We start from the raw sequence: 71,063 nt of genomic DNA, 5'->3' as shown, positions 1-71,063 counted from the left end.
ATGCAATTGGAGTTTATCTTCAAGTATGTGTATCAATGCCCTCTAGCTTCTTTGGTTTCCAACCGACTCAAAACAACCAGCCAATGGCATATTTATAGCCCCTAAGTAAGCCCTAGCCATTCGGCACAATATGCATTTGCAGGCATCACTTGGTGATCTGGTGGCCATAAAACCCATCACTGGATCATCAGGTGGGGTGATGGATTGTTTGTTGACTGTTGTTTCTCTGAGCCACTAACACTAGGTCCCAAAGCACTTGTGCGAACACAAGGTTGATATGTGCCCTTATGGTTTGATTGTGATGAGTGATTGTCAACATGACTTGTGTCTTGGGTTGAGTTTGTGAACTAATCATGGCGTGAGTTAGGTTGTGCGACATGTCTCTTGGCTTGTGGTGCGTAGGTGTGGAGCTCGGAGGCGGTGGTCGACGGCGAGGTGCAGGTCAAGTAGAGACGTGCTGTGCCGATGCACTGGGAGCAGTGAAGGATGGACATGAGGCTTGGACTGAGGGACCAGGAGGCCAGGTGACCAGCCGTAGTGGCTGACACTTGGGGGCATCTGAAAGCTCTAGTTTGGTTTTGGTGAATTGATGAAACCCTAAGTGCTAACCTAGTTTATCAAGTAATCATGAGATAGGTAGCACATTCTAAGTGGTGAACCAAATGAATATCATGACATGATGATGGCGATGCCATGGTGATGATCAAGTGCTTGGACTTGAAAAGAAGAAAGAGAAAAACAAAAGGCTCAAGGCAAAGGTATAAGTGGTAGGAGCCAATTTGTTTTTGGTGATCGAGACACTTAGTGAGTGTGATCACATTTAGGATCAATAGCCATACTATTAAGAGGGATGAAACTCGTATCGAAATGCGGTTATCAAAGTGCCACTAGATGCTCTAACTCATTGCATGTGCATTTAGGATCTAGTGGAGGGCTAACACCCTTGAAAACATTTGTGAAAATATGCTAACACATGTCCACAAGGTGATACACTTGGTGGTTGGCACATTTGAGCAAGGGTTAGAAACTTCTCCGGTGGAGTGTCCGCGCAGACAGTCCGACGGTGCCACCGGCGCCCTGTACAGAAAAGACAAGGTTTCACAGAGTGGACTGGACGCTGGTCTCAACTGGACCGGCGCATCTGGTTAGTGGAAGCAGTGAAGATGCTGGCGTCGGTCTTCAACCGGACACTGGCAGGGTGCGTCCGGTCCCGCTGACGTGGCAGCGCACAGAGGAGACGTTGAGTGATCGGACCCTAGGTGAGTCTGGTCGGGCATGACCGGACGCGTCCGGTCGTGAATTTTCACGAATGGAACCTTACTAGAAACGACCAGACGCTGGGGTCCTGTGTTCGATCACTTTGAGCAGCGCGTCCGGTCACCACTTAAATGTACCGATGATCGTTGAGATCGAGCGATCAGCGTTTGAAGCAGATGACAAGTGGCAAGCATTGGGCGACCGGACGCTGGGGTCCTACGTCCGGTCGATATGAACGGAGCATCCGGTCACCCCGAGCTATGCCCAGTGAAGGGGTACAACGGCTCTATTTCGTGGGGGCTTCTATTTAAGCCCCATGGCCGGCTCAAGCTCACTCTCTTGGCCATTTGCATTAATATAGCAACCTTGTAAGCTTAGCCAAAGCTCTCTCACTCATCTCCATCATAGATTCAACATCTTTGTGAGATTGACAGTGGATCCAAGTGCATTGCTTGAGTGTTTGCATCTAGAGGCACTTGGTGTTCGTGTTTTGCTGCGGGATTCGCTTGTTACTCTTGGTGGTTGCTGCCAACTAGACGGCTTGGAGCAGCGAGGATCATCGAGCGGAGGTTGGTGATTGTCTCCAGCTCCGATCGTAGTGATTGTGAGGGGTTCTTGACCTTTCCCCGGCAGAGAGCCAAAAGGTACTCTAGTGAATTGCTCATGGCTTGTGTGATCCTCATCTTGTGTTGGTTGTGCGGCACCCTATTTAGGGTTTGGCGTGTGATGCCAATTAGCGCGTGAACCTCCAAGTGAGTGAATCGCCACAACGAGGACTAGCCTGCCGGCAAGCAAGTGAACCTCAGTAAAAATTATTGTGTCATCATTTGATTCCGAGGTGATTGGTCTTCATTGGTATTCATTCTTGTGATTGATTGGTTCACTCCTCAACTCGACGGTATAACTATCTTGCTCACCCTCTTTACATTACCATAAGCTAGTTATCAAGCTCTTTAGTGTGGCTAGTTGTGAGAGCTTGTTTGTTTGGTTAGTGTGGCTCTTTAGTTAGCCTTTGAGAGCACACTAACTTAGTATAGTGGCATAGTCATTGTGTGGTTAGAAACTAGAATTGTGGTAGGTGGCTTGCATTTTTAGTAGGCTAGCGCAACACTTGCTTCGCCTCATAATTGTCTAACCGGTTTGCTAAGTGTTGTAGAAATTTTTAATAGGCTATTCACCCTCCCCCTCTAGACATTAGGACCTTTCAGCATCGACAAGCGCAAGAGTACATGGGTGATGAAGACAACGTTGACCAAGTCAAGGAGGAGGACGATGGTGTCATGGCACTTGGCGGAGGCCAGACACGCATCTACATGGGAGATGTAGATGTCGTCAGTCAAGTCAAGACGGAAGACGAAGGGCATCAAACTTGGCGGAGGTCGGACACGCGTCGATATCGGAGGGGTTTGGTGATTTTGTCCTTAAAACCATCAGAGGGGTTTGGTGGTTTTGTCCTCGAAACCATCAGAGGATGGTTTGCTGGTTTGGGCCTCAAAACCAGCTGTGGACGGTTTGATGGTTTGGGTCTCAAAACTATAGGTGGCGGGTTTGACCGGTTTGGGTCTTAAAATCGGGGAGTGGTGGATCGGCGAACACGTGGTGGCATCTCGAAGATTGCGTTGAGGCAAAGCGATGTCGAGAAGGTGCCAGATCCGTTGGATCGATGAAGAAAAACTTGGACGGATTTACCCCTAGCGGGTATTTGGGATGAGTACTTCATGTGAGGGCGTTTTTGTCTTTCGACGGAAGGCTATATACATGTGAAGGGGCTAATTGGACAGCCATCCGGTGTTAAGAGGAGGATAGGGTTAGAGAGAGAAATGGCTCTTCTCCTTGAGCTTTTTGTCATCTTAGCTTTGATTAGGCTAGGAGTGGCCTGTAATCTGACCTCTCTAATACAAGGATAATTTGCGTGCATCTTTTTTTCCCTCTCCAAATCTGACTTTTTCCTTTTTCTGTGCTTTTCGGAGTTATTTTGGGATTTTTTGTTTCGTCGATTTGAGGCCAAATTAACTCATTCTTTTTGTGTTGATTCGTGCTATGACATGAGTTGAAGCTACTCTAAGAGTTAACTGAATTGAATTGACTCGAGCACGCAGAAATCGATGATTTTTGTTTTGGGGGACTTTTTCATGTTCATGGCTCGATCTGAAATTTTCCGGAGATTGGGTAGAAATTGGGCGACGATTCTTTCGGGGTAGCTCACTAACTCCTTGGTGTGTGCAAATTTTGGGAACAAATGATGGAGTTCTTGATCGATTTTTGTTCGATTTTTGGGCCGGCTTCTCTCTATTCCTAGAGCTCTGGCGCTCTGTTCTTCGTCGGTCTCCTGGTGCTCGTCCGTGTGAGAACCGGTGGGCCACTGGTGCAGGCAGGCACGGCGGTGGGCCGGTGGCAGTCCACGTCGTAGCTCCTGCAGCCGAGTTTGGTTCTGAGCCCCCCACGGTGTTCTTCGGTTGTGCGTCGAGTTGGTCACCGGCGACCGCGGTTCTGTGTGCTTCTCCGTGCGTGTCTGTTCCAGTTCATGCTTGCTGCGCGTGGGTCTGTGCAGTCCCAGATCCCGCAGGTGAAATTGCTTCTGCGTTTATGTGATTTCGTTCAACTGCAGCAACCAGTGCATCGTCAGGTTGTGCTTCGGTTAGGAATTCCAGAGAGCTAGCACTTAGCTCTCGGCTTGGGTAAAAAGCACCGAAGCACACCAGCGCTGCTCAATCTACTGTGCAGCTTGGTCCGTCAGGCAGCAGCTGTCCCAGTGCTTCTGTGTTTTTCTGGATGAGCTCCAGCAGATTGTGGGCAGCCGGCAAGCCATTAGTATTTGATTGGTCGGAAGCTTTGTTTTTTAATACGTGAATTACTTAAGTAATCATTGTCTTCTCATCAGAGTATTAATTTAATTCATCTTGTTGGAGTACTACTCCTGTATGAGAGGGTGCTGATTTGTTTCATGCTTGAATTGCTCACGGCCAGAATTTCCAGTGCAACCCCAAGACTTTCTGGTCTGTATTTCTCGGGTTCGCTGTGTTTGTCTTCGATTTGCACGTTTGAGCTCCGATTTATGTTTCGTCTTTTGTGTTGGCTTTCCACCAATCCAAGGAACTTATCTAGGGATTCTAGTAATCAGCTGACTTGGGTATTTTAGATTCGGGAACCCGCTTCTTTTCAATAGAAGTTGGGTATCCTATTTTCTGTTCCTCGATTCAGTGTGTGCTCTCGCTCGGATTGCTTTGTGGTATCCCGCTGTGTTTTTAGGGAACATCCACCCACTCACTTGGGTCGTGGACATCACGGTGGTTTCTTTGTGTGTTTGACGGTGATTTTGGGGCAGCAGCCAAAAATTTCTTGAGAAATTTTACGGCTCCCGTTCACCCCTCTCTAGCCGTTGTTTTCGGCCCTTCAATTGGTATTAGAGCCGGTTAAGGACCATTCCACCTTAATCGGTCCATGATCCACGAAGGCGACTTGTTTGAGGGCAAAATTGCTTTCGACTTTCTTTGTCGAGTTTTGAGCTTTCTTTTGCTAACACTAATGGTGCTTTGAGAAATGGCACCAAGCTCTTCTTCTTGTGTGCTTTTGTCCTCAGGTTTGAATGATAGACTTGCAATCGAGGATGACCTCATGCACAGAAGGCGGAGTGCGATGCTTGAAAAGGAACGCGAGGTGGATGCTTTGTTGGACCTCCTAGATGATGATGAGCTATCGATGGAGGACCTTCTACGCAAGCTTGGCAAGGCCAAGAAAGGTACACTTGTCGGTAGTGTTGTATGCTTATCCAACCAATTTGATGTATGTGTTGAGCAAGGTGCTAGAAATGATGAGCTTTGTGTTGCTTTGCGTAGAAAGATTGAGAAGTTGAAATGCTCTTCTGCTAGGTTGAAATGTGGTCTTGCTCATTGGAAGTCTTGTGCTTTAATTCCATGCACTTCTTGTGATGACATGCTTAGAAAGAACGATGAATTGAGTCTTTCTCTTGCATGCTTGAAATTTGAAAACAAGATGTTAAAATCCAATGCTTCTATGCCATGTCTTGTTTGTGTTGACTTGCGCAAGGATCTTGATTGTGCTAGAAATGCAATCGCCTTGCTTAAGTCAATTGCTTCTTTACCATGTGTTTCTTGTGAGTCTTTGCTTGTTGAACATAATGAACTAAAATTGACTCAGACCACATGTGTAGATGAACTTGAGCATGCTAGGGCTGAAATTGATGAGATAAGTTCTAGGCCTTGTAGCTTGTGCTCTTTGAATGTGATTGATGATGCTTGCCTCACTTCAAGTGTTAATCATGATGCTTTGTTTGATGTGAATGATGATGGTTCTTCCACTGTTCTCATTTTGTGGCAGAACCGCCCGAAATAACATGCTTTCGGAGGCGCTCGTCTTCCACTAGACACTAAGCACCTTGAAAGTGAGCTACATTGGACAGTTCCGTCGAGCACACCCCAAGGAAGAACTCAAAACAATCCACGTTTTACATCCAGAATCCATTAATGAGTACGAGCTTACAATACTTAGTCCATTTCATACAACAAGAGTTCTTGGAAATTATTTATTACAATACCAGAGTTCAGAGTGCGATAATTAAACAACGGAATGAAAATAAACATCTAGCGGAAATGATACAAGGATCCGTCTGTGCCTACCAAAAGAATCCTCCACACAAGAGCTACTCCTCAAGTTGTACCTACAACAGGGGTAAATAAACCATGAGTACGCAATGTACTCGCAAGACTTACCCGACTAGTGAAAATAGTTTTCCGACTCTCAAGGATATGATAGGCAATATGGGTGTTGTTTTCTTTTTGTTTGCGGAAAACATTACTAATAGTTCATCCTTACAGTCAAGTTTTATTAGTAGTCATGATTACTTCATTATCTAACCATTCTAGATAAAGCACTTGTTCTACTTTCAAGCAAGGGTTGAGCAATCAGAACCAATTTACCATATTTTATATTTCAGTTCTTACTACAGAGCTAGACCATAGCCAAGTCGTACCGTCTCATGGAAACGGCGATTCACGAACCAATGTATCCTAGCTGGGTACCCTGAAACACACGCGTTGTTTGTACCCCAGGCACAAACAAGACCAACCCATTTCACTCCTATCACAGGGTCTAGGTCCCCGTCCAAACTTGGACTCCAAGCCTCCACGCTTGAGACCCGGTCTCAATATGGTGATTAGACCTCCACCTTTCCCCGCCTCCAATCAGTCGGTCCGAAAAAGAGCCAAAACCCACGACAAGAGCATAACGAACCTTCCCGCTCCCATCAGCATGTATGTGCTCAGGATAATAAGTCTGTGACCTTACTACTATCCACAACAACGGACGGTCCTCAATCAACACAGATAGTGAAAATAGTGTAACCAAGCTAAGCCCCGTGGCCACAGGACACAACTCATCACACCCACCATAACCCATACCATATCCCTGTCCAGTCTCCATTTTTTATCGTTTTATTATGAGAGTAATAATAATCACCTATTGTGAGTAACGGCAGGTTACTCACACTACCGAAAGCCCAAACATAGCAGCTACTCAAACCTGTACTAGTAGGACTCATATGATAGTTATATCTATGCAGGTGTTTATCATAAGATTCATGTAACATAAATGCACATAACATATATAAATAGTGATTATCAGGAATAAGGGGTTATGCACCGGGGCTTGCCTTGGGCAGGCGCGGTGTCAGCTGAGTCAGTCAGTGGCGGCTTGCGCTGGCCCGTCGGTCGGGCTGACCTTCAACTATGGTCCAACCGCCTACCCCAAGCAGCAATGCGGGCCGGTAGGACGTGCTGGAGCGGGCTGCAGCGACGCGTGGCCGTCCGCGGCGGTGGCGTAGCTGCCTCGGCGATCTAGAGCACCTAAGAACCTAACTGGCTAGCGAGGGAGCATCAGTAGACTACCGTGGACCTAGCCGAGGTGATGGTTGGGGTGGAGGATGGCAGAGGAGGTGTGGCCATGTGCGGCTGAGCCGTGCGGCGGCACACCATGGTGGCATGGTCGCGTCAGCGATGACGGGGAGGCGATAGCGGTTTCCCTGGCGTGCGCAAGGTGGAGAGGGAGGCAAGGTGAAGCTAGTGGTGCAGATGAATTGGCTCGAGAGGGACGGTAGGAGGGCATCCCACATCCATGACCGGACATGGCCTTATCAGCACGACGGCGGGGAAACTCCAAAATTGGAGCTTATCAGTGCCTTCTTCATGGTTGAGTGGGGTCGGGCAGTGAGAGCGCCTAATGGGGAAGACGTGGATGCGCTGAATTGAATGGAGGTGATCACTCGGTGGTCAATTGATGGCGCGGCTTGACGGCGGCGGCAGAGAGAGACGGGGCGGCAAGTGGGCTCATCTCGGTCTCGCCTTGGTGGGACATGGTCTGCATGATTGTGGAGGCATGCGCATAGACACTTTGGACAAGCGTGTGCGTCCCCGACTGGCATGTCCCTCGTGGCCGTAGAGCCATAAATGATAAGGCGACGACGAGCTCGGCCACGTGCGTGCGGCAGTGGTGGCCTCGAACTAGGCCAGCAGTGACGCAGAGGTGCAGAGGATAGGCGCGGACGTGACGGTGATGCGACGACACCGGCAGTGGCTACGTCACGACGTGGGACAGGTCGATAGTGCGACAGCGCGGCGAGGCCGACGGCAGCACCGCTTGGTTGCACAAGCAGCGGCGGCGGCTCCACACGCCAGAGGCCAGTGGCAGCTAGGCCACAGCGAGGTCAGAGTAGCTGGACGCGTGTGATAGCACGCAGAGCGAGCAGGCATGGCGATGTCACACTCCCGAGGCGTGGTGACCATGCTCACCTAAGGCTGGATAACGAGCTGGCTCGGCTCGTTTTGGCTCGGCTCGTTCTGGCTCGTTAAGATAACGAGCTAGCTCGGCTCGGCTCGTTATCCTAACGAGCCAGAAAGTCAGCTCGGCTCGGCTCGTTAAAAGCTCAAGCTGGCTCGTTAAGCTCGCGAGCCAGGTATAAAAAATACACAAAATATAATATTTGCATTTATCTAAAGTTTGAGAATAATAATAATACAAAAGAAATGCATCTAACAACCTTAAATCGAATAAAAAAATTAATATGCGCTAATATATATACAAGTATAATAAAATACTATAGTATTCATGCATCTAACAACCTTAAATGATACTTTTTTCCTGGAAGCTTGGCTCGTTTAGCTCGCGAGCGGCTCGCGAGCTGGCTCGAGTTGGCTCGTTATAGCTAACGAGCTAAAATCTTGGCTCGGCTCGGCTCTTTATCTTAACGAGCCGAGTCGAGCCAGCCACGAGTCGAGCGAGCTAACGAGCTTCGAGTTTTTCGTCCAGCCTTACACTCACCTGGTGAACTAGCCCGAGAGCGTGTTGTGCACGAAATTTAAAGCGCCTATAACAACTAAACGGTTACTTCTAGACCTAAACCATCTTAACCATGCTCAAGATGGCATATGAGGCTACCAACCCGAGCTAAAACATAACACCTTTTCTTAAGCCGATTTCGCAAAATAAATTGCTAAATATGGTATTGTCTAGCTGTCTATACACTTAAAATTCTTCTAAGTCTATGAGCTGAATTTGATTTCAAGTTATATTTCTAGGCTATTAGAAATGCTGGCTAGCAATGTTATTTTTCAACAGCAAGTATTTCATTGCCATCTACAAAGTTCATATTCCAAACTTTATTTAAGCGCTACACATATGTTCTATAGTATTTTTGTTCAATAAAAATTAGTTTTAAACCCTACTTGATATACATGAGCTATTGAATCGACTTTCATTTAACATTTTTATTTGTCATTTTAGGTTACAAGAAATTGATCTACGCACTCTGTCACATGCATTATCACATAAACATGATGCTCATGATGTGTCTCAGTAAATGATTTTGGGTGTAACATCGAGGGTGTTACAAGCGTCCGGTCACTGATCGTCATCCATGTGTCCCCTGCGTTCAACCTCGCGCGTACGATTTTAATGGTCAACTCGCTTCCTCGTGTGTGTTAAAGAACGACCGGACGCGTCGTCGCACAGACTGAATGCATCGGTGCCAAGTCAGCCATGCGCTCGCCACTGCTACGCCGTGACCGGACGTTCTGCTGAGAAGATCGAACGCATCTATGCTTGGAGTCCGATCACTTCTAGAGAGGTTCTAGAGTGGTCAAATCATGACCGGATGCATCCGGTGCATCTCGACTGGACCCTTCACAGCTTCCAGTGCAATACTCTAGGTTACACTACCTCGGCCTCTACTGACTGGACTCACAAGCCTACGTCCGATCACTGCGAGAGCAGCATCCGGTCACTAAAAATCAGTGACAATCACCTCCTTTACTTCACTAACTTCTCCACCCTTGCTCAAATGTGCTAATCAACAAGTGTATCACCTTGTGCACGTGTGTTATCATATTTTCGCAAACATTTTCAAGGATGTTAGCACTCCACTAGATCTAAATGCATATGCAATGAGTTAGAACATCTAGTGGCACTTTGATAACTGCATTTCGATACGAGTTTCACCCCTCTTAATAGTATGGCTATCGATCTTAAATGTGATCACACTCACTAAGTGTCTTGAACACCAAACCAAAAAGCTCCTATCAAATTTCACCTTTACCTTGAGCTTTTTGTTTTTCTCTTTCTTCTTTTCCAAGTCCAAGAACTTGATCATCACCATGGTCACACCATCATCATGATCTTCATCATTGCTCCGCCACTTGGAATAGTGCTACCTATCTCATGATCACTCAGATAAATTAGGTTAGCACTTAGGGTTTCATCAATTCACCAAAATCAAACTAGAGTTTTCAATCTCCCCCTTTTTGGTAATTCATGACAACCCTTTCACAAAGATATGAATTGAATTTCAATTGAATCCATGTTGCTTGCCCAAGCATATTTACCATGTGTATAAGAATATGGACAAGTTTCATGAACCCTAATTGGTAGCAATTGCTCCCCCTACATATGTGCTAAGAGTTTGGATTGAAGCTTGCACATATGCTTAGATAGGAAATGTAGCAGTCAATTTCTACCAAATGATGCTAAGGTATAAGAGATGGACCTTTGAAGCGTGATACCAATCGGAGTGCACCAATATACCATCCTTAGCACATTAGTAACTAGACATACACAAAAACTAGAATACCCTGTGAGATCAACATTAGAAGCAAGGGTCTAGTTTTTACAATATAAACACAAGTCTAGTTACTCAACCTATGCATGCTAGTTTTTCATTTCATCATTCAAACCTACAACTAGCATACAGCACACAAGCATGGAATTTTAAATTTAAAACTTGTGCCATGCAATCAAACATATGAAATGCACACTCAAATACGACAATCAAGTTTATGAGCTTGCTCCCCCTACTTGTGTGCTTAAAATTTTAATTGATCCCCTTACTTTGTCATATTTCTCCCCCTATGTCAAAGTTCTCCCTCTTTGTCAACTTTTCACTATCTTTGTGTAATTTTCCCCCTTTGTCATCAATGACCACAAAGGTACAACTTTACATAGGTTAAGATTATCAATGTCAATCAATAGGGTGAGGATTATTTTGCCAAATTTGGTCCAATCTAGAACAATTGTCAAAGATATTTAACTCAGTTTGATCCAAGGACAAGCTTCTTCACACCTTATTTCAAAGGTTATCTTGTACCATGTTGAGTTAAACACTTATAGCTCATTTTCTAGATCAAACACTAGGTTCACAAGCCCACAAACATGTCATATGTTACCACTAGATCAAGTCAAGCATAGAAACAATAGTGGTACCATACATGCATCAAATTCATTTGATTTTCATGAATGAGCCTATAACATGTGAGGAATGACTAGATGCACTAAACAAGTCCTTAGCAAAGGATGTATGCCATGCCAATCAACTTTTACCTTGGATTGCTCGAAGGAGAGGCATGTCATATAAGTAGGGGGGTGCATCAACACATATTTGAGAAAATCCAATATGTTCAACTCATTTCTTAGTTTGCAAAACATTTTCTCATCCAATGGCTTGGTGAATATATCGGCAAGTTGATCTTCGGGTGCCCACACTCTCAATGCAAATGTCCTCTTTTTGTCGGTGATCTCTTATGAAATGATGGTGGACATCAATGTGCTTTGTTCTTGCATGTTGAACAGGATTGTTGGTTAGCTTGATTGCACTCTCATTGTCACATAGCAATGGTATTTTCTTGAACTTGATTCCAAAGCCATTCAAGGTAGCCTTCATCTAAAGTATTTGTGCACAACAACTACCGACGGATATGTATTCGGCTTCGGCGGTTGATAATAAGTGATCTTCCCAACAATTGACATGTGCCCGAGGTGCTCTTCCTTTCAACTTTGCATCCCACATAATCCAAGTCGGAATAACCAACTAGCTCAAATTTTGCTCCTTTGGGATACCATAAATCAACATTTTATGTATGCTTCAAGTACCTCAATATTCTTTTTGTAGCCTTCAAATAGCTTTCTCTTGGTGAGGCTTGGAATCTTGCACACATGCATACACTAAACATGACATCCAGCCTTGATGCGATCACATAGAGTAGGCTTCCAATCATAGACCGATATAACTTTTGACCCACCATGTTGCCACTTGCATTACTATCCAAATTGTCATTTGTTCTCATTGGTGTACTAATGGCCTTTGCTTCATTCATGCCAAACTTCTTGAGCATGTCTTTTATGTACTTGTCTTGACTCACAAATATACCATTCTACAATTGCTTAATTTGAAGACCAAGGAAGTAACTCAACTCTCTAATCATGGACATCTCAAACTCATTAGCCATCATTTTTCTAAACTCTTCACAAAAGTATTGATTGGTTGATCCAAATATGATGTCATCAACATAGATTTGCAACACAAACAAGTTCTTTCCAATCTTCTTGGTGAAAAGAGTGATGTCAACCTTGCCCATTATGAACCCTTTAGAGAGTAGGAAATCCCTCAACCTCTCATACCATGCTCTAGGTGCTTGCTTCAAGCCATACAATGCATTCTTCAACTTGTACATATGGTTGGGTTTCTTGTCATCTTCAAAACTAGGTAGCCATTTAGAAATGCACTCTTGACATCCATTTGATAGAGCTTGATGTTGTGGGCGCAAGCATAGGCTAGCAAGATTCCAATTGCTTCCAATCTAGCAACCAAGGCATATGTTTTCCCAAAATCAAGACCTTCAACTTGTGTATAGCCTTGTGCTACCAATCTTGCTTTATTCCTTACTACTATCCCATCTTGATCTTGCTTGTTTCTATAGACCCATTTGGTTTCAATCACATTATGATTCTTTGGTCTTTCCACTAATTCTCTTGCACTTGCTTGATCATTGGGTTCAAATGATGTATTAGCCACTTGATCTTATTCATTGTCATGAGAGCCACTTGTGCTTGCTTGATTAGTATCAACTTGCACATTTGAGTTAGCGAGCACTTGCACTTGATCATCTTCATCATCATTCACTCGTCTAGGCCTTAATTCACCAACATCCATGTTCTTCATGGCATTTGAAAGTTGAATACCTCTAACATCTTCCAAGTTCTCATTCTCATGTTGGGAACCCTTGATTTCATTGAATTCAACATCATGCATTTCTTCAAGAGTACCACTTTCTAAATTCCAAACTCTATATGCTTTGCTAGTAGTAGAGTATCCAAGTAAGAACCCTTCATCATATTTCTTGTCAAACTTGCCTAATCTAGTGCCTTTCTTCAAGATATAGCATTTGCAACCAAAGACCCGAAAATATGCAATGTTGGGCTTTCTACCATTCAAGAGCTCATAGGGTGTCATCTCTTTCAATGGGTGACAATACAAGCGATTGCTACAATAGCAAGCCGTGTTGATAGCTTCGGCCCAAAAGGATTGACTCGCATTGTACTCACTAAGCATAGACCTTGCCATATCAATAAGTGTTCTATTCTTCCTCTCAACAAGGTCATTTGATTGTGGAGTGTACTTGGCCGAGAGTTGATGTCTAATTCCAAACTATCACATAACTCATTGATAGAAATGTTTGCAAGAGCCTTCTTGTTGGTGGTCTTGTCATTATCACTATCATCATCATCATCACTTGAGGAAGCATCACTATCCCAAGTGACCACATATGAACCACCCTTCTTCTTCTTCTTGAAGGTCATCTTGTCCTTCTTCTCTTTATTTTTGTCCTCATCATCATTGTCGCTATTGTATGGGCATTGAGCAATAAGATGATCCTTGCTTCCACACTTGAAGCACCTCCTTGACTCTTCTTTATTCTTGGATGAAGACTTCTTTCTTTTAGCATGGTAGCCTTTCTTCACCATGAACTTGCCAAATCTCTTGACAAAGAGAGCCATCTTCTCATCATCATCATCATCATCATCCCATGAGCCATCATTTTCACTTGATGTATCTTCCTTGGCCTCCCCCTTAGATGATGTGGCTTTGAATGCCACACTCTTCTTCTTGTCATCCTTCTTCTCATCTTTCTTCTCCTTCTTTTCTTCCTTCTCATCATCATCTCTATACGTGTCATCGGACATCACATCTCTAACACTTGGTTTGGTGTCATGGTGTCCAAACCACTTCTCACTAGAATAGTGACCAATGTGCCAAATCTTGAAGGTAAGCATCTCAAGAACTTGTGGGAGAAGTCCTTATCCTTCACTTCTTTTCCAAGTGATTTGAGATCATTGACAAGCACTTGAAGCCTATGGAATATCTCCAGCACACTCTCATCATCCTTCATCTTGAAACTAGCAAACTTCTCCTTGAGGATGTATGCCTTGGCACCCTTCATGGCTTGAGTGCCCTCAAATGATCCCTCCAACTTCTTCCATGTCTCATGAGCCATCTTAATGTTCTTGATTTGCTCAAATGTTCTCTCATCTAAAGCATCATGAATGGCACTAAGAGCAATGCCATTGTTTTGGAGTAGCATCTCTTCGGCGGTGATGTGAGCCTCTTCATCAGCAATCTCAATCTAGGTCTCCACCACCCTCCACACCTTTCTATTGATTGACTTGATATATGTTGTCATCTTAGCCTTCCAATAAGGATAGTTGGAGCCATCAAATTAGGGTGGCTTCTTGGTGTTGTTGATTTGAGCCATTTTGACACCGAAGGTTGTTAAGCCTCAAATCACGGTGACCATGGCTCCGATACCACTTGTAAGGTCCTAATGGCTAGAGGGGGTGAATAGCCTATGAAAGGATCAAGATGCCCAAGAGGGGGTGAATTAGGCTAATTCTAAATTTCTTTGCAATAATTAAGTCCTACGATTAGCCCAATTAACCCCTTATGCCTAGAAAGTGTTTCTATTGATCTACCGCACAAAAGTTTAGCAACCTATGTTCCAATCCTACTCTAGCATGGCAATTCTATGAATGTAAATGACAAAAATTGAATTGCTCAAAGTAAATTCTCAAAGTAAAGAGAGAAGGAGGAACACGGCGATGTTTTGCTGAGGTATCGAAGAGTCGACACTCCCCACTAGTCCTCGTTGGAGCACCCGCGCAAGGGTGTAGCTCCCCCTTGATCCACGCAAGGATCAAGTGCTCTCTACGGGTTGATTCTTTGACATTCCATCGTGGTGAATCACCCACAACTGCTCATAACTTGAGTTGGGTCATCCACAAGCTCTGCCGGATGATCAACAAGCTCCCAATCACCACCAAGCCGTCTAGGTGATGGCGATCACCAAGAGTAACAAGCACAAACTCTCACTTAACCATGACAAGCCTAATGAGAAGGGTGGATGCACACTTTGCTACTCTTGCTTTCACTAATGAGGGCTCTCTTTGGGATTCTCAAATCTCAATCACCTCACTAGGACCTTACTCTTCTTGGTACTCTCAAGGGTGTTTCTCAGCTGTTGGAATGAGTAAAAGTACCCCCTCACATGAATGGAGGAAGTATTTATACACCCGTGTTCAAAACGAACCATTATGTGCCTCTGTGGGGTGATCGAACGCTCCGATCATGTTGACCGGACACTCCAGTCAGTTCTCCTCGAACTCCAGTGTTTAAGTTGTGACCGAACATTGGACAGCGTCTGATCAGCACTAACCGGACGCATCCGGTCACGATTTTCCCTCTCTGGAACCTTACTGGAGTCGACCGAACGTGGGTATCCAGCGTCCGGTCGCTCACCTCTCAGCGTTCGGTCGCACCAGATGAAATCACCTTGATCAAATGAACTAACCGGACTCTGTGCTAGCGTCTGGTCAGTATTTGACCCTCCATTCACTTCCAACTCTCAATCATACGTGAATGAAGTTTGCTCCAATTGATCTAAAGGCTATTTAGAAGCTACCTAGTGCTAGATTTGACAAGTGTGCACCACACCTAACCCACTAGACTCACCTAGGTCAAGCTACCCGTCCATACCCCCTTAATAGTACGGCCAAAGGAAAAACGAAGTCCTAAACTACTCTAAGTGTCTCTTCAACTCCAAACGACACTTAGAACTAGTCCATCCTTAACATTATCGTCCATCCTTTGAAAACCAAAACGATTTCCATCGTAGGGGCATGACCACCATGATAGCCCAATCGATCTCCATTACCGTGATCTAACTTAATTAACTCTGCAAAACACACGTTAGTCATAGTAATCATGTATTGTCATTAATCACCGAAACCCAACTAGGGGCCTAGATGCTTTCAGCCTATAAAAAAATTCTACAACAACTCTAAACAAAATGGTTAGACAATTATGAGGCGAAGCAAATGTTGCGCTAGCCTACTAAAATGCAAGCCACCTACCACAATTCTAGTCTCTATGATCTCTAGGCACACAAAGGCTATCTCACTACACTAAGTTAGTGAGCTCTCAATGACTAACTAAAGAGACTCACTAACCACTAGATACGACACAAGCTAGCTCTCAAAACTAATTACACTAAAGAGCTTAGCTACACTATAAATATAAATACACAAGTGGTTGAGATGTTTATACCACCGTGTAGAGAGGTGTGCCAATCATAAGATGAAGCCAATCAATTACAATAGAGTCCCGGTGATAAGAGGTGACACAATGATTTTCACCAAGGTTCACTTGCTTGCTGACAAGCTACTCCCTGTTGTGGCGATACACTCACTTGGAGGTTCATGCGCTAATTGGTATCACACGCTAAACCCTCAATATGGTGCCGCATAATCAACACAAGATGGGGATCACACAAGCCACGAGCAATTCACCAGAGTACCTTTTGGCTCTCCACCAGGAAAAGGTCAAGAACCCCTCATAATCACAACGATCAGAGCCGAAGACAAGCTGAAAGCTCTAGTTTGGTTTTGGTGAATTGATGAAACCCTAAGTGCTAACCAAGTTTATCAAGTGATCATGAGATACATAGCACATTCCAAGTGGTGAAGCAAATGAAGATCATGACATGATGATGGTCATGCCATGGTGATGATCAAGTGCTTGGACTTGAAAAGAAGAAAGAGAAAAACAAAGGCTTAAGGCAAAGGTATAAATAGTAGGAGCTATTTTGTTTTGGTGATCAAGACACTTAGAGAGTGTGATCACATTTAGGTTCGATAGCCGTACTATTAAGAGGGGTGAAACTCGTATCAGAATGCGGTTGTTAAAGTGCCACTAGATGCTCTAACTCATTGCATATGCATTTAGGATCTAGTGGAGTGCTAACACCCTTGAAAATGTTTGTGAAAATATGCTAACACATGTGCACAAGGTGATACACTTGGTGATTGGTACATTTGAGCAAGGGATAGGAACTTCACCAGTGGAGTGTCCACTCGTAGAGTGCAGACAGTCCGACGGTGCCACCGGCACCCTAGACAGAAAAGACAGAGGTCACTGTAAGTGAGCGGACGCTGGTCTCTGAAGGACCGACGTGTTCGGTTAGTAGTAGCAGAAGAAGCGCAGCGTCGGTCGTCGACCGGACGCTGGTGCTGAAACAACCGGACGCTGGCTGGTTGTGTCCGGTCACACTGACATGGTCTTGCATAGGAGAAATGCCAAGTGACCGGACGCTGGGTGTGTCCAGTCGAGCATGACTGGACGTGTCTGGTCGAAGAAATTCGTTTCTAGAACCTTACTGGAAACGACCGGACGCTGGAGGCTAAGCGTCTGGTCACTTATGCCGCAGCGTTCGGTCGACTGTTGACCGTTGAGATCGGGCGAACAGTATTCAAAGAGAGGGGACACGTGGTGTGTATCATGTGACCGGATGCTGAGGGCCAGCGTCTGGTCACCCCGAGTTGTGCCCAGTGAAGGGGTATAACGACTCTATTTCGTGGGGGCTTCTATTTAAGCCCCATAGCCGGCTCAAGCTTACTCTCTTGGCCATTTGCATTGACATAGCAACCTTGTGAGCTTAGCCAAAGCCCTCCCACTCATCTCCATCATTGATTCATCATCTTTGTGAGATTGAGAGAGAATCCAAGTGCATTGCTTGAGTGTTTGCATCTAGAGGCACTTGGTGTTCGTGTTTCACTGCGGGATTCGCTTGTTACTCTTGGTGGTTGCCATCACTTAGATGGCTTGGAGCAGCGAGGATCGTCGAGCGGAGGGTGGTGATTGTCTCCAGCTCCGATCGTGGTGATTGTGAAGGGTTCTTGACCTTTCCTCGGCGGAGAGCCAAAAGGTACTCTAGTGGATTGCTCGTGGCTTGTGTTATCCTCATCTTGTGTTGGTTGTGCAGCACCCTATCGAGGGTTTGGCGTGTGATGCCAATTAGCGCGTGAACCTCCAAGTGAGTGAATCACCACAATGAGGACTAGCTTGCCGGCAAGCAAGTGAACCTCGATAAAAAATCATTATGTTTATCATTGATTCTGAGGTGATTGGTCTTCATTGTTATTCATTCTTGTGATTGATTGGCTCCTTTCTCGACACGGCGGTATAACCTTCTTGCTCACTCTCTTTATATTATTGCAAACTAGTTGCCAAGATATTTAGTGTAGCTAGTTGTGAGAGCTTGTTAGTTTGGTTAGTGTGGCTCTTTAGTTAGCCTTTGAGAGCACATTAACTTAGTGTAGTGACATAGCTATTGTGTGGATAGAAACTATATCAACTAGAATTGTGGTAGGTGGCTTGCATTTTTAGTAGGCTAGCACAACACTTGCTTTACCTCATAATTGTCTAACTGATTTGCTAAGTGTTGTTGTAGAAATTTTTATTAGGCTATTCACCCCCCCCCTCTAGCCATTAGGACATTTCAAGTGGTATCAGAGCCAAGGTCACCGTGATTTGAGGCTTAACAACCTTCGATGTAAAAATGGCTCAAATCAACAACACCAAGAAGCCACCCCAATTTGATGGCTTAAATTATCTCTATTGGAAAGCTAAGATGACAACTTATATCAAGTCAATCAATAAGAAGGTTTGGAAGGTGGTAGAGACAAAGATTGAGATTGAAGATGAAGAGGCTCCCACCGCCGCCGAAGAAATACTACATCAAAATAATGGCATTGCTCTTAGTGCTATCCATGATGCTTTGGATGAGAGAACATTTGAGTAAATCAAGAACATTGAGAGAGCTCATGAGGCATGGAAGAAGTTGGAGGAATCATTTGAGGGCACTCAAGCCGTGAAGGGTGCAAAGGCATACATTCTTAAAGAGAAGTTTGCAAGCTTCAAGATGAAAGAGGATGAGAGTGTGCCGGACATGTTCCATCAGATGTAAGTGCTTGTCAATGATCTCAAAGCACTTTGTGAGAAGATAGAGGATAAGGACTTTTCTAATAAGTTCTTGAGATGTTTACCCACAAGATTTGGAATGTTGGTCACCTTGCTAGTGAGGACCGGTTTGGACACAATGACACCAAACCAAATCTTGGGAGATATTATGACCGATGATGCTTATAGAGATGATGATGAGAAGGAAGAAAAGAGGGAGAAGAAGGATGAGAAGAGGGATGACAAGAAGAAGAGCATGGCATTCAAGGCCACATCATCCAAGGGCAAAGCTTAGCAAGAAGCAACAAGTGAAGATGATTCATGGGATCACGATGATGATGAGAAGATGTCTCTCTTTGTCAAGAGATTTGGCAAGTTCATGGTGAAGAAGGGCTACCATGCTAGAAGAAAGAAGTCTTCATCCAAGAACAAAGAAGAGTCAAGAAGGTGCTTCAAGTGTGGAAGCAAAGATCATCTTGTTGCTCAATGTCCATACAATAGCGACAATGATGATGATAACAAGAAAAACAAGAAGAAGGATAAGAAGGAAAAGAAAGAGAAGAAGGACAAGATGACCTTCAAGAAGAAGAAGGATGGTTCATATGTGGTCACTTGCGATAGTGATGCTTCCTCAAGTGATGATGATGATAGTGATGATGACAAGACCACTAAGAAGAAGGCACTTGCTAGCATTGCAATCAATGAAAAGCCTTCTCTCTTTGACACTCCATCATGCTTCATGGCTAAGGCCACTAAGATACAAACTTGTGATGATGGAAGTGAAAATGAACATGATAGTGAAAATGATAGTGATAGTGATGATGATGAATCTACTAAAGATGAATTATTTGACATGCTAGAAGATGCTAAAGAACATTTTGATATTAAGAGAAAGGAATGCAAGAGCTTGAATAAGGAGGTAAAAGCCCTTAAGCAAGCCCTTAATGAGCTTAAAGCAACTCATGAGAGGCTAGAGGAAGCCCATGAGAAGCTTGGCAAGGCTCACAAGAAGCTTAAAAAAGCTCATTCCTCTTTGCTTAATGAGAAAAATAAAAAGAAGCATGTTGAAACTTGCAATGTAGGCTTAACTTGTGATATAATTGATGAATCATTATCTATGCCTATCATTGTTGCTCCCACTAAACCTTCTTGTAGTACTTCTACTTCCACCTCATCTAGTAGTGAGGGTCTCACTTGTGATGCCTCACTAATGGTTGAGAATGAGAACCTCAAGAAGGAGGTCAATAAGCTCACTTACACCTTAGCTAAAGCCTATGGTGGTAAGGACTGCTTGATTATGTGCTTGGGTAGCCAAAGAGCTTCTCTCTATAAAGAGGGATTGGGCTATACCCCCAAGAAAGGCAAGGCGGCCTTTGCTCCTCACAAAACTAGTTTTGTGAAGAACAATGGTCGGTTTTGCACTAGTTGCAAGCAATTTGGTCATAAAGAGCATGAGTGCAAGAACAAGAGCAAAAATGCTAATGTATCCTCAATTAAAATTAATTCTTTCTATGTACTTACTAAAGGTACAAATGGTGTAAAGGTTAAGTTCATTGGTAAACCATGGATGGGCTCAAAGAAGAAAGTCATTTGGGTACCAAAGAGCTTAGTAACTAACCTTCAAGGACCCAAGCAAGTTTGGGTACCTAAAAAGAATTGATCTTCTTTTGTAGGTCAATTATAAAGCTGGAAGAAGGCATTGGGTTCTTGATAGTGGGTGCACTCAACACATGACCGGTGATGCAAGAATGTTCAACTCAATCAACACCAATGGCAATGATGGTTATGATAGTATTACATTTGGTGATAATGGCAAAGGCAAGGTCAAAGGGCTTGGTAAGATTGCAATATCCAATGACATGAGCATATCCAATGTGTTGCTAGTAGAGAGCTTGAACTTCAATTTGCTATCCGTGGCTCAATTGTGTGATCTTGGATTCAAATGCATATTTGGGGTAGATGATGTAGAGATCATAAGTGTAGATGGCTCTAACTTGATCTTCAAAGGCTTTAGATATGAGAATCTATAATTGGTTGATTTCAATGCTAGTGAAGCTAGATTATCTACATGCTTGTTCACTAAGTCTAGCATGGGTTGGTTATGGCATAGAAGGCTTGGTCATGTTGGAATGAAACAATTGAATAGATTGGTTAAGCATGACTTGGTTAGAGGCTTGAAAGATGTTGTGTTTGAAAAAGATAAGCTTTATAGCTCTTGTCAAGCTAGAAAACAAGTTGGAAACACCTATCCCAAGAAAAGCATGATGAGCACTAGTAAAGAATTTGAGTTATTGCACATAGATTTGTTTGGGCCAACACAATACACTAGCATCGGTGGTAACAAATATGACTTTGTGATAGTGGATGATTACACTAGATACACATGGGTATTCTTTCTAGTGGATAAAAGTGATGTGTTTGCAACATTCAAATTGTTTGTCAAGGGTATTCACAATGAGTTTGAGAAAACCATCAAGAGAGTTAGAAGTGACAATAGTAGTGAGTTCAAGAACACTAGAATTGATAAGTTGTGTGATGAATTTGGAATTAGACAATAATTCTCGGCCAAGTACATTCCACAATCAAATGGCCTTGTTGAGAGAAAGAATAGAACACTCATTGATATGGCAAGGTCTATGCTTAGTGAGTACAATGTGAGTCAATCTTTTTGAGCCGAAGCTATCAACACGGCTTGTTATTGTAGCAACCACCTCTATTTTCACCCATTGAAAGAGAAGACAGCATATGAGCTCTTAAATGGTAGAAAGCCTAACATTGCATATTTTCGGGTCTTTGGTTGCAAATGCTATATCTTGAAGAAAGACACTAGATTGGGCAAGTTTGATAAGAAATGTGATGAATGATTCCTACTTAGTTATTCCACTACAAGCAAAGCATATAGAGTTTGGAATTTAGATAGTGGTACTCTTGAGGAAGTTCATGATGTTGAATTTGATGAAACTAAGGGTTCACAAGTAGAGAATGAGAACTTCGAAGATGTTAGAGGCATTCAACTTTCAAATGCCATGAAGAACATGGATGTTGGTGAATTGAGGCCTAGGCAAGTGAATGATGATGAATATGATCAAGTGCAAGTGCTCTCTAACTCAAATGTACAAGATGATACAACTCAAGCTAGTACAAGTGGTTCTCATGATAATGAACAAGATCAAATGGCTAGTACATCATCTCAACCCAATGATCAAGCAAGTGTAAGCAATCAAGTTCCAATCCTCCAACCAACCAATAAGGGATCATCCATTAGATACTATTATTGGTGATATTTCAAGAGGTGTGCAAACTAGATCAAGATTGGTTTCATTTTGTGAGCATTTCTCATTTGTGTCATCCATTGAACCAAAGAAGATAGATGAAGCATTGAAGGATGTTGATTGGGTGAATGCTATGCATGAAGAATTGAATAACTTCACAAGAAATTAAGTATGGAAATTAGTAGAGAGACCAAATGGACATAATGTGATTGGAACCAAATGGGTCTTTAGAAACAAGCAAGATCAAGATGGGATAGTGGTAAGGAACAAAGCAAGATTGGTAGCACAAGGCTATACACAAGTTGAAGGTCTTGACTTTGGAGAAACATATGTCCCGGTTGCTAGATTGGAAGTAATTAGAATCTTGCTAGCCTATGCTTGTGTCCACAACATCAAGCTCTATCAAATGGATGTTAAGAGTGCATTTCTCAATGGTTACATCTATGAAGAAGTATATGTTGAGCAACCTCCTAGTTTTGAAGATGAAAAGAAGCTCGACCATGTGTACAAGTTGAAGAAGGCATTGTATGGCTTGAAGCAAGCACCTAGAGATGGTATGAGAGATTGAGGGACTTTCTACTCTCTAAAGGGTTCATGATGGGCAAGGTTAACACCACTCTTTTTATCAAGAAGATTGGAAAAGATTTGTTTGTGTTGCAAATCTATGTTGATGACATCATATTTGGATCAACCAATCAAGATTTTTGTGATGAGTTTGGAAAGATGATGGCTAATGAGTTTTAGATGTCCATGATTGGAGAGTTGAGTTACTTTCTTGGTCTTCAAATCTAGCAATTGAAAAATAGTACATTTGTGAGTCAAGCCAAGTATATCAAGGACATGATCAAGAAGTTTGACATGAGTGATAGTAAAGTCATTAGTACACCAATGGGCACAAATAGCAACTTGGATAGTGATGCAAGTGGAAATATGGTGGATCAAAAATTATATCGGTCTATGATTGGAAGCCTACTCTATGTGACCGCATCAAGACCGGATGTCATGTTTAGTGTATGCATGTGTGCAAGATTTCAAGCCTCGCCAAGAGAAAGTCATTTGAAGGCTACTAAGAGAATATTGAGGTACTTGAAGCATACACAAAATATTGGTTTGTGGTATCCCAAAAGAGCAAAGTTTGAGCTAGTTGGTTACTCCAACTCAGATTATGCGGGATGCAAGGTTGAAAGGAAGAGCACCTCAGGCACATGTCAATTGTTGGGAAGATCACTTGTTTCATGGTCATCAAAGAAGCAAAATAGTGTTGCATTATCAACCGCCGAAGCCAAATACATATCCGCCGGTAGTTTTTGTGCACAACTACCTTGGATGAAGGCCACTTTGAGTGATTTTGGAATCAAGTTCAAGAAAGTACCATTGCTATGTGACAATGAGAGTGCAATCAAGTTGACCAACAATCCGGTTCAACATGCAAGAACAAAGCACATTGATGTCTGCCACCATTTCATAAGAGATCACCAACAAAAAGGGGACATTTGCATTGAGAGTGTTGACACCGAAGATCAACTTGCTGATATATTCACCAAGCCATTGGATGAGAAAAGGTTTTGCAAGCTAAGGAATGAGTTGAACATATTGGATTTATGTTGATGCACCCCCCCACTTATACGACATGCCTCTCCTTCGAGCAATCCAAGGTAAAAGTTGATTGGCATGGCATACATCCTTACTAAGGATAGGTTTAGTGCATCTAGACATCTTTCACATTTAATAGGCTCATTCATAAAAATCAAATGAATTTGATGATTATATGGTACCACTATTGCTTCTATGCTTATTTTGATCTAGTGGTAGCATATGACATGATTGTGGGCTTGTAAACCTAGTGTTTAATCTAGAAAATGAGCTCTAAGTATTTAACTCAACATGGTACAAGATAACCCTTATTTGGAGGAGTGAAGAAGCTTGTCCTTGGATCAAACCGAGTTAAATATCTTTGGAAAATGATCTAGATTAGACCAAATTTGGGAAAATGATCCTCACCCCATTGATTGACATTGATAATCTCTACCTATCTTTATTTTGAACCTTTGTGGTCATTGATGACAAAGGGGGAGAAAAACAAAGATATTAGTACATGGGGAGAAAAACAAAGATATTCGTGTACTAAGATAGTGAAAAGACAACAAAGGATGAGAATTTGACATAGGGGGGATATGACAAAGAAAAAGGGATCAATTAAAATGTTTAGCACACAAGTAGGGGGAGCAAGCTCATGAACTCGTATGGTGCATTTGAATGTGCATTTCATATGTTTGCTTGCATGGCACAAGTTTTAAATTTCAATATCCATGCTTGTGTGGTGTATGCTAGTTGTAGGTTTGAATGATAAAATAAAAAACTAGCATGCATAGGATATCTAGTGATTTCATTTCCAAGTATTTCCAAGTGGTATCAAGCTAACCATGGTGCTAAGGATGGTATAATGGTGCACTCCGATTGATATCACACTTCAAAGATCCATCTTTTACACCTTAGCATCATTTGGTAGACATTGTCTCCCATATTTCCTATCTAAGCATATGTGCAAGCTATAATCCAAACTCTTAGCACATATATAGGGGGGCAATTGCTACCATATGGGGTTCATGAAACTTGTCCATATCCTTTTACACATAGTAAATATGCTTGGACAAGCAACATGGATTCAATTGAATTCAATTCATATCTTTGTGAAAGGGTTGTCATCAATTACCAAAAAGGGGGAGATTGAAAACTCTAGTTTGGTTTTAGTGAATTGATGAACCCCTAAGTGCTAACCTAGTTTATCAAGTGATCATGAGATAGGTAGCACATTCCAAGTGGTGAAGCAAATGAAGATCATGACATGATGATGGTCATGCCATGGTGATGATCAAGTGCTTGGACTTGAAAAGAAGAAAGAGAAAAACAAAAGGCTCAAGGCAAAGGTATAAATAGTAGGAGCTATTTTGTTTTGGTGATCAAGACACTTAGAGAGTGTGATCACATTTAGGTTCGATAGCCATACTATTAAGAGGGGTGAAACTCGTATCGGAATGTGGTTATCAAAGTGCCACTAGATGCTCTAACTCATTGCATATGCATTTAGGATCTATTGGAGTGCTAACACCCTTGAAAATATTTGTGAAATTATGCTAACACATGTGCACAAGGTGATACACTTGGTGGTTGGTACATTTGAGCAAGGGATAGGAACTTCACTGGCGGAGTATCCGCCCGTAGAGTGCAGACAGTCCGATGGTGCCACCGGCACCCTAGACAGAAAAGACAAAGGTCACTATAAGTGATCGGACGCTGGTCTCTGAAGGACCGATGTGTCTGGTCAGTAGTAGCAAAAGAAGCGCAACGTCGGTCGTCGACCGGACACTGGTTGGCTGTATCCAGTCACACTGACATGGTATTGCATAGGAGAAACGCCAAGTGATCGGACGCTGGGTGTGTCCGGTCGAGCATGACCAGACACGTCCGGTCGAAGAAATTTGTTTCTGGAACCTTACTGGAAACGACCGGACGCTGGAGGCTCAGCGTCCGGTCACTTATGCCGTAGCGTCTAGTCGACTGTTGACCATTGAGATTGGGCAAATAGTATTCAAAGAGAGGGGACACATGGCGTGTATCACGTGACCGGATGCTGAGGGCCAGCGTCCGGTCGATCCGACCGGAGCGTCCGGTCACCCTGAGTTATGGCCAGGGAAGGGGTATAACGGCTCTATTTCGTGGGGGCTTCTATTTAAGCCCCATAGCCGGCTCAAGCTCACTCTCTTGGCCATTTGCATTGACATAGCAACCTTGTGAGCTTAGACAAAGCCCTCCCACTCATCTCCATCATTGATTCATCATCTTTGTGAGATTGGGAGAGAATCCAAGTGCATTGCTTGAGTGTTTGCATCTAGAGGCACTTGGTGTTCGTGTTTCGCAGCGGGATTCGCTTGTTACTCTTAGTGGTTGCTGCCACCTAGATGGCTTGGAGTAGCGAGGATCGTCGAGCGGAGGGTGGTGATTGTCTTTGGCTCCGATCATGGTGATTGTGAGGTGTTCTTGACCTTTCCTCGGCGGAGAGCCAAAAGGTACTCTAGTGGATTGCTCGTGGCTTGTGTGATCCTCATCTTGTGTTGGTTGTGTGGCACCCTATCGAGGGTTTGGTGTGTGATGCCAATTAGCGCGTGAACCTCCAAGTGAGTGAATCGCCACAACGAGGACTAGCTTGCCGGCAAGCAAGTGAACCTCGGTAAAAAACCATTGTGTTTATCATTGATTCCGAGGTGATTGGTCTTCATTGTTATTCATTCTTGTGATTGATTGGCTCCTTTCTTGACACGGCGGTATAACCTTCTTGCTCACTCTCTTTATATTACCGCAAACTAGTTGCCAAGCTATTTAGTGTAGCTAGTTATGAGAGCTTGTTAGTTTGGTTAGTGTGGCTCTTTAGTTAGCCTTTGAGAGCACATTAACTTAGTGTAGTGACATAGCTATTATGTGGATAGAAACTATATCAACTAGAATTGTGGTAGGTGGCTTGCATTTTTAGTAGGCTAGCGCAACACTTGCTTCGCCTCATAATTGTCTTACCAGTTTGCTAAGTGTTGTTGCAGAAATTTTTATTAGGCTATTCACCCCCCTCTAGCCATTAGGACCTTTCACAAGCACATTCCTCCGCTCGACGATCCTCGCTGCACCAAGCCATCTAGGTGGCAGCAACCACCAAGAGTAACAAGTGAAATCCTCAGCGAAACACGAATACCAAGTGCCTCTAGATGTAAACACTCAAGCAATGTACTTGGATTCACTCCCTATCTCTCAGAGATGATCAATCTATGATGGAGATGAGTGAGAGGGCTTTGGCTAAGGTCGCAAGGTTGCTATGTCAATGCAAATAGCTAAGAGAGTGAGCTTGAGCCAGCCACGGGGCTTAAATAGAGACCCCTCAAAATAGAGTCGTTGGGCTCTCACTGTAGCCCTAACTCGGGGCGATCGGATGCGCCGGTCAGATCAACCGGACGCACTAGCCCCAGCGTCTAGTCACTGATCACCGTCCGCGTGTCCCCTGCGTTCAACCTCGCGCATACGATTTCAACGGTCAACTCGCTTCCTTGCGCGTGTTAAAGAACGACCGAACACGCCGGTGCCAAGTCAGCCATGCACGCGCCACTGCTACGCCATGACTGGACATTCTCTGAGATGATTGGACGCATCTATGTCTGGAGTCTGGTCACTTCCAGAGAGGCTCCAGAGCGGCCAAATCATGACTGGATGCGTCCGATGCATTCTGACCAGACCCTTCACAGCATCCAGTGCAATACCCTAGGTTACACTACCTCGGCCTCTACTGACCAGACTCACAAGCCTGTGTCCAGTCACTGCGAGAGCAGCCTCCAGATATGTGTGAAACATGTGCAACATTCAAATAAACATACTTGCAACATACATATGGAAAAACAACTAAAACTTTGGGAACAAAAGCTTGCAACATAAGTGTGCAGCCATTGCAACATATACAACATCTCGATCTACTTTTGCAACATCCAGATAAAACATCTGAAACACTTGAAACATACTTTTCCAACATACGCTTCCAGCGCGTAGTGTCACCTTGCTGCTTGGACGAATCATAGAGCTCGACGCCGCCACGGCGCATGGAGCTCGAGCGGTGTGCCTCTAGGCGAGGACCTACTCAGCAGCCTAGGTGAGCACCTGCGTGAGGCACGCGAGCACCCCTAGGTGAGCACCTGCTTAGCGACTTGGGCCAGCACACCCTAGGTGTGGTGGAGGACAGGCTTGGCTTGGCAGGGGACGGAAGCGCCGCAGGGGATGGCGGCGGCGGCGGCGACAAGCCGGGGTGGCTTGGCCGAGTCGACACCCGAGCGCTACGCCTCGGAGGCGGTCACATGCGGCGCCTGGCTGGGCCAGCGGCTGAGTGCTGTCAGGCGAGCGAATAGGAACAAGTACGTGGACGGGCTATTTTTTTATTTAAAAACGGAGGAGGGGGTCTTGAGCTAGTGTCGCGTGACCCACCAACGGTGCGTCCAACCGCCTGCACGCCCATTTTCCTAGCATTAGTGTTTCTAGAGCACATATATAACAACTCTACTTCAGAGGCCTTAAAGAATGACATGGGCCGTGATGCCAGAACTCAGTTAGGAAAGGCCTATCTAGAAAAGTAGGCAGGTTTTCATCAGAATGCAAAGCCGGTCCAGTATAGCACACTGACAACGCCTACCCATGGGGTTCCAATGCGTGAGCAAGTTTTTAGTTTGGGCTTATTACGGTTTGTTTGATTGCTTGGTTAAATCTCAGCACGGCCAGGAATTAGGCTAACCAAGTATAGACAAATAACAGGTTATTTTCCATGGTATGGTGTTTAGTTTTTTTTAGAAGCGCATAATGATGCAGTATTTCTCTCTCTCTCCCTCTCCGTTGCTCTATAAGAGTCTATGTAGTCCATGTATTGTATAAGCCTGGCTGTCTCCAACAGAAGACCCATTGTGAAACCCAAATTTAAAATGGGTCTCCAATACAGTACATATAGCCTCTAACAAAGTACCTATATGGAAAGCCCATTTTAGGTGCCAAGAGAGACATAACTCAAATCTGAGTATCCCCTCTTCTGGAGACACATTTGCAGAAAGGGTTGTCTTTTGGGTCTTGTTGTTGGAGAAGACCAAAAATAGGTATTGAACCATATGCCTGTAAGAGCTACCTAAAGGACGAATGGGTCTTATATTTTGGGTCACGGTTGTTGGAGACAATCTTATTGTCGGTGTTTCGGACCGGGGGGTCCTCAACCAACCAGTGAATTTGAACTACGTGCCCCTAATCCCGGATGGTGATGCAAAGAGACACAAGGTTTATACTGGTTCAGGCAATCGATGCCCTACGTCCAGTCTGAGAGATCGATCTTGTATTCCTTGCACCAAAGTGCTTGTAGTAGGGGGATACAAGCTAGGGGAGAGAGGGAGCTAGTCCCAGGTCTCGGCAAGGTGTCGTGTGGGCTGCTTGAGACGTTGCTCTCAGGCGGCTGGGATGTGTGCGTGTGTGTGTGTGTTATAGGGTGTTCTTCTCTTCCCATCCCTCTCTAAGTGGCCCAAGTCCCCTCCTTTTATAGTTGAAGGGAGGACAAGGACAGTACATGTGTTAACTATACGGCGTCGTGCCAACAGGGGCGGTGTGTCCAAGCCCTGTGGCCTGTTCCTGTGGCGGCGTGGTTGTCGGAGTGGTCTATCCTTGGAGCACTGGGGCGACGTGCTGGTCACGTCCGACCCTGTGCGTCATGGGAGCCCCTAGGCTGCCTCGGAGTGGGTGCGGCGATGAACGTGCAAGCTGCTATGGACGGACTGTGCGCGAGGCCGAGGCTTTGTCGGTGCCGAGGCTGCACTGCAGTGGGGGTCTCGGTGGGCACAAACCCCGAGATAGCCGAGACCTTGGTGCACAGTGTCGAGGCCCCGAGTGGGCGACTGATCTGGTGCGCCGGCTTGGAGGCGGTGATGACCCGGGCCAAGTTGTCCATGCGATGTTGTTTTCGAGGTGGGGATCGCGGGACACAGTGCAGTGTGGGCGCTAATCGTGGGCACAGCATTAGAACACAGTGGCCGGTAATCCCCACCGTGCCCTATCCTAGCCGGTATGGCGCTGATGCGACCTCGGGTCCCGTCGGCCATTCTGTGGCATCGAGCCATCGTCCGGCTGAGATTGCGGGAGTGGTTGAAGTATTAATGAGACATGACGCGTTGTCGGGAGGGTTAGTCGAGGCGGGGGCGACGGGCTGCAGACGAACCGACCTCAAGCGACACGGAGAATGAGGCCTCGCGCGAGACAGAGATCGGACTCCTTGCCGAGGCCTTCTGCGAGAGGCCTCGCGCGATACGGAGAATGCACCCCCTGCCGAGGCCTTCCGTGGAGAGCCTCGCACGAGGCGGAGATCGTGTTCCCCGCCGAGGCCTCCCATGGGGAGCCTCGCGCGAGGCGAAGATTGCGTCAGGACGCCGAGACCTCCTGCGTTAGGCTCGAGGCGAGGCGGAGGGCCTGGTGGGCTCGGACATGGTGGGTGAGGGGCCCACGGCTTACCTTCTAGCTTTGTTTTTTGATGGGACTTTTAGCGACCCCTTTGATGTCCGCTCAGGGTACCTCGTTCTAAGGTACCCGATAGTAGCCCCCGAGCCTCCGGGGGAGTGCGTGCACTCTCCCTAAGGGTTTGCTGAGGCTTGGTTTATACCCGCTCCGTAGGAATTGGGTTTTGTTTTTTGAGGTTCCGGTGGGTGCGCGCGAGCGCACCCGCCGGGTGTAGCCCTCGAGGCCCTGGAGGAGTGGAGTTACTCCTCCAGGGCTTTTTTCATTTTCGCGTTTGAGCGAGTAGTTTTTATCGCATTTGTCGAGCCCATACTCGTAAGTTCGGGTTGCGGGGGTCTCGGCGAGGCTGCAGGAAGAGCCCTCTAGCCTCCGCACGGAGCGAGAGGTTCGTCAGGGGTCCCCCTGACTTTGGGTACGACCCTCATGCTTCCTTTTCGCTCGAAAGGAGGGGTGGAATGTGCCAGGCTACCCTCGATGGGCACGAGCGTGGACACTTCCGGTGAGCTGTTATCGGGTGAGTCCGAATGGAGGCCCATACCCCGTTCGCTAGGGGACGGCTAGTGGTCTAGAGACGCACTCCAAGAGTACCAGAGGGTTTCTCTAGTGGGTGCCGAGGCCGTTCGCTGGGCCTCGGTGGCTCAGTGCCTCCCTACGGTGGGATCCCATTCAGAGACTTCCCTGCCGGTCTTGGACACGACTTAGGACGCCCCGAGCGACTGTTCGCTCGGGCCTCAGAAATTCGTAGGCTCACCCCGAAGTCGTCCCTGACTCTGTTGCCCTAGGGCGGTTGTTGAAACCTCTTGGAGGCCCAGCCTTCGAACCCCTGGACCATAACGGGCTCGGTGCCCTTTATCGTGTTTGTAATGAAACCTCTAGCGTGGACTTAGACCGTTTGTCTTTGTCTTGGGTGCAGGAGCCCCCGAGCCTCCGCCAGGAGCAGGAGGGCGGTCAGGGGTCCCTTGGCTTTTTCATCCAACCCTCACATATCCTTTTCGTTCGGACGGAGGGTTTGTTTGCCGAGCCCATTCTGGTCTCGGCAAGGTTGCAGGAAGAGCCCCTAGCCTCTACGTGAGAGGGCCGTCGGGAGTTCCCCTGGCTTTTTATACGCCCCTTGTGTGTGAGGGTTTGTTTGCCGAGGCCCCTTTGGGCGCGAGCCCAGGTCGTGGGGTCTCGGCATATTTGCAGGAAGAGCCCCCTAGCCTCTGCACAGGGTGAGAGGGCCGTCAGGAGCTCCCCTATCTTTTTGTACGACCCTCACGCTTCCTTTTCGCTCGGAAGGAGGGTTTGTTTTGCCGAGCCCCTTCGAGTGCGAGCCGGGGTCACTGGGTCTCGGCAAGGTTGCAGGAAGAGCCCCCTAGCCTCTACATAGAGCGAGAAGGCCGTCGGGGGTTCCCCTGACTTTTTGTGCGACCCTCACGCTTCCTTTTCGCTCGGAAGGAGGGGTGGAATGTGCCTCGCTGCCCTCGATGGGCACGAGCGGTGGCACTTCTGGTGAGCTGTTATCGGGTAGTCCGAGTGGAGGCCTAAACCTCGTTCGCTAGGGGACGGCTAGCGGTCCAGAGGCACACTCCAAGAGTACCAGAGGATTTCTCTAGTGGGTGCTGAGGCCGTTCGCTGGGCCTCGGTGGCTCGGTGCCTCCCTACGGTGGGATCCCATTCGGAGACCTTCCTACCGGTCTCGGACACGACTTTGGGCGTCCCAAGCGTTTCGCTTGCTTGGGTCTCGGCCCCGTATAGGCTCGCCTGCGGTCGTCCCTGACTCTGTTATCCTGTGGCGGCTGTCGAAACCTTTTGGGGTCCAGCCTTCGAACCCCTGAACCGTAATAGGCTTTAGAGCCTGGTTCCTTCATATGAAAGGAATAGGCTGGGGGGAATATCTCCCCTATTGGCTCGGCAACGGGTGGCGTGCCTTTTGAGGCGGTTTCCTAGAGAGGCGAAATGACACCTGCTGCCGTAGTGGCCGAGCGTGACATGGTGGATGGGATGTAACTGCTCCCGCATGTAATGAGGGAGACGTGGGCGCGTGGGCTGGCGAAATCGGCTTGTGGTTAACTACGCCGGATCGGGGGGGGGGGGACTTCCCCGATTTCGTCGCCCGTTCGTTTCGCCTCCCTCCCTGCATAAATACCCAAAGAGTCTTGCCCCTCCTCGTCTTACCTTGCCTGCATTTGCACTGCCTCCGTTGAGCCATCGCTAGAGCAGCGGGTGCCGGGAAGAAGAGGAGAGAAGAGCGAGCCTAGGGAGAAAGCAAGAAAAAAGCGAGATCATGGGAGAGAGAGAAAAACTCACCACCGCATCCGATTCCTCCGTCACACCCATGGCCAGTGACATCGTCGTTGTCGAGGCGGACCCTTGGGATCCGTTGGACGTCACCGAGGAGATGCTTCAGTCGCTTGTCGATGGTGGACTCCTTTGCCCGGTGACAGACCCCACCAGGCCGGAGTGGATTGCTCCATACGGCGAGCCAGAGCCGAGGCCTCACGACGGCTACATCGTGAGCTTTGTCTCCTTTCACGAGCGCGGCCTCGGCGTCCTGGCGGATCGGTTCATGCGGGCGCTCCCGCACTACTACGGCGTGGAGCTCCACAACTTCAATCCCAACTCCATCGCTCAGGCGGCTATCTTTGTTGCCGTCTGCGAGGGGTATTTGGGGATTGCTCCTCATTGGGAGTTGTGGCTCCACCTATTCCGGGCGGGGCACACTACCAAGCCAACGGGCACGTCGAGTAAGAGGAAGGCGACGAGGGCCGGTGGCTGCACTCTCCAGGTGCGCCAGGACCGCCTGCACCTCTACATCCTGGCCCAACTCGCGTCCTCCAATCGCCGGTGGTACACGAGTTGGTTCTACCTTCGCAATGACGACGGAGGACTTCCCCCCTACACTGGGCGGATTGTGGGGAGTTGCCCGGAGAGATGGAAGTATGGCATCCCGAAGGACGACCAGCCCAAGCTGTAGCCGCTTCTGGAGGGGCTGGCGAGGCTGCGGGGCCACGGTCTCACCGTGGCTGTGGTCGTGGCCGCCTTCCACCACCGGAGGGTGCTGCCGCTGATGGCTCGGTGGCGACGGCTGTTTGAGATGAAGCCGGGTGAGCCCATTGAGGGCACCCGGATGTCCTCCTCCACCCTTTCTGACGAGGAAATTCTTCATCGGGTGGGGGAGACGGTAGAGGTGCAGCTGAGGGGCGGCAACTTGACCCCTATCGCGATGCGGCCGTCGCGAGGGTTCCTCTCGCTGGTAAGTCATGTGCCGCTGTAGCCTCCGAGCCTCCTCAATCTCCCCTTACCCCTTGTTTCCTTATGCGCGTCCGTCATTCCTGTAGGGGATGAGGGACGTGCGCTCCTCTCTGCCGCCCGTTCTCAAGGACGCGAGGCGGCGGCGATCAACCGCGCGCACGCCGACACGTAGAAAAAGCGGAAAGACGCCAAGGCGGCGAAGCGCACGAAGCAAATCCTCACGCGTGAGGAGCTGGATAAGCGCCGCCGTCAACAAAGGAAGGATGGTCTCCCGCTGGAGGAATCCCCGTCGACATCGCTGTCGATGGAGGACTCAGACGGGGATGACGGGGGTGAGATGGGGCGAGGTCCCCTGGACTACCTTCCTGAAGTAGTGGAGGTGGTGCCCGGGGCATTGGCAAGCAGCCCGGCACTCCCGAGAGAAGGAGGAGAAGCGGACCCGGGGTCGGCGGTTGCCTGCTCCGAGGCCGAGGCCGACACGCCCGAGGCATGGGTGTTGGGCAAACGTGCCATCAGCCCGGTGGGCTCGACGGCCGTGGTGGAACAAGCGACGGTGGAGGCGACGCCACCGCCCCTGCAGAGGACCGAAGGGGCGCCGGGGTCCATCGAGGACCGACCGGCGCCGATGGATACGGAGGCGACGCCTCTGCCACCGCCTCCGCCGTTGCGGACGAGGTTTGCCATGGCAAAGCGGTTGCCACCCCGTTCAAGGTAAGTGTATTTTTGGCAGGGTCATAGTGCCTTCCGTTCGCTTTTTTGGTCTCGCGCTGACCCTGTAGGTTATTTTTCCTTAGTCGGAAGCGGCCTGCGGATGAGCTCCCCTTGGCGCCCCTTAAGGCGCTCAAGGCGAGCCCCGGCTTCTCCGCCCACTGGGTGGCGGAGGCACAAGCCGCTATCTAACGCGGCGCGGTGTCGGCGAGGGTTGACCCGAGGGAGCCGGCCACCCAAGGAGGGGCTGCCGAGGCCACCCCTACACAGACGAGGGAGGGAGCGCTTCCGCCCCGTGGGGGCGAGGCTCACGAGTCGGATGGGGCCGGCGTGCCCTTGGTTGCCGAGGCCCCTGGGGTCTCCGAGGCTGAGGCGACGGAGGACAGGGCGCTTAAGACCGTCGAGACCGCAGTGGCCACGGTCGGTGTTTCTGCGTCCTCCGAGGCCACGATGGCGGAGGCTGGAGCCCCCGAGGCCACCAAGGCCGTCGTAATGGCGGCGAGGCCGTCTCTCCAGGAGGCGAAGATGAAGGCGGCGGAGGCCTCGGTGGCGCCCTTGGTTCAGGGGTCACCGCTGTTGTGAGAGAGCGCCCAGGAGGCGGAGGTCTATCTGATCTCCTCCGACGATACTTCCCGGGCGCGGGAGGTGGTCGACGCCGAGGATGCCGGTGCCGTGGAATAGCCGGCGCTGGTCTTGGACGAGGGAAGCTTGGCCCTCGTGCGGGCGCGACCCGAGCCTCGCGGGTGGGATCACCCGCGAGTACTGTGGTGAAGCCGGGACGACCCTGAGGGGGAGCCTCTGTTCGCCCTTGAGGACGCAGCCGAGGGCGGGCGCTGGGGCACCTTCGAGCAATATCGCTAGCTGGCGGAGCGGTCGCTATGGACGGCCCTGTCCGTGGTGGCCGACGAACTGCCCAGAGTCACCCAGGTTCGCGTTTTCCTCTCTCGCGCGACGTTGTCCTTTTCTGGTTTTGTTGCAATCAATGACCCATGTTCTGCTTCCCCAAGAGCTCAAGACCCGGTCCCTTGGGAAGTCGGTCTTTCTCCGGTGGGAGAGGGGCATCTGGGACCAGCTTCAGTGGCAGAAGGGCCTTCTTGCCGGCGCCAACGAGCTGCTGTCGGCACGGAGCGCAGAGGTAGAGGACCTCCGCCTTCGAGGCGGCCATGGCCCAGACACAGCTTGCCCCTCTGGTGGCATAGGTAAAGGAGTTGGAGGAGGAGCTCACCCGCGCAGTCAGCGATCGGGATGCCTTTAGGGGCCGAGCCGTTGAAGCTACGGCCTCTGCCGCGGCTCTCGCGGGGCAGCTGGGGGTGGAACAGGGGTCGCACCAGCTGACAAAAGGTGCCTTGGATGAGGCCCTTGCTGCAGCTGAGGCCTCGTGAACCGAGGCTATGGTTTGGAGGGGACGGTTGAGGGTGAGTTTTAGTCCCCTCATTTTGTTTTCTTTTCCTTATGTTCGCTCCCTAACTCCCTTGTGTGATGCAGAGCTAGGGAGTGAAGCTTCCAGGGCGGCCGAGGCTTCTCAGGTCGAGGCCCAGTGCTTGAAGGAGGAGTTCGAGGCTTCTCGGGCTGAGGCCCTGCGTTGGAAGGAGAAAGCCGAGGCCTGTCAGGTCGAGACCCGACGCTGGGAGTAGAAGGCCAAGGGTGAGTTCCGTGGGCTTCCACCCCTAACTTAGGTTGTTTTTCCCTCGCTCGACCTCATTCCATTTTCCACGGTGCAGAGTCAGAGGCAGAGGTTACTCGGGCCGCCGAGGCTTCCAGTGCAGTGCAGACGGTGCTCGAGACTGAGATCAGGGAGCACGAGGCGCTGAAGCGTGCTGCCCTTTCCGCCTGTGAGGCCCTGGAGGTTGAAGGGGTTCAGTCAGGCAGCTCCCTAGGGAGCCGTTTGATCGCGCTGAGCAACCAGATGCGCGAGCGGCTCCAAGGAGCGCTGCACATGGGTGTCAAGCGCGCACTGGCCGTCATCTCTTCTCACTACGTCGGTGTCAACCTCCCGGCCATCAGTGATGGGTATGTCCTGCCTGATGATGACGAGGAGGCTGATGCGACAGTCACGAAGCTGATGGAGGCGGCGGAAGGCCCTGGCACGGCGCTGGCGACGCTCTTCGAAGAGGAGGTGGTTCCTCCCCTACCATCCGCCGGTGTAGAAGGCCCTGAGCCTTGATCTGGGCCCCGGGGGCTATGTAAAAATAGAGTAGGAGTTATTTTTGTATCATAACGCTTGTGGCCGTCGAGGCTTTTATTTCTGAAGTATTTGTGTTTCTTAGTTGTTTTTCTTATGTTTCCGAGCCTCTGCCCTCTGTTGCTCCAGATCAGATTTCGTTTGCAAAACACCTCCTTGGGGCCTAAGCCGTCCCTTGGGCAAGAGGTAGTGAGGGAGTGCCGTAGCCCAAGGGCGTAGGCCGTCTCGCGACTCTACCAGCCTCTTGCTTAGGAAACAGACCTTGGTCCAAGGGGTTTTTACAACTGATTCATCATAGCCTGCTAGAGTCTTGGCGTAGGAATTTTTTGCGAAAAACAACTAAAGAATGGTGCATGGGACCTAGGGGGAGTCCCCCATCTAGCCCCCGAGGGAGGCTTGGTCCTGCCGAGGCAGGGCCGAGTCTCCCTTGTCGTGTTACTGTATTGCCGAGCCCTACGATGGGCTCGGGGGGTTTCTCAAAAAATTAGACCAACTAAAGAACGCTTTTTAATTGTATTTCGTGAAACGACATATACAATGCTTGGAAATTTAGGGATAAAAGCGACGTAGCTGTTCTATGTTCCAAGCGTTGGTGAAGACTTCGCCCTTCTCGTTGGCCAGCTTGTAGGTCCCGGGCTTCAGTACTTGGGCGATGATGTACGGTCCTTCCCATGGCGGGGTCAGCTTGTGGTGGCCCTTATTGCTCTGTGCTAGCCTCAACACCAGGTCGCCTACCTTCAAGTCTCGGCCTCAAACACGTCGGGCCTGATAGCACCATAGGCTCTGCTGGTATTTGGCCGAGTGTAGTAGCGTGACGTCTCGGGCTTCCTCCAGTTGATCAAGGGCGTCCTCTCGGGTGGTGCGGTTACTTTGTTCGTTATAGGCTTGTAGCCTCAGGGAACCATATTCCAAGTCAGTGGGGAGGATGGCCTCGGCCCCATAGACCAGGAAGAAAGGCGTGAACCCCGTGGCTCGGCTTGGAGTGTTCCTTAGGCTCTAGATGACCGACGGGAGTTCGGCGAGCCATTTCTTGCCAAACTTTTTCAACCGGTTGTGAATCCTTGGCTTGAGGCCATGTAGGATCATGCCGTTGGCACGCTCTACTTGGCCGTTGGTCCTTGGGTGTCCTACGGCCGACCAGGCCACACGAATGTGGTGGTCGTCGCAAAACGTCAGGAACTTTTTGCCGGTGAACTGTGTCCCATTGTCGGTGATGATGGTGTTAGGGACCCCAAATCTGTGGACAATGTTAGTGAAGAACAGCACCGCCTGCTTGGATTTGATTCGATTGATCGGACGAGCCTCGATCCATTTGGAGAACTTGTCGATTGATACCAGTAGATGGGTGTAGCCCCCGGGGGCCTTTTGCAGAGGCCTGACCATGTCGAGCCCCCATACGGCGAACGGCCATGTGATGGGGATGGTTTGCAGGGCCAGGGCCGGGAGATGTGTCTGCCGAGCATAGTACTGGCATCCTTCGTAGGAGCGTACTAGCTTGGTAGCGTCGGCGACCACTGTCGGCCAGTAGAACCCTTGGTGGAAAGCGTTCCCCACGAGCGTCCGAGGCGCCGCATGGTGCCCGCAGGCGCCTGCGTGCAAGTCCCAAAGCAGGGCTCGGCCCACCTCGGTAGTGATGCATCGTTGGAGGACACCTGAGGGACTTCGCCTGTACAATTTGTCATTGTAGAGGGCGTAGGTCTTGGCTCGGCACGCAAGCCATCGTGCTTCGATTCTGTCGCCAGGAAGCTCCCCCCTATCAAGCCAATCGAGGAACGGGATTCGCCAATCCACATTCTGATCAGTTTGCGGAGGCTTGGAGTTGACTTCCATGACCTCGGGCTCAGTTGAGGGGGTCTCGACAGTGGAGGGGGCGTCGAGTTTCGCCGTGGTTTCCACCGGTGGGCCCTCCTCTGTTACCAAGGTGTAGTTAATGGAAGGCCTGTGGAGGTCTCTGGCAAAGACGTTCGGGGGGACCGGTGCCCGTGCCGAGGCCATTTTTGCCAGCTCATCGGCGGCCTCGTTGTACTTCCATGCGACGTGATTTAGCTCGAGACCGTTGAACTTGTCTTCCAGGCGTCGTACCAACTTGCAGTAAGCCTCCATTTTGGGGTCGAGGCAATTTGACTCCTTCATCACTTGATCTATGACGAGCCTCGAGTCGCCTCGGACGTCGAGGCACCGTGCCCCAAGTTCGATGGCAACTTGCAAGCCGTTGATGAGGGCCTCGTACTCGGCCACGTTGTTGGAGGCGGCGAAGTGGAGCCGCACCATGTAGCGCATGTGTACTCCGAGGGGTGAAATGAAGAGCAGACCCGCGCCTGCCCCGGTCTTCATCAGGGATCCATCGAAGTACAGGGTCCGGCACTCCGTCTGAATTTGAGCAGGTGGCAGTTGGGTGTCTATCCACTCAGCCATGAAATCAGCCAAGACCTGAGACTTGATCATTTTTCGAGGCGCAAAAGTCAAGGTTTCCCCCATAAGCTTGATGGCCCACTTGGCTATTCTGCCCGAGGCCTCCCGGTTATGAACTATCTCGCCCAGGGGGAAAGATGACACCACAGTCACTGGGTGCAACTCGAAGTAGTGACGCAATTTGTGCCAGGCCAGGACCACGGCGTAGACCAGCTTCTGGATGTGAGGGTAGCGTGCTTTGGTCTCGGAGAGCACCTTGCTGATGAAATAAATAGGACGTTGGGTGGGTAGAGCATGCCCCTCTTCCTACCTCTCTACTACTACGGCAGCGCTGACCACTTGGGTCGTTGCGGCGACGTAGAGTAAGAGGGCCTTATCCCTGGTCGGGGGTACCAGGATGGGAGGATTTGTGAGCAGCCTCTTGAGTCTGTCGAGGGCTTCTTCGGCCTCGGGGGTCCAAGAAAAATGCTTGGATTTTCTCAAGAGTCGGTACAGAGGCAAACCTTTTTCGCCGAGGCGCGAGATGAAGTGGTCCCATGACCCTCTGTACTCCCTTGAGGTCTCTGATTGGTCCCATGCTGGTTATGGCTGAGACCTTCTCTGGGTTGGCTTTGATGCCGTGTTCCGAGACTATGAACCCCAAGAGCATGCCTCGGGGGACCCCGAACACACACTTCTCGGGATTGAGCTTGATGCCCTTCTCTCTAAGGCATTTGAAGGTTATCCTCAAGTCATCGACGAGATCTTTGGCTTTTCTGGTCTTGACCACGATGTCGTCTACGTAGGCCTCGATGGTCCGCCCAATGTTGTCGCCAAAGACCTGGGTCATGCACCGCTGGTACGTGGCACCTACGTTTCTGAGGCTGAAAGGCATAGTCACGTAGCAGTACATGCCGAATGGTGTGATGAAAGAAGTCGCGAGCTGGTCTGACTCTTTTAGCTTGATTTGATGGTAACCAGAATACGCATCAAGAAAAGACAAGGTCTCGCACCATTCTCCATTTCCCATTTTTCTTCTTGACTAATACGGGGTTAGCCAACCACTCTGGGTGGGACACTTCTTTGATGAATCCGGCCGTCAAGAGTTTCTGTATCTCCTCACCGATGGCCCTATGCTTTTCCTCGTCGAAGCGGCGCAGGCATTGCCTCGCCGGTCTAGATCTAGCCCGGATGTCTAGGGCGTGCTCGGCGACCTCCCTCGGTATGCCCGGCATGTTCGAGGGACTCCATGCGAATATGTTGGCGTTTGCACGGAGAAAGTCGACGAGCACGGCTTCCTATTTGATGTCGAGGGTGGCGCTGATCCTCAACGCTCGGTCGTCGGGGCAGGCGGGGTTGACCGGGACAAGTTTGATGGCTTCCGTGGGCTCAAACGCCCCTGCGCGACACTTGGAGTCAGGCGCCTCACCACTGAGTTGGTCGAGGTGGGCGATGAGGGTCTCGGCCTCCGTAAGAGCCTCGGCGTACTTGATGCACTCAACGTCGCAGTCGTATGCATGTTCGTACGTGGACTCAATCGTGATGATACCGCTGGGGCCTGGCATCTTGAGCTTGAGGTAGGTATAGTTGGGGACTGCCATGAACTTGGCATAGCACGGCCGCCCTAGGATGGCGTGGTAGGCTCCCTCGAACCCGACTACCTCGAAGGTAAGGACTTCCTTGCGGTAGTTGGAGGGGGTGCCGAAGCAGACGGGAAGGTCGATGCGCCCGATGGGACGTGTGTGCTTCCCTGGCACGATGCCGTGGAAGGGGGCGACGTCACCTTGGAGCCTCAACCGGTCGATCTCCAAGAGCTCTAGGGTATTGACGTAGAGGATGTTGAGGCCGCTGCCTCCGTCCATCAACACCATGGAGAGTCGGGTGTTGCCGATGATCAGGTCAACAACCAGTGGGTACTGCTCGGGATTCGGAACATGGTCAGGGTGGTCATCTCGATCGAAGGTGATCGCCTCTCGAGACCAGTCGAGGTACTAGGGGTGGCTACCTTGATCGAGAAGACTTTTCGGCGTTCCCTCTTGCGCTGCCGCGTCGTAAGGCACGCCGAGGGTCCACTGAAGATCATGAAGGCATTGCGTACCTCGGGGAACCTGTCGTCCTTATCCTCATCCCGGTCGCCGGCGCCCTTCTACTTGGCGTCGTCATCGGGGAGCCCAAGCCTAGTGTAGTAACGTCGCAGCATGGAGCAATCCTCGAGGGCGTGCTTGATCGGGCCTTGGTGGTAAGGGCAGGTTTTCTTGAGCATGTCGTCGAAAGGCCTAGGGCCTCTGGGGCCTTGGGGATTCTTACGTTCTGCGGCCCCGACCAGATCGGCCTCCAGGACCTCCTGCTTCCCTAGGCACCCCTTTTTCTTTCTCTTGGGGAGGTGGGAGGCCGAGGCCTCGGGGGCCTCGTCCCTCCACTTTCCCTTGGTGTCGCTGTCGGGGAAGATGGCTCCGACAGCCTCCTCGCCCGAGGCGAAGTTGGTGGTGATGTCGAGGAGCGCAGCAGCGGAGCGTGGTACGTTCCGACCTAACTCTCGAACCAGGTCTCGGCAGGTGGTGCCAGAGAGGAAAGCCTGGACGATCTCCGAGTCGCCGACGCTGGACAACTCGGTGCACTGTTTGGAGAAGCACCGGATGAAGTCTCAGAGAGACTCGTCTGGCTTCTGGCGGCAGCTCTTAAGATCCTAGGAGTTCCCAGGGCGCACGTATGTGCCCTGGAAGTTCCTGACGAAGATCCTAACCAAGTCGCGCCAGTCGTGGATTTGCGAGGAAGGAAGGTGCCCGAGCCAGGCTCGCGCCGAGTCTAACAAGAGCAAGGGGAGGTTGCGAATGATGAGCAGGTCATCATCCATGCCACCTAGCTGGCAGGCTAGGCGGTAATCGGCAAGCCAGAGTTCAGGGTTGGTCTCACCGCTGTACTTCACGAGATTGGCTGGTTGCCGAAACTGGGCGGGGAAAAGAGCAGCGCGGATGGCCCTACTAAAGACCCAAGGGCCTGGCGGTTCAGGAGAAGGACTGCGGTCCTCCTCGCTGTCATAGCGGCCGCCTCGGTGCGGGTGGTAACCCCGAGCAGGCCCTTTGTTGTCGTGGCGTCGTCGCCTGCTGACCACCTCATGGTCTCCCTGCGCCTCGTGTCGATGGTCGAGGCGGTCCAGAAGCATGGGGGCCCTGTGGGCTATTGGTGCTCGAGCGGGTTCGGGATGAACCGAGGCTTCCCTATCTTGCCGAGGCAGGGCTATAGGCAAGTTCGAGGCGCCCCCATGCCGTCGGGAGGTGAAACTTTCAGCCTACCGTACCGCAGCGGTCTCTAGGAGATCCCGGAGCTCGCCGCGGACCCGCCACCCCTCCGTGGTAGAAGGCTCGGGCATTGCGCGTACTAGCATTGCCACAGCCGCGACGTTCTGGCTAGCGCGATTGAAGACTGGGGGTTGCTCGCTCCCTTTGTCGTTGTGGATGCGGTGATGTACATCGTGGGCCCTTCGACGGGCTCCTCTGCCTTCGTCGTGACCTCACTGTTCCTGTTCGAGAGAGTCTCGAAGCTGCTGTAGAAGAAGTCGGTCCTATTCGACCTTGGCTTGGAGCTCACGGAGTTGTTCTAGGTCCGGGCGTTGAGGTCGCGCAGGAACGAGGTTCTCGTTCTGTGCTGCCGGCAGGACAATGCGCGGAGGTGTGGCGGTGCCTGTACCTGGGCGAAGCGGGGAATGGCTACCTGCCCCCTCGTCCTCTTCGCCCACCCTTGGCATCCCGAGCCCGACGTGAAAACACTCACGAGTGGGGTCGTAGGTACCCCCATCGTCGGAGTCGGAGTAGCCGAAGCAGTAGTCGCTTGCGGCTAAGAACTGGCGCATAGCCCCAAGGTCGTGGAGTCCGGAGAAATCCACTCCGGGCCATGCCTCGTCCTCCTCCGAGGAGTCGGCGTGGGTGCTCAGGTCGAGAGCGAAGCGCTGGCGGCGTTCTGAGGGATCCTCATGAGCGGCAGTGTAAGCGTAGGCGTAAGAGGCGGCGGCATTTCTCAACCCAAAGGGGTATGGGGATGGTGCCGTCGCCAGACTCTGCTCCGCCGAGATCGGCTCCTCAGAGAGTGGTGGAGCGGAGCTTGATGACTGGGCATCACCGTGTGCCACCGGCGATTTTCCTTTGTCCAAGCTCAGGCTAGACAGGTCCTGAGCCAGGGACCCTGTGCCAACAGTTGGTCGTAGGATATCGGCGGGGAGCGGCGTGCCGCCCTGGATTCGCATAGCGTCGGGGTGGTCCTGCTCGTGTTGTGCCTGGCGAGCGCGGCGAGAGTGGCTGCCCGGGCGCCGCCTGCGCCTGGGCTGTCGGTGCGTGACTTTATCGTCGGTTGGTGGGGCTCGAGGAGTGAGGAGTTTTATATCGTACTCATGCCCTAGAGACATGAACTCTAGGCTCCCAAACCAAACCACCGTGCCGAGACGTAATGGTCGTACGGGGTCTGCCATCCGGAACCTGCTGGGATGACAAAACTGACACGCAGAGGCCCCTACCTGGCGCGCCAACTGTTGGTGTTTCGGACCGGGGGGTCCTCAACCAACCAGTGAATTTGAACTGCGTGCCCCTAATCCCGGATGGTGATGCAAAGAGACACAAGGTTTATACTGGTTCAGGCAATCGATGCCCTACGTCCAGTCTGAGAGATCAATCTTGTATTCCTTGCACCGAAGTGCTTGTAGTATGGGGTTACAAGCTAGGGGAGAGAAGGAGCTAGTCCCAAGTCTCGGCAAGGTGTCGTGTGGGCTGCTTGAGACGTTGCTCTCAGGCGGCTGGGATGTGTGCGTGTGTGTGTGTGTTACAGGGTGTTCTTCTCTTCCCGTCCCTCTCAAAGTGGCCCAAGTCCCCTCCTTTTATAGTTGAAGGGAGGACAAGGACAGTACATGTGTTAACTATACGGCGTCGTGCCAACAGGGGCGGTGTGTCTAAGCCCTGTGGCCTGTTCCTGTGGCGGCGTGGTCGTCGGAGTGGTCCGTCCTTGGAGCACTGGGGCGACGTGCTGGTCACGTCCGACCCTGTGCGTCATGGGAGCCCCTGGGCTACCTCGGAGTGGGTGCGGCGGTGAACGTGCAAGCCGCTGTGGACGAACTATGCGCGAGGCCGAGGCTTTGTCGGTGCCGAGGTTGCACCACAGTGGGGGGTCTCAGTGGGCACAAACCCCGAGATAGCCGAGACCTTGGTGCACAGTGCCGAGGCCCCGAGTGGGCGGCTGATCTGATGCGCCGGCTTGGAGGCGGTGATGACCCGGGCCAAGTTGTCCGTGCGATGTTGTTTTCGAGGCGGGGATCGCGGGACACAGTGCAGTGTGGGCGCTGATCGTGGGCACAGCGTCGGAACACAGTGGCCGGTAATCCCCGCCGTGCCCTGTCCCAGCCGGTATGGCGCTGATGCGACCTCGGGCCCCGTTGGCCATTCTGTGGCGTCGAGCCATCGTCCGGCTGAGATTGCGGGAGTGGTTGAAGTATTAATGAGACATAACGCGCTGTCGGGAGGGTCAGTCGAGGCGGGGGCGACAGGCTGCGGACGAACCGGCCTCGAGCGACACGGAGAATGAGGCCTCGCGCGAGACGGAGATCGGACTCCTTGCCGAGGCCTTCTGCGAGAGGCCTCGCGCGATACGGAGAATGCACCCCCTACCGAGGCCTTTCGTGGAGAGCTTCGCGCGAGGCGGAGATCGTGTTCCCCGCTGAGGCCTCTCGTGGGGAGCCTCGCGCGAGGCGGAGATTGCGTCAGGACGCCGAGACCTCCTGCGTGAGGCTCGAGGCGATGCGGAGGGCCTGGTGGGCTCGGACGTGGCGGATGAGGGGTCTACGGCTTACCTTCTAGCTTTGTTTTTATGGAACTTTTAGCGACCCCTTTGATGTCCGCTCGGGGTACCCCGTTCTAAGGTACCCGACACTTATGTTCTAAGACGTGTAGGCTTTTGTTTGTTTCATCTTGGGTCAATTTAAGGTACAAAAATCAAAAGCGGAAGCGCCTTGTTTTGTCCTCAAACTCATCTAAGTTTGAACAGGTCTAACGAAGCTGAGTAAACACACTACGAAATCATTTTATACTGGATGTAAAGTTAAAATATTTGATTTAAACACATTTATCGTGGAACAGAGGTCGCACCAATAATGACTTGATATTTTTCCCTGTGTGCCATTATAAAAGATCGTAATCCTCTGTGTGCCCCTGAAAAAATTCAGCGGTCTTCAGCGCCACTACTCCAACTTTTTCGTGTCATCCATGCCACTTCCGTCAGTTTGGGCTCTAACGCCGTTAAACTGCAGGTGTGAAAAGACGAAAATGCCCTTAAGTTCAAATATGTTATTAATTTTTTTTGAGCATCTTAACGACTTCAAATGAAAAAACTCAAAACTAGAAAGTTGTAGATCTCGTCGAGATCTATAATTTTCATATAATTTTTTTTTCATTTAATTTCGCAAAAAAAATATGATTTGATATGATTAATATATCTTAGAAAAATCATATTATTTTTTTTGCGAAATTAAATGAAAAAAAAATTTATATGAAAATTATAGATCTCGACGAGATCTACAACTTTCTAGTTTTGAGTTTTTTCATTTGAAGTCGTTAAGATGCTAAAAAAAATTAATAACATATTTGAACTTAAGGGCATTTTTGTCTTTTCACACCTGCAGTTTAACGGCGTTAGAGCCCAAACTGACGGAAGTGGCATGGATGACACGAAAAAGTTGGAGTAGTGGCGCTGAATACCGCTGAATTTTTTTAGAGGCACACAGGAGATTACGATCTTTTATAATGGCACACAGGGAAAAGTCTTTGATGACTTCCATGCATAAGGCAGGTAGGAAGAGTTAAACAAACGTTTCTTTTTTTTTCCTTCTATACAATCTAGGAGTATATCTATAATAATAAAAGAAGAATAGTTGTGAAACACTGTTGGAACGAGACTGACCTGAACTTAATTTTATCCTAAAACTATGGGCAGCAGAAATAAGTTGCCATTTGCAACCAAACAGATAGCATCACTTGATCGGACAATGTGACGGAACAATCGATGGAACCATTCGCCATTAAATTTTGTGGCGGTCCGATATATGAACGATCGACGAACTCCCGTAGACGTCGAGTATACGAAGAATTATCTAAAAACGAGCTTGCTAGTTCTGTTTAGTTAATGGCAGACGATTAATTTCCAAATGGCACCTGACTGTGAGGTGCCCATCCATCACTCTATCTATCAGAATCCTCCAGATGGCGTTCCCCACAAAGCAAGCTGCGAACCATCTGACCTAGCCAAACGCGATTAATTTCAGTTTTTTGTCTCTGCTGGCTCTTTGATACTCTCCCTATGTATTGTCCATTTGGACTACATGCATGTATATATGTATGTCAAAGCAAAAGCATACGAATGCACTATACAAAGAACTACTACTCTTTCTAAGAACAAAAAAAGAAGAAGAGTTACTCCAACTTTAGAAAGGAAAACTGGCCTGATATATCTAGCCTGGGCCGGGGACGGTGCTCGCTGCTGCTGGAGCGCATGCAGCTATAAGCTCCGATCAGAAATCGATCTGTAAGTAGCTACCTTCAACCATTCTCTCCGTCTCGGTTGTTCTGTTGCCACACCACATTGCATCTGATGATCATCCTGCTTCTGTCAATTCAGTGCTTGGGAACCTGAGACTGAGACTCCGCAGAGACATGATCGGCGGCGTACGGAAGAAGAGGGGATTCAATAAGCTAGTGGTGGTCATGCTGTTCTTTGTGTGCGCCATCATCATCGTGGCGCTGCTTGTCCGCGGCAACTGCTGCGTCGTCGTCCAAGTGGCAGTACTGCCACGGATAATTCCAGTTGGATCCTCTTGGGATGCCTCTCCTACTGCTGCTACAACTCCAAGTGGCAAAATCATCATCCCTACAACGTCTACGAGAGGAGCATCATCACCAGCTCGTGATCTTCAGGAGGACTCAGAGACTGTACCAGCCTCGGAGGAAGAGGAGCCCCCTGCAGCTGCCCCGTACGCGGCAGACAGCAGGTGGAACATCCAGTGGGAGAGCGTCGCCAGTATCCTTTCACCATTCAGCAGTAATGGCACTGGGCGCGGCATCGCCAGGGTGGGCCTGCTCAACTTCAACTCGTCGGAGGTTGTTCGCTGGAAGAGCACGTTGCCTGCCGCCGACGTTCGGGCGGTGCGCCTGGCGCCCGCCGCGGATGCTGTCACCTGGGAAGCCCTGTACCCGAACTGGATCGACGAGGAGAGCAACAGAAGCAGCTGCCCCTCCCTCCCCGACCCGGATGCCGCCCCTCATCATCACAATTATGACCTCGTCGCCGTCAAGCTTCCCTGCCGCGGACAAGGTTGGTCCAGGGACGTGCGCAGGCTCCACCTCCAGCTCTCCGCCGCCAAGCTCACCCTCCATGGCAGCAGCAGTAAGGCTGGCAAGGTGTTGATCCTGAGCGAGTCGGGGTGTCTCCCCCTGCCCAACCTCTTCCCCTGCAAGCACCTCCTCGCGCGCCGCGGCCACTCCTTTCTCTACCACCCCGAGGCCACCTACCTCCGCCACCGCCTCAACCTGCCCGTCGGGTCCTGCCAGCTCGCCGTTCCTTTTCTTCGGCCTTCACCTACACCACCAAGTGCAACGCCAGGACCAGGTACAAGCAGGATCAGCAGGCAGGCCTACGCCACCGTGCTGCACTCCGCCGACGCCTACGTCTGCGGCGCCATCGCGCTGGCGCAGAGCATCCGGCGGTCAGGGTCCACGCGCGACCTGGTGGCCCTGGTGGACGCGCACAATGTGGGCGCCAAGCACCGCGCCGCCCTCGCCGCGGCAGGCTGGCACGTCCGCCTGGCGCCGCGCATCCGCAACCCGCACGCGGAGGTCCACGCCTACAACGAGTGGAACTATAGCAAGTTCCGGCTGTGGCAGCTGACGGACTACGAGAAGGTGGTGTTCCTGGACTCCGACCTGCTGGTGCTGCGCAACATGGACTTTCTGTTCGAGGAGGCGCCCGAGCTGAGCGCGACGGTCAACAGCGGCGCGCGCTTCAACTCGGGGGTGATGGTGCTGGAGCCGTGCAACTGCACCTTCGACCTGCTCATGTCGGGCATCCACGACATCGAATCCTACAACGGCGGCGACCAGGGGTACCTGAACGAGGTTTTCACGTGGTGGCACCGCCTGCCGCGCCACGTCAACTTCCTCAAGTACGTCTGGGCCGAAGGGGACCGGGCGGCACAGGCGCGGATGCTTACCGCGGAGCCTGCGGAGGTGCACGCCGTGCACTACCTGGGCATGAAGCCGTGGCTGTGCTATCGTGACTACGACTGCAACTGGAACGTGGCGGCGCTCCGGCGGTTCGCGAGCGACGAGGCGCACGCGCGGTGGTGGGCAATGCACGACCGGATAGAGCCCGCGGAACTGAGGGAAAGGTTTTGCGCGCTGCCGGCGAGCCACATGGAGGTGCTGGAGCAGCACAGGAGGGAGGCGGCGATGGTCAAAGCGCCAGACGGCCACTGGAACCGCACCATCACCGACCCGCGCCGCTGCATCAAAGTTCAAAGCCCATTACCACCACTAGTACAGTAATTGCTCTTCGTACGGCCTGGGCCTGGCGCTGAGAGATCAAGAGCTAGATGGCCATTGGGCAGAGGATGGGCTGGTTCGCCTTTTTTTTTGCGACTATGTTCGCCCGATTTTGTTCGCTTGGTTGAACACTTCAGACTGGACCTCGGCCGTCGAAATTTTCTAGCTTCACAAGAAAATTTGCCAGCATAACTAAAAAAATGTTCTATATTTAGTAGAAATTTATTCTGACGTAACAAGAAAATTTAGTCCAACATCACAAGAAAAACGATTGAACGTTACAAAATGCTACAGATAAATGCTTATGATAAACTTGTATGAAATTAAAAGATTAGCAAAATGAATTCTACTTGTTTTTGTTTTTGGCTGAAAAACATGGAGCGGAACATACCCAAATGCCGTATATATACATAGATGTCACCATGGAGTTTCGTACTATTAGAAAATTAGTAAAATCCGTACCAATTTAATCCAAAAAATTATTAGTAACATGTCTATGACACTAGACATGTGCACGCATGATCTAAGCGCAACAAAAGGTGGTGATGGTTTCCGGCTCCGATCGATTGACTGTGAGGGGTTCTTATGCCTATTCCCCACGGGAGATTACAAAAAGGCAACTTTAATGAAATCGTGGCTTGGGTAGTGCCTCTCTAGTGGTTCTTATGGCGCCCGTATGGTGGACTTGGCATGTGATGCTAATTAGCGCACGGAACACTTAGTTTGGACTCGCCAGAACGTGGACGTATGTTGTCGGTAAGCAACCAAACCACGGGGATAAATCTTGATGTCTCCTTGTATTCTTTTTTGTCACTTGCCCGATTTGGTATAACACGCCTTCACTTGCTCATTACTTTTCTAGTATACTTGTGTAGTGCTTGCTTGCTTGCTTGAGTAGCTAGTAGAGTAACTTTTAGTTGTAACTAGTTGTAATTAGCTCTCTAGTGTACTAGTTGCTGCTAGATTGCTTGTTAGAGTGAATTTGACCTTATAGATCATAGCAACTAGTGTTGGTTAGGAAAGCTTGCTTGTGGTGAAGTAGAGCTAGAGCAATTTGCTAACCCTCCATCTTATTGTCTACTCCCTCCATCCATATAAGTCATTTTGACTTTTTTTTACATCCATTTTGCTATGTATCTATATAAATAGTATGTCTATGTGCATAGTAAAATGGATGAACCAAAAAAGTCAAAAGCAACTTATAATTTAAAACGGAGAAAGTAACAAAGATTGCTCTACAGTTTCGAAGAAAAAATTTATAGGCTGTTCACCACTCTAGCCATTTAGATCCTATCAGTGTGGGGACTGGTGGACTACCAACTCTGCACCCATGGTCAAGCAATGGTGCATGCGTGGCCTATCTCATCGTAGAACCAGCTCTCCTCACTAGTAGAGCTCATAGGTGTGGCTCTCCATCGATTATTTCCCGGCCATAACCCACCACTCCCATTGGGTATGGATTGGTGGGATATGAGCTCATCTTATCTCTACCTCATACACTGTTCTTATCCCATTCTGGATATATAAACAAGGGTTATGATATCCACCTTCTCTCATTTTTCATTCCCACTGTCCTTTTTTCCACAATCCAAACACCACCTAACCTTTTCAATGCTCCAGCTAAGGCACACAACCCACTGTTGTTTCTTCGGGCCTATTTAGCAGGGCTCCGGCTCTGCCAAAACAGTTTTGACTCTGGCTCATCTAAAGAAGTAGCTTCAGAAATAGAGTCGTTGTTTTTTGGTAAAACCTTTGGTAAAAACACTGAAATATCTATATTACCTTGTTTTTTTTCTTTCATTTTTTCGTCTTTTACTTATTTTGTTTTTTCAGAATAACTCCAGTAGAGTCTCTATTTACAACTCCATAGTTAAATATGGGTGTCTAGGTCAAAAACATCGCTCCAGTAGAACCCCTGCTATAGACCCTATATTTGGCTGGGCATCCCAAGGACCCAGGGCTTGTTTGGATGCCAAAATTTTTGGCAAAGTGTTACGGTAGCATTTCGTTGTTATTTGGCAAATAGTGTCCAATTATAATCTAATTAGGCTTAAAAGATTCGTCTCGTGGATTTCGTCTAAACTATGTAATTAATTTTATTTTTTATTTATATTTAATACTTCATACATGTGTCTAAAAATTCGATGTGACGGAGAATCTTGAAAATTTTTACAAAATGGGGTGGAACTAAACTGGCCCCCATTCATGTTGGCTCGCCTTCAGCCCCCATCCCACCGTTGCGGGCGTTTCTCCTTGCGCGCTCGCACGGAAGGACGGCCGTCCAGCCCTCGCTCACGTCTCCCCATTACGGCAGCGACAGCGAGCTCCAGCGCCGACGGCGCGACTCCCTTTCTTCTCCCCGGTGCGGCAGCGAGCTCCAGCAGACGGCGGCGCGGCTCCCTCTCTCCTTCCCCACCCACGCGCCGCCAGCTCATTCTTCCCCGGTGGAGCTCCCTCCACGCCCGCATGCGACGAGCTTAGGTAGCTCGCGGATCCTTCCGTCCTCGGCGAGTCGCTCTGTATCCAACGGATCTCCTTCTTTCACGCATGGGGCGAGCTCGGGCCAGGTCCGAGTGGCGGGTCAGGGAGGGAGGAGCCAGTGGAGGGCCTCGCTAGAGACCTCGCCTACCTGACGGATCTCCTTCTTCCGTGCCTAGGAGGGGCCTCCTTCCGCGTATCTCCTTCTTCCGCACCGGGGAGGGGCCTCCCTGGGACCTCACCTGCCTCCGTTCGAGCGCGGCCATCACCAGGGACCTCGCCTGCCTGGCGAGCGGCCTCCGCGCGAGCGCGAGTGCGGCCGTCGCCGGTCCACCCGCTTGGCCGCCTCCGGGCGAGCGTGGCTTTCCGCGTGACGCAGGTTGAGAGGGCCCCTAGGAGAACAAGGAAGAATACAGAGAGGATATTGGAATGAATTTGGGGGCTCAGGTACTGCTGCTACAGTAGAAATGAAAAAAACTATCCTACCAAAAATAAGGGCACCCAAACAAAAAAATAGATGCCAGATGTTCCTGTTGGAGTTGCTAGTTTAGTTTTCGTCGCATCGAATGCTTAACAATAATTGAAAGCATTAAATATATACTAATTACAAAACTAGCTGCATAGATTGAGATTAATTTACTAGATGAATCTATTAAATTTAATTATTCTATGATTTAACGGTGCTACTATAAATATGTGATACTGATAAATTAATTAGATTTAATAGATCCTATCTTGTAAATTAGTTTTATAATTAGTTTATGTTTAATCTTTAAACGTTCGACGTGAGTGGACTAAACTTTCCCTGCATCAAGCACCCCTTGGCCTTACCCATCGCTCTGGGCAGACCGGGGATCCCGCGGCGCACCACCAACTCTTCTTTCTTCTCCGCCGCCCCACCGCTCCTGCTCGGACTAGCACCACCGCCCCACACCTCCCGTCGCGCCGCCGACGGCGCGCATCCGCCTCATCCGCTCCGGCCCTCCCGCCCTGCCTCCCGCGCCGTCTCGCCTCTCATCGCCGCCCCGCCTCGCTCCGTCGTTCCTGGCCGCCGGGCTTCTTCTCCGTCGCCGGCTACGCGCGTGAGGAGGGAGGAGGAGCCGCAGCGCGTGGATCCAGGGGCAGCGGCGTCCATCCCGCGTGAGAAGGGAGAAGGAGCCAGTGAGATCTACTTTTTTCAGCTCCTCCATCTCTCGCAGCTCTCTCTCGGTGCGTTTTGCGGAGATTCGTCGGTAGCGACGGCGGGGCAGTCCCAGGCTCGGCGGCGGCGTCAGAGGACCGCTGCTCCACCAAGGCGGTCGCGCCGCTTTGGGAGCGCTTATGCCCCAAAGCGAAGCGTTACCTGTCCGCTTAGCGCTGAAGCGTGCGCTTAGTGCCGCTTTTTGGAACCCTGAGCTGAGTACCCTAAAATGGATCAGGATACTTCCAATGCAACAACCAAATTTGATGTAGTATTGGCGACTTCGGCAATCTGTACTGATCGTATCAATACCAATGCTTGCTTAGATGAATATCACATGTCTGGAAATCAGCCTGTGGAAGAAATGAGATTTGGCAGTGCACATCCCTTTGAGCTTCCATCAGAAGTATATATTTATTTATTCATACAATTAAGTATCCCTGTTCTGTTCACTGCATTTTTTTTGTTAACTGTTAGTTGTTTGTCTTCTACCAGGGAATGGTAGCTGATTCTGAGGAAGAAAGCATGCCATCCAGCCCTGACACTTCATCTACCAGTAATTATGATGTGCCTGGTAATATGCTCGACTTTTGTAATGGCCTCTGCTTGAACTGTGTTCAATTCTGCTAATCATTGTGCAATTCCAGGTTATATGGAGCAAAATTTGCAGCATATCTATAATTCCTATGATGCGCTGGTATGTCTCCTTAAATTATAATTTGTGATTGTACGGTAAACATTTTGGATAAAAAATATTAGATGCCCAATACAACGCCACTTCTGTTTCTTTGTGCTCGCATCTTGACGTCTTCTCTCTCTTTCCCGATAAGTGGTTAGCTACAAAAAGGATCTTTTTAGGTGAACATGTCAAACCTTTTCAGTTTATTTTCTGAGAAAAGCTTGAGTAATTGCATTGGAAGCAATTCATAAGCTGTGGGGCTATACGCTAAAATTAATCATCAGGATTTTGATGTGTGCAATTACTGACCTTGGTATACAAGCATGATTTATGAGCCTTTTCTTTAGACTAGTTAAGTGTGAGTTGACCTACATATCCTGATGTCTCTCTTCTTCTTCACTGAGTTATGTAATATACAAATTTGTATAGGCAACATGTTAAGGCCACCTAAAATCTTCTAGTATGCTTTTTAAATTTTCAGTACCCTGTCACGATAGAATTTCATCGTTTCCCCTTCAAGATTACTCTAAACTGTTCATTTATATGTTTGATCTTTTTCTTAGATTGCTGCAATTTTAGATGCTTAATATATTTTATGCCACCTTGGTCTGCTAGATTTTGGACAACTATGTTGCTTAAAGCCACCGACACTTGTAATTTTTTTCTGGGGCCCCTTTTTAGGTTGACAAAGCAGGACTGGTTGTACTTAGTCCTGCCTTCATGATATGTGACAAAACTTTGTGTCTTGAACCTCACCTTACTTTCTCATTGGACGGGATCAAGATTGAGTATTTGGATTTAGATTCCTTGGAAGATGAGAAGTTGGTAGCTCTACAATGGGATTTATCTAATATTATTTCCATCAGTTGTAAATGGGCTCAGAGCGTAAGCAATTCACTTTATTTTACTGTTACTATCCCTGTTATTTTGTGTCTTTCATAGTTTTCTTTACTGATTTATCATCCTAACCAGGTTGGATCTGCCTTAATAACACTCCTTGTTGGATCCGAAGCAGAAACAGGAAATGCAGGTATCATATGTGTTCAAGATATTGTATTCCAGATTTATCTGCTTTCCTCCATATTTCAATGCTGATGACATATATCTGTTATTAATACTAAAGCGGCAACATGAATCTTTGTCCGTCGTTTTTTTTTTCGTATTTGGTCACGGTCATTTTTTCGCTCATCTGTCTTTTTATTGGGGTCACATTTTTTTCTTCGTCAGTTGTTTTCTTTTTGCCTTTTCCCCATTTCCCCCCTCTTTTTCCCGTTGTTTTTTTCCGTTCTCACATGCTTGTTTTTTGTTCTAAGTTTTCTTTGAACCCTGTGAAGGGGGAGCGGTGGCTGGTGTTTTGGACGAAACCAGGAGTACAAGGGGAACATAAAGATAATTATAACAAAATAATAAAAAATGTAAAAAACATTGATGAAAAGGCAACATCATGGGCTTTCGAACCCTTGACCCTGCCCTTAGGAGGTTGATGGTTGAACTAATCAAACCGTTAACAGAGACTTTGATCGGTTCGTTGTTCAGTCTGGTCTAAATAACTTTGCCCCTGGGCTGTACACATGCATTAGTGGAATCTGCGGCGAGGGCGGCACGTGGAAAATCGAGAGAGGTCTAGTTTTCATGTTTGATGGAAGTGTAACAATATTCCTGCCACTAGCAGAGGTCAACATTAGTTTTCTGTCTTCGATAGAAAATTCTATGTGGTCCTCTGACACATTCTCGGTGACCTGAAAGTAGTATGATATTGTAAAATATTACAACAGTTTGGCCTGCACAATAGTTTGTATATTTTAAGCTTATAATAAGGTGGCTAAGGTTGTTTTGCTGTTTTCATTTTCGTTTTCATTTTGTGTTGCACTGTTGCGTGTGTTTTGTTTAGGAAAAATGTAAACTGAGGCTAATACTGATTGGCAAAGTAACATCCGTTTCCATGTTCATCGAGTTAGATTTTATTTTTAATTTTCACATGTTTATTAGCTAGCTTGAAATATTATCAAGTACTAAGTACCATACATAAGTTTGAGGTGATTTGAACATTTGGCATTGGCATCCTTTTTTTATCTAAAAGATATATTGGGTGTTGACTAGAAAACTTACCTGTGCATTGCAACAGCAAAACAGACCGAACAATTAAACACGTGCACATAGTTCTTGTAAGAATGGTGTCACAGAGAATACAAATGACAAACATGTAACTATTACCATTTACAAATGAAATAAGACAGTCAGCAAATTCCCATTACTTAGAGTCAGAGGCAAGGTGGGTAAATAAGAAAAAAGTTTTGGGGGCAGATTGGTGGTGGTGGCAGGCACAGCATCACCACCAATTCCTGTTTTAAGTAGCAGAAAAATGTATCAGTTTTGCACATTTTCAACCTTCAAAAGCCTAGCTCTAAATATGCCACTATAATGGCGGCTTATTATGCCCACTAACGGCGTCTAATAAGCCATATTTGTCATTAGCATCCCATTACCCTTCCAATTCGCTTCCCCACACCTGTCACATTGTAGTAGTTCTGGCAGTGGCTCTATGTTAAACCATATGCTTTTCATGGAGTTCATGCAGCGGCTAGCAGCGCAGAGTGGAGAGTGCATTGCCTCTGCATGGTTTAGGATGGTGCCAGATGCATCCTGTCTGGAATGCATCCTACCACTAGGGTTCATGTTGGTGGACATGGTTTTCAAGGAACCTCCTATGTGGCATGTCAAGGTTGTGCTAGGGGCGTTGCCGCTGTGGTGATCCCATTTGGCATGTGCTGTCAATTGTTGACAGCTGTTCCCTTGCTGCTGCCGAATTCTCCAGACTGCGTTGGAGATGAGGTAGCTGTAGGCGTGGAACGCACTTGTGGAGGTGAGTAGATGCTGATGATGTTGGGGCTGAGCAGTGGCGGAGCTGGTCAATTTCTATGCCTAGGGCCACTATCTAAATGCCTAAACAACTTATACCAGGGGTCCAGGCCTAAGTGCCGATAGTCAACAGTGGTTCTAGGATTTTCACATTAGGTATAACAAAGAACAGAAAAAACACATATTTCTTTTGGGTATAGGTGAAGGAAGGCTCATAAAAAGAACCAAATACTTTCGTAATCTATACAACATAATGGTTTATATAAATTATAAACTAGACGTGAAATACTACAAGTTGATTGGAAGATGGGTTTGTTGAAAATGAGAGGTTGTGGCTTTATCAGTTATCACTGACTTGTAGAAAAATGGCTTTTATTTTTGATAGATCAATTATAAGCGTGGAATCATCCAAATATTGATTTCCTGCACTATTTCTTAGCTTATTCATCTCAAAACAAATGTAGGCACTATCTAGAAGGTAAAATATTAAATCATGAGGCTGAATCTCCCTCCTCACTGCTAGAGGTAGCTCTAGCTGCTGCACTCACAATTGACAGACCACAGAACGGGGAACTAAATAGAGATTGGGGAATGCGTAATTCTAATACCTTCAGACCTGCTGGAAGTGCTGGCTGTTGTCATGCTCTCCAACACTCGCAGACGGTCGTTCTTCTACATGACGGAATGAGATCGGGCGCACGGCCTCTGCTAGCCACTCCCTGCCCATGACTGGCTCGTTCATCAATTTGGCAGCACCGTCGCTCACTGCTCATCCTCGATTGGCCAATTTGGCCATGGCCCCACCCAATATGGCCACGTCGCCACTGGATTTTGCCATGCCGCCGGTGCTACCGCGCTAGGGTATCGTAGTGTGGAGAACGGCCAAGGGCCAGCTGCCTACCTACGAGCGCCGTCTGTTCGGAGATAGAGAGCGAGCAGGCTGCTGTCTTGCTGGGCCGTGAGATTCAATGGATTGAGCCATAAATTTTCGACAGGGTAAGTGCACTTTTTGGGACACGCCTAGGGCCACGGCCCTAGGGTCCATATCCGCCCCTGGGGCTGAGGGATAGGCATGGTAGGACAGGTGACGGCAAGAAGAGTGGAGGTGGAAAAGGTGGGGCAAAGATTCAGAGCTACTTTCTTGACGTCACATGTATGTGTGAGATGTTTCTGGGCTTGTTGGCTACTGTGGGATAGGGAAATAAGGGTAGCCGGGAGGTGGTTCTTTTATCTTTTGCCCTATTTCCATCCCTCTGTGTTTGCCATTTCTATCTAATCACCTCTAGGTTCTGTTTTTATGCTATCCATTTGTCAAGTGTTGAGCACTTCTGTGGTATGAAGGTGGTAGATTGCCTCCCCTCCATTTACTAACTTAATAACCATGATTCGGGGATTGAACTTAAATATCTCCAGATTCGGGTGCACCAACTTTGGGTGGCCTAGATAGCATCGCTTCGAGTTTGAACTACTCAGGCAATCCATGCATTTTGTTCACTGCCTACCCATGTGCGATGCAAAAAGGGGAGGGGGTAAAGGGGGCATTACGATCATTTACATATTACATAGCATAATTTTGCCTTCTATTCTTGTAGATTGAGAAAACTCTTGTGCTTTCTTGTGAAAAGCTTGAACTTAGACATTTTTAATGGAAAATCTCAAATTGAGGGTCCAATGACTGTCAAATATGCCATTTTCCTTGAGTTATGCTTGCTCTTTCCATTTGTGGTTTGGTCTCAACATGAGATCTTGTTTTGTTGCATACATCTAATCTAAGATGTTTACTTACTTCATTAAAAACGACAGTAACTCTAATGGATAAGTAATAAGCAGCTTATATATATATATATATATATTGTTCAGATTGAGATACTCCTTGCTTCTTACCAACTAGCTTGATTTTCTTCTTATATTCGACAGGTCCTGTTAGAGCACAATTTTCTCTTGATGACTTACAATGGCCAAGGAGACAACAGAAGATTTGGGAACTGGGACCAAGATATCAAGAAATATGGAAAGACATCCCATCGTAAGTTGTGGGATAACGTTTGTACTTGCTGAGTGCTTAACTGACCATGCTATCCTTAATAATTAGAGCAGATGGTTTTGTTTTTTGTGCTAACATATTAGGTAGAGAACAAACAGTAGTTATGTCAAATTATCAATTCACTATCCAAAATTTATAATAAACTTTGTTAAGTTTGATATTGCTCAGATTTGGCAAATATTAATTATCAGATGTGGAGAAATCTGATGAATCATAGATATGCAGTGTCTATCAGAGTTAACTGTTAATTTATAAGGGCCTGTTTGGATCCATTAGTGCTAGCAGTTAGCAGCTAAATGAATAGGCGAGGATCCAAACTGGCCTAGTTCGTGGAGACGCTAACAATTACTTTAGTTCATTAGTTGTTGGTGGAGAGGTGCTAATAGGTGCTAATTGTTCATACACACCTCCAACCATCCAGCCACCTATTAGCTGGTGTATCCAAATAGCCCAGCCCCCTGCTAATAATTAGCTAGCTAATAGTTAGCAGCTATGAGCTAGCTTAACACTAGTGGTTCCAAACAGGCCCCAAGTCTAGACAAGCAAACACATAGCAGAAAATAAAGCAATAAATTGAGTTCTTTATTCGCTGATTTACCAGATGATGCATGCTGCAAATTGCGAACTCTAGTAACTTTTAGTTATTTTTTGGACAATATGCTAGTCTATTGGGCTTTTGTTTGGATATGGATGTCAAGTCTCAAGCATGGGCATAGAGCCATAGACCATGGCAGGGTAAATATTATTGTAGTCAGCAGCTTGATATTTTTTTTGTTTACTTATTTACACTCTTAATGTGAAGTTTACACCTTTTTAAAGATCAATTTCAATTTTGGCTGTTTTATTGTGACTACTTTAACGATTGTATTGTTTAATTGCACACATTTTTCAGAGATGATTTTGCATTGGAGAATTGGAGCATCGAACCCTGTCTGTTCTTCCCCAGGCAATACTTTTCCAGGTGATTATATGACAATTGCACAATTTGTTCTCCGTCTTGCCTGTTATTTTTTTCCTTTTTTTTTGTGAGAAGTCTTGATACCTAAAAAAATTAAGGCTTCACAACATTCATGTCAGTGGTCATATTGACAATGTTTATGCCAAGATAAATTTCACAGCATTGTATCTCCATTTTAGTTTGTGTTTCACATCCTGACAAAGGATATTCTTTACTATACTCAAACTCTATTTGAGGCAATATTTCCAGTAAGGCAAATATGTATATTTTCTGCTCTGCCTGTGCTATTATTTAACCTGAAGCATCTATGTACTCAGAGGCTAAAGTTATTTTTGCATGTTTGGCAATTTGAATTTGTTATACTTATTTTTTTCCTGTTATTTGTTTTCATTGGTTCAGCACTGAGGACTTTGAAGATGTTATTTATCCCCAAGGAGATCCTGATGCTGTTTCCATTAGCAAAAGAGATGTTGAGCTTCTGCTTCCTGAAACCTTTGTCAATGATACAATAATTGATTTTTATATCAAGTAGGTTGAACCTTTTGTTGGACAGCATCTTGTCGTTATAGTTTTAGTTGTTAAATATCCTGTTACATTTTTGTACTGCTAGTAATATTTGTACACCTTGTTTCCTGTTTTTTTTTCCAAGCACATATATTTTTGCTGCCTTAAGTTGATTGTGGTGGAAATTGTTATTTTTGTGTGTGTTTGTGTTGAAATTTGTCACTTATTATGCAGCTGGTTGCTGCATTATGGTTTGATACCAGAAAGTAAGAACTTTTGAATCTTTCAACTTTTTTTTCTTACTTTAATCTAAGCAAAGGACCGAAGACTTTAAATTAGATTCTTGATGACAAGTTAATTATTCCACTTGTTGAGGTGTATGAAGAATTGAAGATTAAAAATGACACATGTATTGAGAACAGTGTGCATTAAATCATGTTTACTACTTTTCCTTGCATTTGGACATGCTCTGTTTCTCGACTATTTTAATGCCTGGCTGCCTAATGCAGATTTATAAGATTACTGTAAAAATTCTCATGCCCCAAACATGATATGAAATTACATGTTATGTTTGTATAAAAAATTGCTCTTTATGTGCACTGAAAAGTCACTGCTCCCCACAAGTCATGATTGGAAAGGACCCCCCCCCCCCCCCCCCAAATAAATAAATAAAAATAATCTTGAACAAACAACTGGAGAGAACACTGACTGCAAGGCCGTTTCAAGGAAAAAAAAACTTTGGCACACAAAGTTCCACTCAAATAGGTTCAAAACCGGGGGTGGATGTATGTTCTAAAAAAAAACTCGACCTGCAGTTGGTGGTGGTGGTGGGGGGGGGGGGGGGGGGCGGCAGACAGCCGTAGCCAATGTGAGAACGACCATGAACGGGGCCGGGCCATAGATCTGTGCTTTGCCGTGAGATAGATGAGGGGATTTTTTTTAACCCCAACCTGAAAATTCGCTCCCACGGGAGTCGAACTCAAGACCTGAGGAGTGCTACTCAAGCCACCTAACGAACTCAGCTAGAGGCCCTTTCGCTGGATGTGTTCTTGGAAGGAAACAAAGATGTTTCCAAGTTATTAAGATGAGAAGGGGGGGGGGGGGGGGGCAGACAGCCGTAGCCAATGTGAGAACGACCATGAACAGGGCCAGGCCATAGATCTGTGCTTTGCCGTGAGATAGACGAGGGGATTTTTTTTACCCCAGCCTGAAAATTCGCTCCCACGGGAGTCGAACTCAAGACCTGAGGAGTGCTACTGAAGCCACCTAACGAACTCAGCTAGAGGCCCTTTCGCTGGATGTGTTCTTGGAAGGAAACAAAGATGTTTCCAAGTTATTAAGATGAGAATTTAAATAGCATGAATTATAAAAGGAAATTGTTTCTGATATATGAGGTCTATCTTTCTTAATTAGTAGTAAGAGAAACATGGTCACCATTCTTTATTATTTGTTTTAACATTTAAGTTGTTCTGCAGAGTGTTTTTACTCGCATTAAATGAGTCCTTAATTTATGTTCTGCAGATACTTGAGCACAAGAATTGAATCTACCGTGAAGCGCAGGTACCATTTCTTTAATAGCTTCTTTTTTCGCAAGCTGGCAGATCTTGACAAAGATCAGGGGAGAGCTCCGGAAGGTAGAGCAGCCTTCTTACGTGTTCGCAAATGGACCCGCAAAATAAATGTATTTGACAAAGATTTTCTGTTCATTCCTGTCAACTTCAAGTAAGAACCTTTTGACAACAAAAATTATGCTTACGTGATGATAATCAATGTAAACTGTTATTATGTGCCGTTGTTGCAGCTTGCATTGGAGTTTAATTGTTATTTGCTATCCTGGCGAACTGGCGACATTTGAAGGCATGTATATAAATTGAAAATGGCATCTTTGACATGTTTTTAGTAGTTTTTTTTTCTTTAAAAATGTGGTTTTGCTTCAGATGGTGATGCAAAGGTCTCAGCTAAACTCCCATGCATTTTACACATGGATTCACTTAAAGGAAGTCACACTGGACTCAAGGACATCATTCAAAGGTAAGTCTATTTCCAGAGGTATGGTAGATTTGCTACTTTTGTTTGACCTGTGCATAATTGTATTTACGATTGAGGGATCTAGATGATATTTGAAAACACACACAAACTATTTCCTTGCAGTTTTGCTGATTTTAAAATGTTGTGAACAGTGCTTGCCCTTTGGTTATGTGATGGCCAGTCTTTCACTAGAGTGATCTTTTGACAAGAAGGGTCTTTACAAAAGATGTAAAGGACTGGGGGGGTGGGGGTGGGGGGTGGGGGGTGGGGGGCAGGCAGTCCTACTACCTGAACTTCGGTATGAAGATTTTTGTGGGTCATAGATTGCCTGGGTTAGATTTAGCAGTGACTGTGGCTTACCTAGAAAAAGGTAACAGTCAGTTCTATACAACATCTATTTTGATCAGGGCACTAACTGAGAATGATGGTTCTTTGGCCAATAACTTCTGTTTCTTTTGTCAATCCACACTCTGTGACCAATATCTGGTGGATCCTATGTGAAGTTTGATTCTCTGTGCCACAGTTATTTATGGGAAGAGTGGAAGGAAAGGCACCCTGAATCAGCATCAGATCATTCAGACAAGTTCTTGAACTTGAGATTTGTCTCCCTTGAGGTTCGTACATAATAAGTTTCAGTACCTGTTCTAAATCCCTAGGTGAAATTCTTAAAAGTACCCGCATTCACTTCTGTGGCTTCAGATTTTCATTTGTTGTTTGAAGAGTGCAGGAACTTTGAATCTTTAATCCATAAATACAGTGGTGGAGATAGATTTGTGTTATTACTTTGTGTCGTGGATGATTGTTTTTTCAGGGTATTTGTAACAAACCCCTCTATGGCCTGTATGGTCAGATCTGTCGTATAATGGCCACATTTGACCATATTTTACATGTATATGTAGGTCAATTCCCCTAATTTGGACTTGATTTTCGTTCACGCTTGCATCCTAATTCATATTCTTTCCATGTATGTAGCAATTTTTGGGTAATCAAAGACTATCAATCTTTGGGTACAAAATATGCCAATTGTTAAACAGCATCTGCTAATTGTCTAATTTGCATTAGATTAAGTTGATCAGATTTGTGCTCTCTGTTTCAACTGAAATTGCAGTCAATAGACTGCTTGACTGAATTCCTTTGATCATGCACATTGTATATTCGTTGATCTTGGCTTATCCTTCCCCACATGAATTTATGTCTGGACTTGTTTCATGGCACACTTCTGCTTATATGTACAAAGTGTTGGGTTTATTTGGTTTATCACATTTTTACGGAGAAAAAAATCCTGGCCACAGTTAACACTGTTTTTCTCCCTTGAATGTGTACTGCCAAATTTTTGTGTGGTGGTTTATAGTGAGCATGGTATATGCATTTAAAGAACTAGAAGGATACTACGCTCGTTGCTGCGGGAATTGCAGATGATTTGAAATGAAATTATACTACTTATATTTACTTACATGAATAGATAAAATATCATAATGCATGTTAGTGGATACGCACGCTGATGTTGACAACTAAATGTATGTTAGTGGATGATCTGGCTTGTTAATGTGAATATCTTGAATGAAGACATAATTGCATATGCTATTGGGCTGTCACAATCACATGCTAGATCACAGCCTTTTACATGTATGCTAACCAACACTTTCTTTTCCATAACTTTGGTGTTCTAATTTTGGATTGTAACCCAATTATGTTCTATTTGCGGTGCAGCTCCCTCAGCAGGATAATTCATATGATTGTGGCTTGTTCTTGCTCCATTATGTGGAACTATTTTTGACAGATGCTCCAAGTAACTTCAACCCTCTGAAGATTGATGTATTATCTGGCTTTGTGAGTTCCAAAGTCTTAATTTGTTTTCTTTGTTGTTTAATGGCATCCTGCTGTTTCTCTGCCATTCTGAAGCAAGTAGTTTGCTTGGTCTTCAAGCTCAACGTTGTCGCCGTTATGAACTCTGTCAGAACTGTGCTAACTGTTTCTTTATTATTGTTGTATAATCTATGGGTGCTAAGAATTTTCGATAGCGGATGTTTACTTATTTTGCATTTTTTATTATTATATTCAACTATAATCCTGATGTGCCTTCATATGTTGGAAATATTCTAGCACAATTATCAATTAAGTCAGTGAAAATTGCACTGGTCTAACCTAAGTACAGTTAGTGAATTACACAAGTTAAACAATATGAGTATTTACAATCTCACAGAATTATGAGTGTTTGATATTCAAATTCGTAGTTAAATTACAATGACAGATATTGTCTGAACATTTATGTATAAAAAGGTCACCTTCACTTGTTCCTTGTTCCACCTTTACATTCTTTTATAGCTTCTGTTAGTAAAACTTTTCCTTGGCATTAGTTTTGTTTGACTACGGCTTTCTTTTTCTTTCACAATTTTGTCTGTGCTTTGGCCGTTTAATTCTGGTTTTCTTCAAATTGAGTGATCACAATATCCTTGAAGAGCAAAGTCATTCTATGAAATATTTTGAGTTTGGATTTTAATAGGTGTATTAATTTCTTGAACGTTCACTCTTAATGTACTTTTCAGCTTAGTGATGATTGGTTTCCTCCCCCTGAAGCTTCTCTCAAGCGTTCGGTGGTCCGAAAGTTAATTCTTGAGCTGGTGACTGGATCTTTTCAGAATCATCCCATGCTAGCTTGTGGTGGTGAGCAGCTTGATGAAAGACATCAAAGATGCTCAAATGCTGAACTGGAACCAGCTAGAGAATTTCGTGCTCAGAGGTGCTCTGCTGGTGAACCTGAAACAGTTTGCACAGTTGATGACGGGACTCACGAAATTCAGCCATCCAAGTCCATCTGTTTAAATGATTGCAAAGAAAAGGGGCTACCTACTTCTGGATGCATGTTGGACACTGGAAGTGTTCCAATTGTCGATGTACAGAATCTACAAGAGTCAGAGGTATATTATTAGCTGATAAGTTTAAACCCCTATTTTACTTTGCTTGAGCTTGATTACTGATACCATGATGTGTTATATTGTTTGGTAGCAGGTGTGTGCTCCACTCAAGGATACTATTGTTTGCCTGTCAAGCCAGGATGAGAAAAATGAGCCACTTGTATCTAGCAGTCAACTTAATATGAGATCATATGCCCCAGAAGATGATGAAGTGCTTAAGGAATCAAATCATGTGGTAACAGATAAGGAAAATGAGAAGTCTTTGTTTCTTTCTCTGGACAATGACCAAAAAGTTCACAGCCAAGCAGAAGCTGAGGTGCAGGATATTATGGTTTCTACAAGCTGCTCAATCTCTGAAATTTTTGCTCAGAAAATTACCAGCAAAGAACAGTCCTTAAAAAAAAACATAGAAGTTGGGGATGAGTGCTTTATACCTTCTCAAGGTATGGATTATGTTATGATGTTTGACTCCAGCAAAGATGACAATGGACCAAATCCAGAAAGAATGACAGCTGAAGGTGATTGTGTCGATCCTCATGATGATCTAGATTCAGTCACACTAGGTGATATTGGCAAAAATGTTGTAGACAATGCAATCATTGAAGATGTGAGGAGTATTAACCCAACTGCAAGCAATGTCAATCATGGTGAGCTGTATGTTTCATTGCAGTTGCCAGAGGGAAATGCGAACAATGGTATGACTGGTGTTAGCATAGCTTCCTCAGACTTAAAAGAAGGAAATATTGAGAAAGTAGTGGCAGGTGCCTCTGCACATGAAAGTGATATAAATGCCAATGGTAGCTCTGAGTTGAAAATAGGAAATACGGACAGTGGTATTACTTGTGTTAGCACAGCTTCCTCAGACTTAAAAGAGGAAAATATTGACAAAGTAGTGGCAGGTGACTGTGCACATGAAAGTGATATAAATGCCAAGGATAGCTCTGAGTTGAAAGATGGAAATACTGATAATAGTATTACTGGTGGTAGTACAGTTTTCCATGACGAGAGCGAGGGAAACACTGACCAAACAATAGCAGGTGATTGCGGAAATAAGAGCGATTTAAATGCTGATGGTGAGGGTGCTGACAAATATTTAGCAACTGACAGTGTTCTTCCTTGTGAAGATGACACAACCTGCACTGATGGTGTGATTCTATCACTAGATTTACCCTGTAGCACAAAGAATGAAACAGTTTCCAAGAACACATCTTCTGATGCTGAATTGCCTCTGCTTGATGGCACCTGCGAACTTGTAGATAGACCTTCCACGCCAAAGAATGGCATGTCTGAGAACACATCTTTTGATGGTAAAAGGCCTGCTTCTGATATTACCCTGGAAGAGAATGAAAGAGTTATCCCCGGTGACGCAAAAACAGAAAGGCATTACAAGCGACGGAAGGTTTTGGCCTTAGAGAAACAAAGCAGCTTCTCAGGAGCAACTTCTACAGATTAGATTTGTCTGGTGTGAGGCTTAGTTTTAGCTTGTGCTATATGTAACCCATCTAGTCGTTGGCAATATGCTGTGATATATTTATGTAATATATAAGGTACTGACGTAATGTCACCTGCACTGCATAGGCAAATTGCCCGATCTACGGTTTCTAAACATGTGGAAGGCCTTGTTTGCCTGATTAGTTGGGATATGCCCTGCTATGATTTGAATTTGGAACTTTCTATAATCAATTTTATCTCAAAACGCAAACATGTTTACAACCATGTGGATGTGCTGTTTAGGTGGACAACAAATTGTAACTCAACGAATTAACTAAAAAAATATTAGAAATTTAATGATCATTTTGGATAGCAATCTTACCTGGACGCCTAGACCAATGACCTTCCATTTACTATCACCAAACACAATATTCCATAGGTGATTAGGGGGATAACATAATATTCTCTCAAGTCACATGATTTGTACGTTCACTTAAGCACCCAGCTTAACCCATCCGCGGAGTATGCCTCCCAAAAAAACATTTGTTTTAGGTACGAAAATAAATTTGGATCCATTGGCACTAGCAACAAAGAACAAGTGAACAATCTTAGAAACCCATAAACTTCTCTTGGGTGCATTTCGGTCTGTAGGCATACTTGTTTCCTCTAGGCACAAGTGGTCGTTGTTGCCTACTCCCTAAAAAAGAGTCATTCTCGCTTCTCAAGAAGTTAATAATTTTTAACTTTGACTAAATATATTTAACAAAATATTAATATTTATGGTACATAATTAGTATCATTAGATAGATCGTTGAATATACTTTTATAATAAACTTATTTGGAGATATAAATGTTTCACGCATTTTGTACAAAACTAGTCAAAGTTGAGAAAGTTTGACCTAGCATGATTTGCATAGCGACTCTTTTTTAGTGAAGGAGAGAGTAGATTGACTTAGAGTTAAATGCACCAGAGATCCATTAACTTGTGAGGAGGTTTCAGTTGGGTCCATCAACTTTCAAAGTAACTTTTTGGGTCCATAAACTTTTAAAATGGTTCACTGCAGTCAATACCTATTTATTTAACCTTAAATTCAAAGCATATTTATAGAAAACCCCTTGACACACGCATGCAAGTGCATGCATGGCTCTCTGCGCATGTGACTAGCGCGCGGTGCCTCCCTGCGTCGAAGCAGATCGAGCTGCCGGGCAGTGCAAGGATGGTGTCATGTGGACCGCGCCTCGTACGTGCATGCATGCATGTCCCCGTCGGAGCATGGCGTGGTGGTTATCATGTGGTGATGCGAGCAATGCACGTAACATAATGCGATTGATACGGCCAGCATCTGCATCTGCACGTACGAGAGCCCGATACCAGGTGCAGCTTTTGCCTTGCAAGCATTGGCGACAACGTCGACCCGACGAGATGGATCGGGCCAGCACCAGCAGTCCGGCCGGCCGGCCGGCGACCGGGCAGCAGGCGCAGGACGTTGGAGATTCTCTCCAAGCGGTTCGGCTTCGTCCGGCCGGCCGCCAATAATGCGCGCGGTGCGCGTCGCGACACCGCGGTCCGTGGCCCTGCGCGCCGCGCCCGCCGGCCAGGCCGATCCGCCGCGCATGGAAAGGGGCGACCGGCCCGACCCCGATGACGTGGACGTGGCATCCCGGACACCGGACCGGATGAGGCGCGGTGCCGTACCTCAATTCCGGCCGTCGGTCGATGGAGACGCTTGCGGTTGCAGAGGTGGCAGCCGCAGGGCTCCCTACACCACCTACGAGTACTACACTGTGTGCTCGCTCGCGTGGCATGGCGCACTGGCACCGCCCGCGCCCGGTCCCCCACCTCACCCCGGTTGCCACCAGCGTACGCCGCGCGTATGGCCCGTTCGTACGTTCCGGCAGTGTAAACGGTACTACTCCGTACGTTCCGGCAGTGTAAAGCGTACGCCGCGCGTATGGCCCGTTCGACGGCGACTCGGAGGCCATCACCGCGCTGGCGCATTATTGGCGGCCGGCCGGATGATGTGTCGGTGCACGGCCGGGCCACCAGCCTGCTGCGGGTGCGTAGTAGTACGTGCGTCGCAGCCGAGCCGCTTGGAGAGAATCTCCAACGTCCTGCGCCTGCTGCCCGGTCGCCGGCCGGCCGGCCGAACTGCTGATGCTGGCCCGATCCATCTCGTCGGGTCGACGTCGTCGCCAATGCTCGTCCAGCGCGCCGAACATGACCATCTCCGCCTCCTTCCGCGCGTTGGCCATGGACGGGTTGGGCGGGATGTTGAGCACCCCCTCCGGGAGGTACGTGTCCTCGCCCAGCCCCGACCGCTCGATGATCCGGCGCTGGAACTCGATGTTCTCCGTCGTGAAGGTGGCCAGCGACTCGGTGCAGTTCATGAACCGCGCGCGGCTGCACTTGCGCTCGTCGTCGGGCTTGTAGCACGCGAAGTCCACCAGGTACACCGGCCGCGGCCGCGTCAGCGCGTCCGCGGTGGCCACCACCACCAGCACCGTGGTGCAGACGAGCACGGACACCAGGTTGTACTGCAGGCTCTGCCACAGGTACACCAGGTCGCGCAGCGTGAAGGTGGACAGGTGCGCCGCCACCAGCCCCGGCAGCGGCGCCAGCAGCAGGTACGCGCCGTGGCTGATGAGGTGGTGGTACCCCAGCTTCACGTACTTGAGCTTCACCGACTGCTTGAAGTCCGGCATGCCGCTCGCCGCCGCCGTTCTTGGCTCGTCCGCCATGTCAGCTAGCGAGCAAGGACGGACAACGATCGCCAATCACCACTATCTCTCAACTTGTTTCGACGTGTGGGCGATGGAGCGTCAGGCCCCGCGCGCCCGTGGGCTTATATAGAGGCCACGCACGCAGGCACCGAGACCAAACACCAACTCGATCAGGTGCGCGTGAAGCCAACCATGACGGAACCGAGAGGAGGCCGGCGCCCACCTACTACCCGATCGATCTTGGAGATCCAAACCGAAAGATACGCCACGCACAGCGTCGGGCCGGCGGATCGGAGCCGCGCGGGCGGCAGGCAGGATGAGCAGGAGAGAGTCCGCGCGCCAGCGGTGGGCCGGGCAAGCAACCGCCCGGGGTTGTGCTGCGTTCGAAGGCCTGGACACGCTAGCGGCGCTTCATGCGTTCCGGCACCGCGCGCTGGGCACGTGCGCAGAGAGCCATGCATGCACCTGTATGCGTGTGGGAAGGGGTTTTCTATAAATGTGCTTTGAATTTAAGGTTAAATAAATAGTGTCGGGTACCTTAGAACGGGGTACCCCAAGCAAACATCAAACGGGTCGCTGAAATCCCATCTAAAAAATAAAGCTAGAAGGTAAGCCGTGGGCCCCTCACCTGCCACGACCGAGCCCATTGGACCCTCCTCCACCCCGCCTCGAGCCTCGAGCAGGAGGTCTCGGCATCCTGGAACAAACTCCGTCTCGCCCGAGGCTCTCCGCCGTCTCCGTCTCGCCCGAGGCTCTCCAGGGAAGGCCTCGGCAGGGGGTACATTCTCCGTATCGCGCGAGGCGTCTCGCGCGAGGCCTCGGCAAGGAGCTCGGTCCCCGTCTCGCGCGAGGCCTCAGTCTCCGTGTCGCTCGAGGCCGGGTCGCCCGCAGCCCGTCACCCCCCGCCTCGACCGACCCTCCAGACAACGTGTCATGTCCCATTAATGCTTCAACCACTCCCGCAATCTCAGCCGGACGACGGCTCAACGTCACAGAATGGCCGACGCGACCCGAGGTCGCATCAGCGCCATGCCGGCCGGGACAGGGCACGGCGGAGATTACCGGCCACTGTGTCCTAACGCTGTGTCCACGATTGGCGCCATACCGGCTGGGACAGGGTACGGCGGGTGTCGGGTACCTTAGAACGGGGTACCCCAAGCAAACATCAAAATAAAGCCAGAAGGTAAGCCGTGGGCCCCTCACCTACCACGACCGAGCCCTCCTCCACCTCGCCTCGAGCCTCGAGCAGGAGGTCTCGGAACAAACTCCGCCTCGCGCGAGGCTCCCCAGGATAGGCCTCGGCAGGGGGCGCCGAGCCTCGACAGGGGGCGCCGTCTCCGTCTCGCCCGAGGCTCTCCAGGGAAGGCCTCGGTAGGGGTACATTCTCCGTATCGCGCGAGGCGTCTCGCGCAAGGCCTCGGCAAGGAACCCGATCTCCGTCTCGCGCGAGGCCCCAGCCTCCGTGTCGCTCGAGGCTGGGTCGCTCGCAGCCCGTCACCCCCCGCCTCGACCGGCCCTCCAGACAACGTGTCATGTCCCATTAATGCTTCAACCACTCCCGCAATCTCAGCCGGACGATGGCTCAACGCCACAGAAAGGCCGACGCGACCCAAGGTCGCATCAGCGCCATACCGGCTGGGACAGGGTACGGCGGGGATTACCGGCCACTGTGTCCTAACGCTGTATCCATGATCAGCGCCATACCGGCTGGGACAGGGTACGGCGGGAATTACCAGCCACTGTGTCCTAACACTGTACCCACGATCAGCCGCCCACTCGAGGCCTCGGCACCGTACACCAAGGTCTCGGCCACCTTGGGGATCGTGCCTGCCGAGACCCCTCCACCATGGTGCAGCCTCGACACCGACCAAGTTTCGGCCTCACGCGCAGTCCGTCCACAGTGGCTTGCACGTCCACCGCCGCACCCACTCCGAGGCAGTCCCGGGGCTCCCACGACGCACAGGACCTGATGGGACGGCCACGTCGCCCCAATGCTCCAAGGACGGACCACTCCGACGGCCACACCGCCACAGGAACAGGCTCCACACCGCCACAGGAACAGGCTACAGGGCCCGGACACGCCGCCTCTGTTCACACGACGCCGTATAGTTAGCTCATGTACCGTCCTAGTCCTCCCTTCATGCTATAAAAGGAGAGGACCTGGGCTGTTTTAGGGGGGGAACACCTGGTAAAATGCACACACACGCACGTCCCTGCCGCCTGAGAGCAACGTCTCAAGCGGCCCGCACGACACCCCGCCGAGACCTGGGACCAGCTCCCTCTCTCCTTTAGCTTGTAACCCCCTACTACGAGCACTTCGGTGCAAGGAATATAAGATCGACCTCTCAGACTGGACGTAGGGCCTCGATTGCCTGAACCAGTATAAACCTTGTGTCTCTTTGCATCACCATCCAGAATCGGGAGCACGCAGAATAAATTCACTAGTCGGTTGAGGACCCCCCGGTCTAAAACACCGATAGTTGGCGCGCCAGGTAGGGGGCGCTGCGTGTCGGTTTCGTCATCCCAGCAGGTTCCGGATGGCAGACCCCGTACGACCATTGCGTCTCGGCACCGTGGTTTGGTTCGGGAGCCTAGAGTTCATGTCTCTAGGGCATGAGTACGACATGGTGCTCCTCACTCCTCGAGCCCCACCAACCAACGATGAAGTTACGCCCCGGCAGCCCAGGCGCGGGCGGCGTCCGGGTGGCCGCTCTCGCCGCGCTCGCCAAGCACGGCACGAACAAGGCCACCCCGACGCTACGCGAATCCGGGGCGACACGCCACCCCCCGCTGATATCCTACGACCAGCTATTGGCACAGGGTCCCTGGCTGGGGACCTGTCTAGCCTGAGCTTGGACAAAGGAAACTTGCCTATGGCACGCAGCGATGCCCAGTCGTCAAGCTCCGCTCCACCACTCCCTGAAGAGCCGACCCCGGTGGGGCAGAATCTGGAGACGGCA

The 71,063-nt window shown here is 48.4% G+C and overlaps 3 protein-coding genes across 3 annotated transcripts; 2 read left to right on the top strand and 1 right to left on the bottom strand.

The window, feature by feature from the left end:
• The first annotated feature begins 34,614 nt into the window (after positions 1-34,614).
• LOC136455331 (UDP-glucuronate:xylan alpha-glucuronosyltransferase 1-like) lies at positions 34,615-48,309 on the top strand. The gene is made up of 4 exons (XM_066455406.1): positions 34,615-34,722; positions 35,174-35,363; positions 35,650-35,769; positions 46,388-48,309. The coding sequence occupies exons 1-4, from the start codon at positions 34,615-34,617 to the stop codon at positions 48,307-48,309; spliced, it is 2,340 nt and encodes a 779-aa protein (XP_066311503.1).
• A 3,267-nt stretch (positions 48,310-51,576) lies between these two features.
• LOC136450751 (probable ubiquitin-like-specific protease 2B) lies at positions 51,577-65,653 on the top strand. Its single transcript, XM_066451343.1, has 15 exons — positions 51,577-52,370; positions 52,460-52,538; positions 52,612-52,661; positions 53,325-53,528; positions 53,616-53,673; positions 57,420-57,528; positions 58,439-58,507; positions 58,904-59,032; positions 60,530-60,730; positions 60,810-60,865; positions 60,946-61,039; positions 61,560-61,650; positions 62,747-62,866; positions 63,583-63,954; positions 64,046-65,653. Exons 1-15 carry the CDS (start codon positions 52,194-52,196, stop codon positions 65,402-65,404), a joined length of 3,168 nt encoding a protein of 1,055 aa, XP_066307440.1. The 5' UTR covers positions 51,577-52,193; the 3' UTR covers positions 65,405-65,653.
• Positions 65,654-67,380: 1,727 nt separating this feature from the next.
• LOC136455330 (3-ketoacyl-CoA synthase 11-like) lies at positions 67,381-68,121 on the bottom strand. Its single transcript, XM_066455405.1, has one exon. The coding sequence runs from the start codon at positions 68,119-68,121 to the stop codon at positions 67,381-67,383; it is 741 nt and encodes a 246-aa protein (XP_066311502.1).
• Between the last annotated feature and the right edge of the window lie 2,942 nt (positions 68,122-71,063).

This window comes from Miscanthus floridulus, chromosome 5, assembly GCF_019320115.1.
Source record: "Miscanthus floridulus cultivar M001 chromosome 5, ASM1932011v1, whole genome shotgun sequence".
NCBI classification, from domain to species: domain Eukaryota; kingdom Viridiplantae; phylum Streptophyta; class Magnoliopsida; order Poales; family Poaceae; genus Miscanthus; species Miscanthus floridulus.
This window is presented reverse-complemented; position numbering and strand designations above follow the sequence as displayed.

What these genes read in the sequence shown, in the direction of transcription:
- LOC136450751 (XM_066451343.1), top strand. Translation starts at nt 52,194, where the DNA reads ATGGATCAGGATACTTCCAATGCAACAACCAAATTTGATGTAGTATTG. An exon ending in ATATGGAAAGACATCCCATC is followed by an intron (nt 57,529 to 58,438) that starts GTAAGTTGTGGG and finishes CACATTTTTCAG; the next exon opens with AGATGATTTTGCATTGGAGA. An exon ending in TGAGATTTGTCTCCCTTGAG is followed by an intron (nt 61,651 to 62,746) that starts GTTCGTACATAA and finishes TTTGCGGTGCAG; the next exon opens with CTCCCTCAGCAGGATAATTC.
- LOC136455331 (XM_066455406.1), top strand. Translation starts at nt 34,615, where the DNA reads ATGGCGGAGGCTGGAGCCCCCGAGGCCACCAAGGCCGTCGTAATGGCG. An exon ending in AGGCCTCGGTGGCGCCCTTG is followed by an intron (nt 34,723 to 35,173) that starts GTTCAGGGGTCA and finishes CTTCCCCAAGAG; the next exon opens with CTCAAGACCCGGTCCCTTGG. An exon ending in GAAGGAGAAAGCCGAGGCCT is followed by an intron (nt 35,770 to 46,387) that starts GTCAGGTCGAGA and finishes CTGTCAATTCAG; the next exon opens with TGCTTGGGAACCTGAGACTG.
- LOC136455330 (XM_066455405.1), bottom strand. Translation starts at nt 68,121, where the DNA reads ATGGCGGACGAGCCAAGAACGGCGGCGGCGAGCGGCATGCCGGACTTC.